We start from the raw sequence: 72,089 nt of genomic DNA, 5'->3' as shown, positions 1-72,089 counted from the left end.
TGAGGACGCTCATTTAATGCTACTGCGTTCCCTATTCTCTTACCCTGACTTCAACCATCATAACAAACGTCTACACTAACCTAATTACCCCACTATAACCCCAAAACCAAGGGAAGAAGACACAGACGGTCACTAAAGTTCAGAGCTTCTTCATAAAAACTTGCTCAGAAAAATACTCTAAATATTGCACTGCAAAAAATGCCCTGCTAGAAATAAGCCTAATATTTGTAAATCTGGTCAAACTGGCTTATATTGAGCAAAAAATTCTGCCAGTGGGGTAAGAAAAAAATTCTTGACGAGAATTCTTAAAACAAGCAAAAAAAAAAAAAAAAGTCTATCAACTAAAAAAACCACATAATGTACCTAAAAAACTAGACAAAGGGGTCATCGTCTTCATATGTTATTGTTCAGTCAATGTGGGTTAGATAGAACTACTATATTGATCCCTTTGGGCAGACCCCTCAGGAAATTGAGGTTCCAATACCAGCACAACACTCAATGTATAATACAAAAAATTATTAGAAGAACATAGTAATAATACAAAAACTATAAAAAATGTAGTGAAAAAAACAAGCAGAAGAAGAAGACTGTGGTTCATTAGAACTTCATTACCACCCTCCTTTAATCCATACAGACCCAATAGAGCCAATCAGTGCCCTCGTTATATCATGACCAGACTGGTAACTTATGGCCCGAAAAAGTACCAAGGCAATCAGATAGCAAATAAATCGATCCAAAACACAGTGGACATTTAGCTTACTCAGTGATGTGTTGGACTGCAACATAGAAGAACCAGGTTCAATTCCTGGTTGGAGTAGCATTTCTTTTTCTTTTTTTTTTTTCTAAAGATTTTCAAGGGGGGGGTAAATCCAACATTGACATAAATCAGCCACTGGGACAACGTTCAGAGTGTACAGGACCACAGCACTCAGCTGACACAGAACTGACACAGAACTGAAGTCACACATCACACTGCCACATCTAACATGTAGCTCCGCCCACCTTCTCCAGCCTCACTGACTGCACAGAGCAAAGAACACTGTAAAACAACATATAGAGTATTTAGAACAATAATTCTTATACTATACTATATACTATCACTAATGTGTTGTTTCTTCCATCATTTGTGACAGTACTGTGGTAGTAAACTGCACAAAAGAATGCACTGAAGTATTCGCCATATATCACCACAGTACTGTGGCAACAAGAGGCTAATGAGTTCATGTAACAGTATCCATGATTGGCTCTAGTACAAATGCTAACATTTGATTGGTCTGTGGCAATAGACAAATATATAGGTATTTTGTGCCACGTTACTGTGGTAGTAGCTGTTGCCTAATAATATTATGCCAAAAGGTGGAAAATATCAAAACAACTGACATCAATTTTTACATGGTGATCATTGTTTGTTGGTCAGAAGGTGCATCACTTTAGATATAAAAGGCTAAAAGGGATTTTGGGATTGCATTATGACCTTTCCTTTCAGTTCAGTGTATCCTACGGTAAAGGAGGTACAAGAGGAAGATTTTCTTAGTATTACAAAAATGGTGAACAGAATAACTTAATGCAGGTCTATACATTAGAACACTCCATTGCACATTCCATCCATTCTGCTCTGGCTTAAGGTCTCAACATTTTTTCTGTCTCTGTAAAGTAAAAACACTAAGGATTAGGAGCCACAGGCCTTAGATGAAAGCATGCCCCATCTTTGTTTTGTTCACATTCAGTCTCTTACATTAAAAGAGATACTTGGCCTTTATGATTCTGTTGTCACTTTCTGCTGCTGACTTTTATTGGAGGCTTATTGGATTGTCGCGTGGACTCCAACGGGCCACAAACCCACTACAGGGACTAGGGTCTGGGTGGAATAGTAAATGCACCAATCTACTTTGTGTAAAACTTGGGTGGGGTCTGTCGCTTTCACACTGTTGTTCATTAAAATTGAAGCAAACACGAAAGTCTTTAGGACCCGGATACTGAGAAAATACATGAACGGGGAACAGGAAGTTGAAAAAGATGAAAGAAGTGTGTTCTTAGTGAAAAAAGTGCACAAAAGCATGCATTTTCTGCAAAACTAGTGCTATGAAAAGCTGTAGATGACTAAATCTAAAAGTACTGCTGTAGAGGCTGACAAAGGACATAATATTTCAAGCAATCTATAGCAAAGATTATCAAACCAAAAGCATCAGATAGAAAGAATAAGATCCATTTTCCTCTTATTTAGACTTAGGATTTGCATTTCTACACTGCAATATATTCCCTCTATATTCTATATACTTTTGACATACAATAGCTATTAAGATGCTAATTTTGAGGGTAGCATGTACTCCAGCTTCCTACCATCTTAATAGCTTAAGTGGTTGATCTAAATCTAAATCACCCATAGGTGTGAATGTGAGAGTGAATGGTTGTTTGTCTGTATATGCCAACCCCAACACATCCAGGGTGAACCCCACCATTGCCTTTAGTACCCGGGAAAGGCTCTGGGATTCCCATGACCCTCATGAGGACTAATCTCAGAAAATGGATGGATGCAGTCAAGGCAGTCAAGTGAGTTATATTATCATGTCGACGATAAACCCACTGATAAATCACACAGTGAGATGAAAGACCACTGTACCAGGGCCAGGAACACACAAAACTGACCTACACTAGGAGAGACAAAGTGAAAAATGTCAACAAACAAAAATATGAGAGTGTAACGGTAAAATACTGTAAAAGTAAACATAGCAAACTTTAAGATTGTGTATTTACTAATCCGAACCAATAACTCACATTTACATCATTGCTGTGATATGAATGTCTATGAAAAACAAACTCCAAAAACTCCCTGAAACCATTTCATTTTCTCTGATTTGTGTTTTTTTTTCTACCTGTCTTTTAATTTGCACTTGCTTGTTGTATTTTTGCTGCTGCTAACTGTGAAATTTTGCACGGTGGGATAAATAAAGTCTTATCTTATCTTATCTTATTTTATCTTATCGTATCTCATCTTAACTTGACTTATCTTACCTCGTCTTATCTTGTCTTGTCTTAACTTATGTTATCTTAACTTATCTTATTTCTTTTGCCACTGTTATTGGGGAACATCTTAATTTACTGTGGTGCAAGTTGTGTTAAAGATGTGTTCAAATGTAAAAAGTCAATAAATATATTGTACAAAAAAAGTGGATGGATATTTTTAATGTAAAATTGACGACGATATTCATGGTTTTGTCATGCTATTGATCCGTTTCTATATAAATTCGGGTTGCTTCTGAAAATATCTATGTTGACTCAGCAGCAATAGCCCTGTGGTCAGAAACTTGTTCAAACATTGGAGTAACGAGTCGAGGTTACACACACACAACACACACACACACACACATACACACCCTGGTCCCCCATGTCTATTCCTGTAAATAAGAGTGTGTTCTCAGGTAACCTCCCCAGGTTAAAATACAAATAAACCAACATCCTTACAGCTAAATAAATATCATAAGTCTCCGGTCTTTGCTTGCTGCCTGCAACGCTCCAGACTTTGACGCTTTAAAGCGATGATACAAGTTGAGAAAGTCTTCCAGTCCTGAACATCCCATCTCTTGTCCAAGAACACAGTCAAATTAAATGTACTGTACCAAGACAAGGATTAGCCGTAGCCTCTTGAGTCATTTACGATCCTCGCAGTGATAAAATCAGACTGTAAGTTGCCAGTTTGCTTGGTCTTGATAGTCATTACTCGCAAAGATGCCACTTTGACATACGAGAAAGGCAATTAAAGGGAAGACGAGGAACTGAACATCCCAGCACCATCACCCTCTATTAGCATCAACACCGGAGAAAGTCTCAGCAGTGAGGCTTTTACGAAATCCTCCTGGCTTAGAACTCCAAAGGCCTGGTGTGAATTAGAACGACTGGGATTTATCTTGTGTGTTCTGAAAAATCAGGAACGTAATGACATTACAAAGCACTCTGAAACCTGTTTATCACCATGAGAGCAGACCAAAACACAGTCTCTTCATGACCTGCACCTGACTGAGCGAAGAAAAAAGAAACAAAAGGGGGAAAAAGCCCATGTGTTTGTTTTAGTTGCCGTGTTTTTTACTGTCACTGCTGGTTTGCATTTGGCACGAATCTGCACAGAGTTTGTTCCAGAAAGTAGCGTACTGAATGATTATCAGTGCGTGTCAAGACCAGGGGCTTAGTATGATCAAAGATATTCATGAGAGAGTGACAGACAAATAGAGATTGACGAGGGAAGGGCTTCAGTGAGAAGATGTACACTGCCCTCCAGTGGAAGTGGACGGAACTACAGCTGTCAGACGCTTCAGGGGCAGGGGTGTCAAACTCATTTTAGTGCAGGGTCCACATACAGCCCAGTATGATCTGAAGTGGGCCAGATCATTAAAATAATAACATAATCATATATAAATAATATCAATTCCAAAATGTCTATGTCTAACTTCTATGTTTTAGAGTGAAAAAAGTTAAAATGATATTATCAAAGTGTTTATATCGACAAACTATCCTTTAAAAATATGGGAAAACATGAACAACCATGAACAAAATGAAATTTATTAAGGAAAAAAAGTGCAATTTTAACGATTTATGCCATTATTTGGCCTCAGCTTCTCATTTTCACATATTCATTACAACTTACAGATCTCAGTAGATCTAAAAATACACAAAACATTTAATAACAGGCAGAATATTAGTACAATTTCACTTAATTCTCTTCAGACATTTCAGGTTGTTCATATTTGTTCAGGTTGTGTACATTTTTTGTAAAAGGCTCGTCTGTAAATGTAAATATTTTTGTGTAATTTAACTTTTTTTACACTAAAACACAGAGAAAAATTTGTGGTTTTCATTATTTATAGTTTATTATTATAGTATTTTACTGGTCTAACCCACTTTAGATCGAACTGACCTAAAACTGTTTTAACATCCTTGATTATTAATGTCTTCAGTGTAATTGTTGCATTTCACTAATTCATCCCGCAGGCCAGATTGGACCCTTTGGCGGGCAGTCATTTTGGCAATGTCATTTTTAGCTGGTAGGCTGAGGAATGGGCTTAAGGTAGAAGGGGTTAAAATAAAGTGAAGAAGAAGAAGATGATGAGGAAGAAGAAGACAAAGATGAAGACAAAGAAGATAAAGAAGAAGAAACTGAAAATTAGAATTCAGAAGATAAACTAAATTCTGATGAAAAGAAAAACTAAGGACCAAGGAATGATGATGAAGAAGAAGAAGAAGACGAAGAAGTAGAAGAAGAAGTGGAAGTGGAAGAAGAAGAAGTAAAAGAAGAAGTAGAAGTGGAAGAAGTAGAAGAAGTAGAAGTGGAAGAAGTAGAAGTGGAAGAAGTAGAAGCGGAAGAAGTAGAAGAGGAAGAAGTGGAAGAAGTAGAAGAAGAAGCGAAAAAGAAGAAGAAGAAGAAGAAAAAGAAAAAGAAGTAGAAGAAGAAGCAAAGAAAAGAAGAAGAAAAAGTAGAAGAAGAAGAAACTGAAAATAAGAATTCAGAAGAAAAATAAAGCAAGGGCATCATCTGAGGCACCCAGCATCAAGGATATGCATAATAATAACAATAATAATAGTAATAGTAATAATAATAATAATAATGATAATGATGATTCTCATGCGGTGAATGAATGAAAAATATCAGAATGAGATCAAATCTCTGTGATGACACCCAGAATAGAGATATTAATAAATCTGACATAAATTATAAGCGATGAAAAACTAAAAATAGCAGGAATGTCCTATAAACTCCAACAAACTGCTCGACACATTCAGTCTCTTAAACTCAAACTTAAACTCCTATCTTCAGAATTATCTACCTACGATCCACTACAGTCTAGTTTGATGTAAATGTATTAGTCCAAGGCAGATGGTTGATCATGTAGAAAGAAAATTAAATGTTTCACAGATGGCCCAAATAGAAACCAGAAAGTCTTTAATAAGGTTCTTACCTGCTTAAAGTCTGAAGGTTTACACATATACTGTATAAATCAGGTGAATGCATAAACAACCAAACACCAGCGTCAGAGTTAATGAGGTACAAACCCTGTCACCTAAACTAACACCAAGCCCACGATATTACAAAAATCCTACATTTATTCTAATACAAGGACGATGAATAACATGAAGGTTGTGGTGTTTTCAACCATATATGCATCAAAATCAGATGTTTTTTAATTTTTACAGTAAAGACGCAACAGTGAAGCTGGTGTCGACAGTCAGGGGCGCTCTGACAATGATTTTAATGCGCATGTGTGACCAGCAGACGTCTTTGTTCTTACGTATAATTATTCTCTTGATGTGGTGACTTTTACATAAATACAGCTATGACTGAAATTAAGCAGCAAAAGACCTCCAAAGTCCAAGGATGAAGTTCAACAAAACCTCATATCACCAGAAATCCTGTTTCTCTGCTGTTGTTGACCCGCAATCTTGGAAGAAATATTATCAGTCTTATTGAGTTTGTTCTTTTTAACCGCAGAGAGTGAAAGATATCGAGCAATAAAGCAGAAAATTACGGTCCACACACTTTCACTCCAAACTGTGAAGCTTCTTTATAAAATGTACTTCTTCTAATTCTTTCCTCTTTTAACCTGATAAGAGTTTCCATCAGCTACTGTCACTAGACATTTCCATTTGTTTCAACAACACTGATATCTTTGTTGCTCATTATTGGTACATATACTCTATCTACATCTCGTAATAATTAACTCAATGGAAATGGTTTGGCCCATTATTGAACCTGTTCTGATTTTCTCCTGTGTTTTGCTTATTTGAGTCACTTACCTCAAAGAACAGGAGCGAGCCTAAATCTAAATGACCTCCACTAACTGTACAAAGTCGCAAAGAACGCCCAGTCAGTCCTCGCTGACCCGGTTCACCCCTCGTTCTCTGAGCTCAGGCTGTTTCCATCTGGTCGCAGATATAATCTGCTGAGATGCAGGACCAAAAGATCCGAGTACTCATTTATCCCTGCTGCTATGGGCGTCATGAATAACAACAGAATTCTATGGTTTTTGTGAGTGCTTTGTGTGTTTGTTGTGTTTACTCCTGGCTGTGCAACAAGTTTTCCTCTCAGGATAAATTAAAAAAACAACAATCCATCAAGATGTTTGCATTATGTGCCATTCTCCATCTTTTGCACAGTTCATATTAACAGTTTCATGCATAGTGGTCACTACAGCAGACAGCTATTCAAAGCTGTTCTCTTATACAGTCACGGAAAAGATTATTAGACCATCAGAAGTCATCAAAAACAACGGTTATACTATCAAGTACTAACGCCTGTGTGTATCATGTGACAAAAACAAACAGAAAAGAAAACATGGAATGCCTAAAAGCACTGTTTTATAGCTATTTTCAAACAAGAATTTTTTTTTTTTTTTTTTGGGGGGGGGGGGTTCAGCATTTTATTTCCATGAAGTAAGTAATGATAAGTATTAAAGTATGTTAAAATGTGAGAAAACATCAGAGTAGCACCATTAAAAATGTTTTTATCACATAGTTTTCACACAATATATCAGTAAATACATGTTTCTTTGTGTCCATCTGAGCAGACATTTTTGCAACTCTATGAAAAATAGGTTCATCAGAAAATTTTCAATCGCATTACAGGAAAAAAAAAATCTTGATTAATGTTCTCATAATTAATGCATGAAAGGCTTAAAATGACACATAAAGGGCAGCTGTGCATGAAAGGAAGAACATCCTTTTGCTCCATAAACTACAGAAAGAGGCCAATAGAGTATTCTGTTTAGTTATTATACGTGCACTATGCACCGATCTAATAACCATGTATATATTTGTCTGTGTGACTCTAAAACCTGGATAACACAGCACTATAAGATACGCATTGACTGCAATGTCCCCAGTTGGATGGTGTTTACTGCAAATACTCCCAACGTAAAACAGCATAGTGTGGCTTTTACGCCAAAGCACACAATCCACTTGCCTCTCTTCAGCATACTCCTCCTAACTGGTGCCACAGGCACAGTAAAGCAAACACTTTTAATTATTTGCACATAGTGTTTGCCCTCAGTCTGCTGGCTGCTCTGCACCATAGACATTAAACTGCACAGTAACAACCTTTGCTGAATAATAGGCTGTAATTTACACCTGAGTCCACTAGGTGGAAGAAGAGAACAGCAGGAAAAGGGAAGATCACTGTGTGTTAAATAATTGTGTTGATTTATTGAATTCATGTTGTCTGTTAAGCTCTTTTGGTAACTTTCCACTGTATTTGCTTCAGAGGCTTCAAACTTCTACACCCAAACAAATTAACATATTGCAGAAAAGCACCAGACTGTGCAACAGATGTGTACGTTACACTGAGTTACACCGGACACTTTTGTGCATCTGTGCTGTAATCTTATTTGTAATAGACATGCAGTTTGCACTGGTGTTGCAGTCACAGTCAAGACCACTGAAATCAAGACCAAGCGAAGACCAAGACCAGAATGTGGAGAGTGAGACTTCAAGGAGATGAGCTGAAGACCATCACCAGACCAGATACACAGCAGATGGACCCAGTTCTTCTGAGTTATTAGGTATATGGCATGTTTTCTTGCATTAACACTATAAAAAATCAGCTGTAATTTGGTTAAACTTCCGCAGAACAGGGGTAGTTGTGTATTCTTATCTAATGTCCAGTACAGAGGGAAAGATTGAGCGATTCAGTGAGTCATGGAGAAACAACACAAAACATACGAACACTAGTGTTAAGACTGGTTTAACACGTTATCGAGCTCTATTTGGTTAAAGCCAATGAAAGTCTGACATGACCCCAATTGTCTCAGTAATCACTGCATTACAGAACATTATGACTTATTACTTATTAATAAGTAATAAGCTACTTACAATTAGTATTATTTACTACTTGTTTCTACTAGTTCTTTTTTTCTGATTTAAACTCTATCTATCTATCTATCTATCTATCTATCTATCTATCTATCTATCTATCTATCTATCTATCTATCTATCTATCTATCTATCTATCTATCTATCTATACATAATATACACACACACTGTGTATACTATAATATTAGAATATTGTAACATAATAAGCTACTTATTATTATTATTATTATTATTATTATTATTATTACTACTACTTTGCCCCTTTTTTTTTCTACAAGTACTTCCCAAAGTGCAATTGTAATTTTTCACGACTGTTTTTTATAGTTATTGTATTGCTTTTTTCTTGTGGTATTTCTTGAGTGTATCACTGATGTCTGTGCTGCGTTTGGAACCTCAATTTCTTGAGGGCTCTGCCAAAAGGATCAATAAAGTTCTATCTAATCTAATCCAATCTAATCTTGTCTTGAGGACATTGTTGCTACAGATAAAGTCTTTGTGGCTCAAGTTGCTAAATTTTATTCAGAGGATTTGTCTGATATCTGCTCCAAACAGCCACAGCTTCTTCACTACAGATTGTAGATCAGAAACGAGTTTGTGGTTGTGTTTAAAGCCAGACATTTTACATCAAATCACAGTAATGAAGTTTACAAATGCTACAAGAAACTTAGAAATGCCCTGCAATGGTCATGATAGAAATGCAGAACTATCTTTTTCTGAGACAGGGACTTTCAAAAATATCTATAATACGATACGATATGATGGGGAAAATCCCAGCTGGGGAAAAAAAAGCTTAAACCATTGAGGAATACCCTTCTCTAAGGCACTACACTCTCCACTCAAATCAGCAAGTGTTTTTAATATTCCTTTATTTGAATGTTGAGCAGAAGAGGACACTGTCAAGATGCTAATGAGGTGAGGTTTTAATGTAGTATATAACTAACAAATACAGCATGGAAACCTCATGATGCTGTAGGAGCCTAAACACATCAGATCAGATATGATCCAAACTAAAAACTGAATAAATTTTGCCAGTTTTTCTTTCCTGAATTAACTCAAAACAAAGCACTTACATTACACGTTGTATGTACAACATCAGTAGTTAACCACAAAAACACTTCCAATTAGTCAGAATATATTATTTGTTGAAAACAAATAATAGCCTCAAAAGCCTTGTCTGTGTTGCCATGGTAACACTATGTGACGCTAGTAGCAATATAGGCTATACATGCTATACATCAATGAAACCAGAAGAATGTCGACTGAAAGCTCAAAAGAAAACATCCAAACAACAAGCTAGCAGTTAGAGACCAGTGTATGTCATGAATAATTTCACAAAACAGACCAAGGAGACAAATTTGGAGCGCTAAGCTAACACCAAACAGATTCAACAATACTAATATCATTCCTCTACCACTAAAATTAATTGAACGAGACAAAGAAGAGCAAAAACAAGTCGCAATATGAAGCAATGTTTATGAATTTTTCCTTAACTTTGCTGTTTTTGTTTTTATCAGAATTTGGTTTTATATGAATGAAGCTTCTGCTATCAGCTACTCCATTTTTTGCGTTACATTGAAATGATTCCGACTGAAAGCCTTTAAGAAAAATGAAACACCAATGGAATGCAACAAGTGAAAAAACATATTCACAATGAATATATTAAAGCAAACGAACAAACAGGTTGACTGGAATTTTGGTTGAACATGAGAAAAATGTCTAATTTTGACTTTGTCATAAAATTTATTTTTCCATCCAGACATTTTTGGCCAAGATCTTGTACTGATGATGGAGTCAGACCGTTGTGTAAAGTCTACTCCATCTAACAAACGTTTTTGTTGTTGTTGGGTTGTATATTACATTATGTATTTGGGAGTGGTTTTTATTATTATTGTTGTTGAAAGTAAAGCCGTGTACTTCTTTTTGGTCTGATTTGTTAACATCACTCATATGGATAATAGCTTTGTATGAAGTACTTGACATTGAGGTAAGTATCTGAACTGCATCAAGTGGATTTGTTCTTTCTTGAAATAAAGTGTGATATTGCAGGGTGAACCAGAGTCTTAGACTGAACAGAAAAGATCTTGTATTGAGCAGATAAACTCTTGAAATGAATAAAATTTGCATAGTGATAGATTCAGTGGAAGAGAACATGTCGTTTTTAGTGATTTTCATTGAGGTCAATTTACATTTTAGAGGAAAACCCAACGACATTATTCACAGCGGGGAATTTTCATTATTTCTGTTTTTTTATAACACAAATGGAGAATATGTTGAAGATTAATTGAATGATGCTTTTCTTGCACCACTAATGGACTCATAAAAACTTTTAATAACAGAATATGTTGAGTAAGAAGTGGATGATTGAATTGATTGATTTATAATCCATCCAAGAGAAAAGTCTTGTTGGCTTTTGCAGCCCTAATCCTTCGGTTCCTCCTTTGTGTTTATATGGGATGTTTGTTCTGTCTGGAGCTCGCTGACTGTTTGCATTGCCCTTCCTATGGACCACTTGTCAATCAAACACTATGGGCGGTACTATTATTTTATGTTTTATCTTGGATCATCTGCTGATGAAATTTTATTGCGTCAGATTTAGACTTTATCGATTCTTGTGTTCTATAGACGCATCGTCTCTCTGTTTTTTTGTGAACATTTATTTGAAGAAGTTCCTTGAACAAAGTGACACACAACTTTTACAACTTTTCTTAGGCCTGTAATGTTAGTATGTAGAAATTAGTAGAACATAACACAGGTTATACATGCTTTTATATTGCTTTTAAAGTTCAGTATTGAAGAAGATAAACTGCCGATAAAAAATTTACAGTTATCCTACAGCAGTATTATATCTTTGGGTCTGAGGTAGATTTCTTTTTATGGGCTAATAACATAACACAGCTATATAAATCTCAATCCTTGTAGATATGCAGTACTACGGAAGAGGATTAGGGCAACTGGGAAAAAAAAAAAAAAATTAAGGTCCAATATTTTTTTTATTATTATTTTGAGAAAAAAATCAGAATTCTGAGACTAAAGTCAGAATTCTGAGGGAAAACAAGCAGAACAGAACAGAATTACGAGATTAAAGTCAGAATTACGAGATTAAAGTCAGAATTACGAGTTTAAAGTCAGAATTCTGAGGCTAAAGTCATAATTCCGAGATTAAAGTCAGAATTCTGAGGAAAAAAGTCAGAATTCTGAGATTAAAGTCAGAATTCTGAGGAAAAAAGTCAGAATTCTGAAAAACAAGTCAAATTTCTGAGATTAACGTCAGAATTCCGAGATTAAAGTCAGAATTCTGAGGAAAAAAAGTCAGAATTCTGAGAATAAAGTCAGAATTCTGAGAAAAATAGATTAAAAACAAATATACTGAAAAAATATGGGAGAAATGGAGGACATGTACTCACTAATTACTTACTAAGACAACTGGACTTTGTGTAAATCTTTTTCTTTTTTAAATTTATATATATTCTCTTTTCTTTAGGAAACTGTATTTCCCTGTATATTATTGTATTTTATTTGATTGTGTACACCCCTCTTCAAATGTTTTTTTTATTTTACTTTTTTTTCTGTACAAAACCTTCTTGAAAAATAAAATTATAAATAAAAGATGAATTTTCTTCAATCTGAAGTTGTACTAGTTATTTAAAATTATCAAATGGCTGATCAAATATGTGCGTGATTTAGAAAAAAACATCACCTACCAACACAATAAGTGTACTCAACTGATGGGTATTTAAAATCCACAAAAGCTATAATTTAAGAATCAAGAACAGTGTTGAATATGGCTCAAACTGAAGCAGCAGAGCAGGTGAAAAATCCCCTTAAGGTGCTAATTTTGTAACCTGTAGCAAATCAGAATTGTTATTTCCCTCTCGTTACATGATTGGATAATTTTCACTGGGTTAAGTGGGTACAAGTGAGGTACAGACTCTTTCAGAACCTAAATCACACAATTAACCTTTGAGGCTAAACACTACTTAGCTTTCCACTTACGTAGGTAATGTATGGCCTTATTCCAGCAGCTGGTCTTGGGTGAACTCGTGGGATTGCAGAGTTGCTGTTTTCGAGACAGTTTTAATCCTGCAGGTCATGTTTTTACATCATTAAAATGCAGGCGGACGACAGACAAACATTAAAATCAGAGGCTTTAGTCACATTAACACATGCATAATTAGCAAAAATGTGACTCTGCACAGTTTTGTTCACATTCTTTTACACCCAAAGCTTTCTTTAGTACTAGTCACCAGTGCTTAACGTGTGGAATATCGCACATCTAACAACAATGACAAAAGTAATCAATTAAACCACTTCCTTATCTTGCTGATAGGCTGGTTCCTATGGCATCTCATTTACTTTAACATATAATAGACTGTTTTTCTTCACCTGCTATTCACTGCAAATCAACTCATTTTAGTTATGAGCAGTTTTCATACATTTAATTACATTAACAAACTTGTCTGAGACCTTGGCGATGCTTTCTACAGCTCAGTAACTTTCCCTCCTCATTTTGATGAATACAGATTTCATTTCAATGCATATATAGATTTATTGTGAAGATTAAACCTGCAAAAAATACTGGCGTTGTCTGTCAGAGAATGTTCTCCAAATGGAGGCTCTTGTACAATGAAAATAGTCGATTAGTCAGTAAACCCACATTCCCGCTATGAGCAACTGCTGATGAGTCCTCCTCCTCCTCTAACTGCTTGTGGGCAGTACAATAGGCTCTGATTGCACCTATGAAATGATCCCCAGCTACAATGTTTGGTACACTTAAAGTTAGCCATTAAATTACAGAGTTTTGATGAGTTCACAGCCAGAAACTAATGTTAGGGTAGCTGTAAGTGGTGGTAGGTAGATGGTAGACAGTACACAGATACACACAGGCTGCTCAGCAAGGTCTGCAGGTGAGAAAATATTAGCTTCTGCAGCTAAAACACGTGTATCATACATGTTTTAAGGTGGAAAAATACATTACATTTGCAGCAAAGTCCTGATTTGTTGTGCTGTATAAAACATGTTGCAATGTTTAAGCCATAAAGACCCATAAAGACCCAGACAAAAATGTATATTTCTCTCTATTTCACCTTTCTTAAGTATTCTCTCAGCATATATTATGATATTATCCTTTCCATTTTGCATTTTTAAAGTGAAAATCAGTTATTTTCCAATATTTAATTCACTGATCATGTAGATGTTCATAAAAGCTCAGATTAAATTTGAAGGTTATTAGGTTAGAAGCGACATTTTCAGTCAAATCTATCATTAACTGAACACACTCCATGGGTTTTACTAGTGAGTCAGTGTTGTCGAAGATGACGGTGTTTCCATGGCAACTACGAAGCCTCTGAATGTCCAAATGGGTCATATCTGATGATCATGAAAAGATGACAAACTGTATTTTACACCAATTATTTGCATGTATTGAAAGGTTTATTGGATCGGAAATTATTAAATATGTTAGATCAGAAGATGATTTTGGTTGCCAGTGGCTGTTTTTGTCTTTATGGGTTAAAATGTAAAACAAAGAAAAAAAAAAGTGGCTTTACAAATGACAAAAACTTCAGCTGTGGACTCATTTCTTGCAGATTTATGCAATAAAAACCTTTAGTAGCAGGGTTTGTACACATTTTTCAAAGTCAAATTCAAGCACTTTCCAAGCACTTCTAAGGGTCATTTTCACTGTATCGCTGGGGCCAAATCCATATCTAAAGGAATAATTACACTCAGGATTATTTTTTTTCCCTTTTTATCACAATGATGAATATTTCACTATGCTATAAACATCTAAAATGATGTTTCATAATAGCAAAAACTTTAGAAATTAAAAGAGAACACACAGGTTTATCCCAAAAAAAGGGAAGCCACTTGCCATTCTTCACACGCTCACACTGAGCCAAAGATTAAGATAAAAATCTACCTGGGCTCAACCTGAGAACACCTGCTAATTTTCTTTTTTGACCTTAAAGCATTAAAAATAACTACAATCAAGAGATAAAATTATCTAGAGTTGTGGAGATACTATTTTCTGTTTTCTCGTGACCAACACTTGCATTTTTTAGTTGTCCTACATTATATTTATCAAACAGTAAAATACCTACGCGAATATATAAGTAAAAGCGCAAAATACCCATGTGAATATATAAATAAAAGAGTAAAATACCTATGTGAACATATACATAAGAGTAAAATACCCATGTGAATATATAAATAAAAGTAAAATGTCCATGTGAATATATAAGTAAAAGAGTAAAATACCCATGTGAATATAGAAATAAAAGAGTAAAATACCCATGTGAATATAGAAATAAAAAAAGTATAATACCCATGTGAATATGTACATAAGAGTAAAATATCCATGTGAATATATAAATAAAAAAGTAAAATACCCATGTGAATATATATATAAGTAAGAGTAAAATACCCCTGTGAATTTTTAAATAAAGAGTAAAATACTGATGTGAATATATAAATAAAAGATTAACAAAAAAGAAAACCAAAAAAAAAAAAAAAAAAAAAAAGAACCTCCGCCATGTCTGCATTTGAATAAATACCTAAAAATATCGATACAGTATCGTGAAATGAAATACTGCAATATATCGTGGAACCGATGTTTTCCTACACCCCTTTTTATTCCTGTAAAACTGCATCAGATTTACATTTCAATGTGAATCGTAAATTGCCTGAAATTACAACTGATATTACTGTAAGTGAAGTTGGTCAGTTTCCGTTTGGTTCAATCGGTTCAAAGTGAAGTCGCAGTTCACATGATAATAACAGAAGCTCCTTGTTTTAACATGTAAATCTTCTTAAATAAAATCCTCCTCCTGAACTACTGTAAGTGAATTAAAGGGACTTGACCCCAGCCCTGCGTGGTACTGCTGTTATCTTGTGATAAGTCCTGATACAAACACTGTGTTTCCCCTCCTCAGCCTGTGTGGAGGTGTTAGAAGGGGGGCGTTAAACCCCTCTCTATTTGCTTTCCCCTCAAAGGGACTATGTGAGGAATGCTGAGAATTTAACTGATCCTGGAGTGTCCCGGCATGGCTCCCAGCGCTCCTGCCCGCTCACGTTCTGGGAACAGCCAAGCTACCTGAAACTGGACACTGGTCGACCACCCCGCCGTGGGAAACTGAGCAGAACGAAAATACATCCACGAGAATGTTTCAAATAGATTTTGAGCCTCACTTGTGAGTGCTTGAGATCACAGCGCACTTGTAGCGACTCAACAGCGCAAATATCACCGGGATCATTCGGGAATTCAATGTAGTCACTTATATTGCATCAAGTATAACGTGGAATTATTTTCCGGTGTCTACACCTGAGAAACACAATATTCAGGCTCTAAAAGCACAGCACAATAAGCTAAAGCAGGCGTATATAAGGCCTCTGGCAATGTAAAAACATTCATCTGTGGACTAACAACGAGCCAGGAACAAAATTACTTTGGGGAAAGTGGACACCCTTGCACCTTTACTGAATAAGACAAAAGCAGAGAGGGGGGGAAAAAAAAAACCTCATCTTGGACAGATAGCTACAGATGATGAAAACTGGGTGCCATATTATTCTTGTAGTACAATGTGGAAATGTAACATAGGCTCAATTCAACAGAACACCTTGGAGCTGCTGACTGGATGGAAGCAAGATGAAGTTTCCTTGATTAGGTTGCATGATAACAAAAAAAATAGGTGAAGATGTGGCAGCAATCAATGTAAATTACACAGGTAATAGCTGTGCTACAGCTGCTTTTAGGCTGTTGTGTTATCAGCCTAAGATTCACTCAATAACGCTCAGATGTGGATGTTAATCATAAGGGTGTTATTGAATATAAGAAATAGAAAGTTGAGTTCATGTGTCAGTATTTTTAGAACCTGGACTTTCAGAATATATATCACATTTGGGCTGTGTTCACACTGCAGGTCATAATGCTCAATTCTTTTTTTTTTTTTTTTTTTTTGTGGTTGTTCACTTTATAATGCAAACATACAGAATAACAATAACAGTCTGTGGCCCTGAACTGACCTGCAAAAAGTGGCGTCACATGTAGCAAACACTGTTTACTGATGTAAATATGGATCTTGGCAGGTCCCGCCTTCTCCAGCAGCTGCGACATGTGTTGCATTTCAATGATGTATGATGTAACTGACGTAGGACCACATATAGGGTCCAATTTGTGCTGTTCAGTCACAAAAAAAAAACAAATATGGGAAACATGGGCAAAAAAGTCAGATTTGGGCCATTTTTGCCTGTAGTGTGAGCGTAGCCTCAGTTTACATGAACTACATCAATCATTAAACCAATCTGATTTCTTATCATAGTTTTGCATTTACTTTGAGAATCAATTAATTTATGAGAAAAAAAATGTGCAAATGCCATGTTTTTATGGTGTAACCTATAGGTAGTTTGTTTTTTTACTTTGAAAGTTCCACAGTCCAAATGAATTACTGCTTATTATTTCCTTAGTAATTTACACCCTTTTATTGACTAAAATGAATATATTATGATAAATCAATGATGCAAAATGTGAGCGAGAATGCATTCACCATGGAATGTGTCAACTTCCATATAAACCTATGTAGTACCACTGCAAAGCTAAGAAACTGCACTTTTTTTTAAGCATACAGGAAGAATTATTCATTCATAGTTAAAGAGAATCCATTGTTATATTGTTATTGACATATGCAAGAGCTACTGTAAGTGGACACTACATCTTCATCTTTGCAAACGACCCTGGGAAACATTCTAAATGAAAACTGAGGAATGCAACATCAGCTGTTGGCAAACACCAGACCACGACTCAGAGGTCAAGGGTCAACATTAAAGTGTCAGTGGATTTCTATTACATGAGCTACAGACCTATAAGGGATGCAAACTGCTGTCGTAAAACCACAAAACTAACACAAACTATCTGTAAAGATGCAAAACTTCAGTGTTGATTAAGCTCCTTCTATTCTATTGGAATTAAAGTAATGGAATAAGTTTAATATGAATAAAACCTTATCAGTCGTGGTTTGATCATCTGTCACGGTAACCAGACAAGATTCACACCATTCACAAAGCAACAGATTTATTGATTTGTCATCTGAACTGTATTTTAGAGGAACTACAGAGATTAAGTAAGTAAAGTAAAGCACTGTCCAAACTAATAGTGGGATGTAGCTGGGTTATGGGGTGTGTTTAGGTCAATGTAAAGTGATCATTTTAATAACAGGTTTGTCCATAGAATAGTGTCTAGAGGCTGTTTAACATGTTTTTCTGCTGCTGAAGAAATAATGACAAAATAATGTAAAACATAATTCTGAAGGGTGTGCATGAGGTTTGTTTAGAAAAAATGTTTTTAGTATTTAGAATAAGAGTTCTGATGTTATGCCAAAGATGCCAATGTATTGGATTGTAGAGATATGCACTGACTTTACAGATCAGTTTGGAGTTTTTGAAATATCAATACTACATTTAACCCCTTTAAAAGTATAAAGGTATTTCTGGTTTGATTGATTAGAGTCTGACAGCAGTAAAAGTGTCATTGAGGAATTAAAATAACTGGGATTAAGTTAGATCCTTTGTTGAAGCAACAGTACAAATACATTTTTTAAGTCTTTGTTTATGAGACGAAACAAGATTATTGTATCAAAACAGAAAAAAACTGAAGAAAAGGTGACTTTTTCAGTAAAGTCTAGCATTAACAGAACATAAACCCAGCGCCTCCATTCACTGTCATTGATCCAACTCCATGGGTTTTTACTGGTCAACCAATGTTGTAGAAGATGACGCTTGTTTCCACGGAAACTACAGAGCCTCTGAACATCCAAATGAGTCATATCTGATGACCATGAAACAACGACAAACCACATTTTATACCATTTATTTACATGTATTGATAGGATTAATGGATCAGCAGCTTAGATCAGTAGATGCCTTTGGTCGAAGATGGATGCTTGGGTCTTTCTGGGTTAATGTCAGTATAATTGTTGAAAACTGTGCAAGCTTAAGCTGAAAAGGTAAGTTTTGACAAAATTGATCTTGTTTTTATGTGATGTTTAGTTTTTGCATGGATGAAGTCATTAAATATGCACAGTACAACAGCTTCCCCAAAACAACTCCTGATATTATTTTGCAAATGCACCATCACAGCACCCTGTCATCAGAACTGTCCAAATGACTCATAACTTTTACTGCTTTTCCAGAACTATACTTGAGGGTGCCAGACGATGCAAATGTGCATTAAAGACTAGATATGAGAGACTAGTATTAATATGTAAATGCTGAATGATGATTTTGAATACATTTATGCTAATGTTAAAAAAAAGGTCAGATTCAGATAATGAAATGTTTTTAACCCTTTAACCCCTGAGATATTATTTCTGTCTGTTCCAGTGTCATAAAAGCTGCTCTGAGTATGTGCTTTTGTTCCTTTTCTTCAGTGGTTTTGTTTTACTGTGTTTCAGGGTCAAAACAGGGTGGAATAACAGAAAAAGACCAAATAAGGAATGGAAGTTTGACAGGATTTTACTAAATAAGGCACTCAGAGTGCACATCAATAAGAGATTTCAGATGTTGAACATGAACTACGAACTGAATTTGAATTTTGGCCCAGTAGTTTTTGTTTTGGGGCTCTTTTTTTTAGTCCAACTGCTTAGTGGTACCTGGTTGAACTCCAAAAAGCAGTTACCCGGTCAAAACTCTGTAAAAATACAGTAAAAAAAAAAAAAAAAAGGAAAATCACCACAACACTGCAAACAGTAAAAACGAAAAACAAGGAAAACAGTGCTCTGTTTTACCCCCCATTCCACAGGTGGCAGGGGGTGCACTGAGCATGCTCAGATGTCTATAGAAAGAACAAGGTCTATCCTATTGGCACGTTTTGAAAAGTTTCCTATTGAGTAAACGGTTGAATTTTTATGAATATTCAAAATATATCAAACATTCAGAACACTTATCACTGACACATCAGGAGTTAAAGGGTTAAATCTGTTTTTTGCAGCTTGCACCACTTTTGTACAATGCTCCACACATACATATTCATATTTAGATATAATTTTATTAGCTATACCTGTGTTTTTCATGATTTTCTCCACTTCCTTCTCATCTTTATTTTGATCCTACATGTTCAGTTGCTTTTCCTTCCTCTCCTCTTGATTCAGTTTGTGTTCTCAGTCGGCTCACTTCATCTCTCGCACTTTATTTCGGCTTTGCTCCGCCTCTCCGTCACACAGCTTCCTCTGTAATTATCACTTCTGGCTACAGTAGGTTTCCTTCCTGAACTCCACTCACTCTACATCTGCCTCATCCCATCACACACTCTACCGTTTCGGCCTCAGGTTAGTTTGAGCGTCATCAGAATCAGAACAGTCAAAGACGTTACTTTATCTCAAGAAAAATTAACTAAAAACAACTCATTTATATTCCGTTTTTTTCCCATTTTTCTTCATGCTCACTCATAAACACATACATCCTCCACCTCCTCTTTGACCTCCTCAGCAGGTCACATTCAGAGAGCAACGAGTAAAGGGGGGGTTCGGTAGCAGCGAAGCAGCAAAGGATTGTGGGAAATCATGGAGAGGCCAATGAGAGCCCTCCAGACGGATCGCTGCCGGGCATCGCCACCCACCTATGACTACACTCCAGCCGTTGCCGTGGCAACAGCAGCGCTTGATGGGAAAAGATCCTACTTTCCTGAAGAGAAGTGCGTGCGCGTGCAAGTGTGTGTTTATTTAAATCTTGAAAGCCAAACTCCTCACTGTTGACCTTGTTACTTGACAAAGCTGGAGAAGCACATCTCATGACCTCTGAGTTAGACAAAGGTCTTTGCAAAACTTGCCAGAAAACTGTATTGATTTTTCTTCTTAATATTCCAAAATAGCCTTGGAAACAATCTGCAGATTCACGGTGCTTGGTTCAACACTTAAATGTAGAAAACCGGGCGCTCATGTCTTCATATGTTATATTTAAGAGAGGTAAAGAGGAGATATCAGCGTGGGTTGAGCTGTTCATGTTTATTCATAGCAGTGCTGATCTCTTCACAGGTTTGGCTATCATTTGCTCTTTTCTCCCATCCTCCCCTCGATCCATCTTTTTATTTCTCACATTCGCCTGTCGAAGTCAAAGTCCTTGCAAATAATCTTCATTTTCCCGTCTTTCAAATGATTTGCTGTGTTCAGTTCCTCTCTCTCTCTCTCTCTCTCTCTCTCTCTCTCTCTCACACACACTCACAGGTGTGGGTAGCTCAGTAGGAGGGAGAGTTTTAGTTTTAGAGAGCCTACACACACACACATTTAGAAGTGAGTCGTGACTAGTGTGCAGTTGACTCCAGCGATGCTATGCTTGGACTGTGCAGTGTAATGACAGTGACAGTGTTAATGTGCTGATGTGCACTGCTAAGGTGTTCGACTGCACAAAATCACTAATAGTCTCTTAACACAGAGTGAATCCCCACTAAAACAGCTGACTATGCTTTGCTTCCCATTGTCACTGTTTTTATCAAAATCACTTCAGTCTTGAGCCAGACAATCAAAAGTTGCAGACCTTTATCCCATTAGATCATATCCACCACGTCAAATAATCCCACCCTGCTGTGAAAACACTAAAGGAAATAGATATATATACACACACACACACACACACAGGTAAGTCATGTGGATTCATGTTTCTATTATTAGTTGTTTTTATGCTACTTATGTTGGAGTGGGTGTGATGTCACTGTCAATACTGTCAGGTTTATTATGAGACTGAGTATGAATGCATCTTACATGAAGAATGAGTGTAAAAAACACTAATCTGAAGTCACTATGTTGGAAACTGAGCATCCATCAAATCTGGGAAACATAGAAATGAACAAAGGATCTTCAGATTTCAGATCATCATGACATTAATCATGTTGACAGATATTGTTATGCACATATTTGTCATTTTTTCAGAGAGCTGTCTTAGTATCTGTAAAAATCTAACTTAAAAAGAGCTATAAAGGGTTCCTAAATATTTTAAATTTCAAAATTCCATACTTTTTCCAGATCCTAATTTCCAGAAGTCTTGTTAAAAAAATTCCAACCAGCCAACCAGTTTTTATATTTGGCATTTATGAGCCAGTCATCAGAGAATTTACATCTACCCATTATGAGTTCTGCCAACGATCATAAAAGGCATGTTGAATAGGTCGCTCATGAACAGTGTGTGGACATCACCTGTCCGTCAAATCAGCAGTGAAACCTGACGACACCTGGGCGGGCCTTAAAATGGGTTGGAGGAGGATAAGAGCAGAAAGCGGGGCATTCAACTTGTAAATCTGCCCAAATGTTTTCTGAGATGCGTAGCCTACTGTAAGTGCTCTCACACAAACATTTTAACTGCGGTAGCAAGCACCTTAAAAAAAAAAAGGTTGATCCATTTCTTTTTTTGGATATTCATAATTTTATGGTTTAGAAAATAGAACAGTGTTAACAGTCATGGAAACATAAATATTTTTTCATACATCTGTTTCCATTGTCCATACTTTTCCAAACCTGGAAATTTATAAAAAATCAAATTCCATACTTTTCCATACTTTCCATACTTGCGTAGGAACCCTAGCTATATCCATCTTTCTATGCTAAGGAATCATTTGAAAATCTTACCATGTGGATTTACAAGTTGAAACCTGCACTATGTAAAAATTCCAGGTCGAAACGCGTTGTGTTTTTATACAGAAAGACCTGATCATAATATAAATAGCCTAAAAATGTTCAATGTTTGGGTATACTACAACAGTACAGGTTGCAATGGCCATTAAAGATAAAAATAAAATTTGAGCGATGAGATTTTTACAAATTTTTACTATCTTCTAGTCATAATCTTTGTGGTATAAAGCATAAAACGTGTGCAAAAAGACAGAGCTGAGAATAAAGGGTGTTTTTGCAGGTAGTTGGTTTTAAGCCTAAGGTTAAAGTCAGAGCTGAATAAAGTCATCTGTTTGAAATGCACATAAACATGTAGTCACATTATTGTGCGTGCAGACAAAATCTAAAAACAGTTGCTTATTTTAACCGGGTTTTGTAACACAATAGTAGAAAGCCAGCTTACTTTACATGCAGCAGTGTGACACAAATATATACATCCACTGTGAACTGTTCAATATTTGGAAGAGAAGAGTGTCCTAATAATAAAAATAGGAAAGAGGCAGAGAACAATGAAAGCACAGAAAACCTGTTTGTTTGACTGGATGTTCTGTTACATATTATGAATTTTCACTTCACAGCCCAAAATATTTTCAAATTTTGGTTTTTTTACATCAATAATCGACACAGAAATAAGACAGATTAGTGCAAAAAGTTAAACAAAATGCAGGAAATTAAGCATTTAATAGTTGAAATTACTATGCAGAGTATGTGTATGAATGTGTGCATGTATGTGTGTATATGCATGTGTATGTATGTGTATGTGTGTATATGCATGTGTATGTATGTGTATGTGTGTATATGCATGTATATGTATGTATGCATGAGTATGTGTGTGTACTGTATGTATGTATATGCATGTGTATATGTATGTGCATGTGTATGTGTGTATATGCATGTGTATGTGTGTATATGCATGTGTATACGTATGAATGTTTATGTGTGTGCATCTGCATACACTATTGCCCATTAAGTTAGAATAAAATATTTTAACCTCTTCTCATGAAATGATGGTGACAGTGTGATGTATTCTTGATAAAGTGTAACTGGGACTCAGAATGTAATCAGTGAACCTGGTCAAAGGTGATTACTGACATGTATAAATAGGAATAAAAAGAGGAATGTGTCTGACTGCATAAGTGTTTACTTCTTCCCACTTCTTTTCAACAATATTTCTAGTTTCTTTATTGATTGATCGAGTTCTTGAGTTCCTCAGTGTTGTTACCGTATGAAATAAACTAACAAATTAATCGAAATCCTCAAGGTTAAGAGTGCCAATGCCAAAAGATCGACTTAATAAAGACAGAATAAAACATTTTAACTCGTGTCACATCCATATTGAAATTTTTCACCTTTTATGAAAAACAACAGTTGATCTACAGCGTCTGTATTTGCATTGGGAGGTACAGTCTACTCTCGTTATACCGCCAACTTCCGTTCACGGCCAAATTGGCGGTATAGCGAAAATGGCGTTACAACGGGTTGCGTCCATAATGTGCATGTCTTTACTATATGATATCTATGCTGCCTCCATTAACCCGTTCTAATTGCGTTTCTAAATAAATCTTGATTCTGTTATGTTGTAAGGGATCATTTAAAGTGGGGAAACATTTTAAGCATTATTATACCGTGTCGGGAAATGACACCCCATCATCTTGAGGCTTTGGCTTAATCCCACGTCCTCTTCCCGACATCCTGACCTACTGAGTGTTCTGCGATAAATGAACGGTGGCCGTTCCGTAGACCTACTCGTAGCTTGTCGCGATCAGCGTCTGGCGCGTTTGTTTCAGTGCATTGTTAAAATTTATGTGTACTCGATGGCAATCACGCTGGCGGTATAACGGTCGGGAAATCAATGGTATAAGTGTTGTTTGTGCATGGAACAGGGCTGGCTGATGGTGATAGGCGGAAATGGCGGTATAACGGCGGGCGGTTTAACGAGAGTAGACTGTATGTAAATACCTACCCTGCTGCCACTGACTCATCCTAAATCACATACAGTGGAAAGGCCTCCTGCAAAAATCAGTAAGAGTTCCTTCTGGTCTTAAGCTCATTTATTTAGAGTTCGTTGTGGCCCTTCTCCACACCCTAGAGGACACTCACCAGTACAAGGCCATAAGCCAATGTAAGGACAAATCTAAATACATGTGCTCTCTGAACACTCATTTGTGCAGAAAATATATAAAATAAATAGAAACAGAAGCCTAAATCACAGAAACATGCTTGTAAAATGCATAAATGTGATTCTAATAGTGTGTGATTTAGAGTAAAAGGTTTAAAATATGCAGTTTCTGTTACCGATTGTTGGAAAACTGAAAAAAAAAACATTAACAGTAAACACACAGACAATACTCCAACCACAAACACAATAAGTCAAAGGGAGTGGGACTCTAATACTACAATGCTTCCCATTATAATGCCGGTACATCATAGTGCAATTTCATCAATGATCCAATGCAACGCACACATTCGTTTGTCAGAATCCATTATATTAAAGCTAAATTAAAGCAACAACCAATGCATTATATCAGCCCTGCTACGATGTGGTACAATTCAGTATAATTTGATGCGATGCAATACATTTTGATATGATTTGATGAAAAAAAAAAATCTAAAACAGCTTCTATTTTTCACCACATACAGTATCTGTTTGTCTAGTTTTGCATTTCAGTATCTCACTCGTCCCATTTCTCTTTCACTCTTGTAAAGCACTTAGTCCATTCATACAATTTTTCGCAGCAAAGACTCAAGTGTCGAAAGATAATATAAAGCCAGAAATAGACCTCACCTCACCACTTTACCTGTCAGTGGTCAGGATATTCTGACTGATCAGTGCATATAAATGAATGGTTTTTCAAAGACACAAAAACATTAAATCTCAAATCTTATTATGAATATATTACCATATGTGTATTTCCACGTATCTAATGTGAATTTTCAAAACAGGAAAACGGAAACAGCAAATTAAAGGAAAAATTTCAAACCTCAAGTATTTCTCTGTAAATATCTCTCCCTCTCTCTCTCTCTCTCTACCTATCTATCTATAAATATATATATATATATATATATATATATATATTTTTTTTTTTTTTTCTAATTACCATTACATTAACAATTACTATTTTTATATTCCCAATATTATGCAGAATTACTATCATAACTGTTTTGCATATACACTTTATCTTATCTTATTTTACTGTTAAGTCCCGCCCCTTTCTGTTACATAGAACATACTGGTGGAAAAAATATGAATGGCAATCAATGGGGAGAAGCAAATACATTTTTAGTTAAATTTGCTAACTCCGTAATGATGTATGCCAGTTTTAAAGACAATTTTATGAGTCAAGAAAGTTGCTATGTGAGAAAAATAGTAAAGCAACATCTAATAAATATAACATAACAAAATAAAGCAATAAATATCATGAAACTGGCAAAGGCAATGTGCTTGCCAGAGGCCATTTAGAATAGAATAGAATACAATAGAATACAATAGAATAGAATGCCTTTACTGTCATTATACATATTTACAATAAAATTAAGAGACAACTCTCTTGTGGTGCATAGTGCAAAACAGTTTAAAAGACAAAAAAGTGTAAATATATACAGAATAAAAACAAGCATGTCAACCAACCAAGAAACGGTACAGATAAACATATATTGCACTTTGACCCCAGCTGGACGCTGAGGATATATATTTTCCTGCTTTATAACCTGATACTAGTTGTTTTGAGGGAGTTACAGTAAAAAATTGGGTATTTTGAAAATCATGACCTTGAGTTTGACCTTTCAGGGTCATCGAAGGTCAACAAAATTGGTACCAAATGAAAGGTCATATCTGACTCCCTATAGGTCGATAATACAAAGTCAGTCGATATCCGTCTTAGTTTTCGAGATAGAAGCCATTTTCTGAATATGCAAATTTGGCACTTGACCCCAACTTTGGCCTATATCTCAGCTGTACTTTGGCCTACTATTGCCAAAAACTAAGTCGACTAGATACCATGGAAAATCATTTGGTCATGGTTTGATATCAATAATGCTTAAAATGTGACTGCGGACAGACAGACAGACATACAAACTGACCATAAAGCAAGTTAACCTTTAACCTTTATCTAATTTTCAGCTCAGTGGACTCAAACACGATGCACATCATCAACACTAACATGTCTATGCACTCTGTTCTTTAACAATGATGTGAAAAAGTGTGAAAAGATGCAAAAATGTACACGCACATCACTCAACTTTGCATTTTTTCGACTTTTCACGTTTGCTTCAAATTTGCTCGACATTTTGTGGAAACATTCTTAGCCCACGTGTAACAGTAGAATAAAAAAATACCCCTAAAAAGCCAAGAAGAGGAAATTGTGTTTTTTTCTGTGTCATTTTCCCAACTGAGATGAAATGATCTACAAAAACCTTTAGATTCAGAGCGTAACACTTTTTTAAACCCTTTAATAACTGCAATCTCCCCAGTGCTGCTTTTTGCACTTTACAGCATTCAAATTACTGCACCTGAACTGTTTGTACTAGCCACAAAATTTAAACTGCATCGGAGAAATGAGATCCTGAGCTTTCCGACACACTATGTAACACTTTACAGCAGCAATGTGGGACTTTATTACAAGTAGAAGAGACAAAAAAACGCCTGGAAATAACGCAAAATATGAAGCCATAATGTGGATGCTGAATGTTCAAGACCAAAAAGCATGTTTGAGCAGATGTAAAATAGTTGAAAGTCTATTTCTACAACTTCAGAAAGTTTCATTATGGACATTTCTAGCTGTTTCTGATAATAAATATGCTAAATATTTCAAGTCGGTTTTTTTCTTATTTACTTAAAGGAGTGATATTTTCCTTTTTTTAAATGGGATTCTGCATTTTAAAACATTTCCCTGTGGTCTACATAAACTGTAAATGCTATCCGTGGGTCTGAATTCTTCATTAATTCAACTCCACAGGTCCATCTTCAACCCTATTTCTGAGTAATGACACCAGAAAGGTCGTTTTGAGTGCTGGCCCTTTAGATGCAAATGAGCCACTTCATGCCCCGCCCCCTCCAGGTTGTTGGCTGTGCTGCTCTGTCTCGTTCAACCAACAACTGAACATTTTAGGTAATCAGCTCAAAGTTTGGACATATTTTCAGTTTTTACTACAACTGCTGCTGTTGATAAACAATTACGGCGTACTCGGAGAAATGTTCATCAGAAGTCTTGACCTTATATGTGCAAATGTCGTGACGTAACAAGTAATAAACTTAACAAATTAAGCAGGAATTAAAACAGGTTGTAGAAATCCACTCAATTTTTGCTAAAATGAATATAAAGATGGCTTTGCAGCACATGGAGGGTTCAAATTCAAATATTATGAACTATTAGGGTCCAAATACACAAATAAATGTACCAAAGATGAATAAAAGTGGGTTTAGCAAAACATGACCCCTTTAAACACCATGTTTTAAGTATTTATTCTTTATAATAATGATAATTAATGGCCTGATATTGAAAGTTAAGTTCTTCCTGAAAACAAAGATGCAAAATAATTAGGCAGTAGAATTAGGCAACCTAGGCAGCCTGTTATAAAGAGTTAACGCACACATACAACATACACTACTTCCATACCGATGTGACTATATTTAGTGCCACAGTAATAATACACACAAGAGGAAGTAATACAATATATCCATGTATCGATATTTGTTCCACCCGTAGGCATTGGTGTCTAAAATATCAGACTAATACTACTCCATGTGGCCAAACGTAGCGTTCACTGCATTATATCTGAGCTGTGAATTCATGAACACACCGCACATGCATTCACCAAGTACAGCCTGACCTGCTCAGAAACTCAAACAAGCCTTCCACAGCCTGTAACATCTTTCAACAATCTCACCAACTTTGCTCCTGTTTGGTCATTTACATGATAAAAGTCAGCCCTACATTCATCCCACGCTGTTTGTTAGGTAATGTGGCACAAACCTGAACGCCCCGGCATCAGAAAAACCTGATCTGAAAACAGACGAGCTGCCTTTTTCTTCTTTATTACCTGCCTCCTCTTCTTCCTCCTCCTCCTCCTCTTCCTCCCACTCCTCCTCTTCAACACTTCCACCCACGCTCAGCTTTTGACTCTTGTCCTGAGTGACTGCCCGCGCTTCTGTTTGTGTATGCCACATTATTATGACATTTCCCCTTTTTACGTGACAGATTTTGCTATAATTGTGCAAGATTCATTGTATTCCCTGTCAGGATCTAGGAGCTGCACGGGTAGAGAATGGAATTTCTCATTGTTTTTGGCAGAAAAGAAATAGACAAACATGTTAATTCTAAAGATGCCAGACACTGTGCAGCTACTGTGGCTTTAAAAGGGTCTAAAAGTTTCTATTTTGTCCATTAAAGTCCAAATGGCTTCTTGACACGAGGTTAACAACATAATTTAGTGTTCATCTGCAGCATCGGAACACAAACAAATCAGCAGACCAGAGTTAAATTCATGATTAATGATGATAATTTGTAGTTCTCTCACATTGTGACTATCTGCTCTCGCCAGCAATACATAGCTACTTAATTGAATTTGATGTGCATCATGTTGCCTGTTTCTTTTCAGCAATTGCAGCCGACCCCGAGCTGAATTATCCAACCAATTTCTGCGAAGCACAAACACGCTCTTCTCATCAGCAGGATTCACACTTGACTGTTGCCATGGCTCTGCGAATCTGCCGATGTCTATCCGTCAAGGCCGGAGTGTTTGACAAAGATATTGTCTGGAACTGTGATTCACTTCTCACTCAATAGCTGGGATTTTGTGTGTGTCGCAGTCTGAATGCAGACTGTTCGCGTTTGTCCACCCTATCAGGGGAAACAAGCATATGAAAGTTCAATACACTGTCGTTCCCCGACAAGCAGGAGCTTCAATAAAAGAGGATTAGCAGAGGATTTGGCCTTCAAATTGTTGGATTCTTACTGTTCAACAAGGTTTGCACTCAATACACATAATGAAACATAACCTGGAACCACGGCGGCACATGTAACACAGCATCCTTCAATCTGAGAGATTCCTGCAGAGTGATAAAAGTACCGACAAGCAAAAAGGGTTGTTAAGATTATTCATACAAAATAACTCAAATAGGCCAGAAAGAACAGGTGCTGCCGAGTGCTTCTCACAAACAAACCCATCAGAAATCAAACTGTCTTAGTGACAGATTCATGACACTCTCCATTTCATGCTGTGACTCTTACTGGCAGATATGAAAAATCTAGCGTTTCTCGTCTTTGTTGTAAAAGAAGGCAATGTGGCTGTGCTTTGCCAGGAGACGCCCACGCGGCCCATGTGTTCTTGTTCCCGACGCTTGTACTAAACGCGCACGCACACACAGAAACGCTCGACTATACGTAAAAATCACACACGTGCATGGGAATGAATCGCTCTGTAAAATTGGGAGGTGAGCATGTTAACCAATGCAGTACGTGCGGAATACAAACATGCATCATTATATGCAGATTATACCCTTTGTGTTCGGTTTAGTCAATAAAATAGTACCTCAAAACACCCTTAATATGTGCACAAATGCAAAGGTGCATGATGGGCTCTGACATAACTGCAGCGATTATCATATAAGACAATAAAAACAGTAGAGTTCCTGCTTGAAAAAGTGTCATTTGTCATTTTTTATTCTTCTAAAAGAGCCACAACACTTTTTGGCTTTAATATTCCAAAATGTATTAAAAGAGAAATGTCAGGTCACGATCTTTTGTCCAAAAAGCACTGTGTTTATGACTAGTGTGTGTGAGTGCAGGGTTTTTTTGTTGGTTTTTTTTTTTTTTGTTATAATAAACTCCCCACCGCTTTGCATTAAAGCTGTTTTTCTCCCACAATTATTCAGATTCATGTAGAGTGGTTTTCAGAGCAGTTCAGACTGTTTGCTAAGTGCTCTGGCCCTCACAGGCTATCATCAAAATCTAAATTGTTTGCTGCTTTTCAATTATTTCACATTTATTGCTCTTCAGCAGCGTTTTCTTCTTACTTAATTTTTCCTAATTAACATCAGGAATTGTCATACCTGTATCTCTGAGGTGGATGTTAAAATCTACTCCATATAGGCTCGTCTGAAGAAGCTGTTTTCATTTTAGGTTAATAATACAGTAAAATACAGTATAACTGGAAAGGTTAATTTATTAACCTGATTTATTTAATGTTTCTTTTTGTATCTGTCTCAATCATTAAGGAGTTTCCATTTTATCACAGTATACAGGACATGATTAACGCATAACAGCATAATATCACCATATGGTTTTACCTCCAACAGTGTCTTAACTGCATCCAAATGCATAGTAATGAGGAACAGCATGTTATCTGGAAACTGCTACTAAAATACAAAAGACTTTTATGTGTCTGGGGGATGAAATAATAAGGATTTTTGTGATAAATGCCATTGATAATTTTAACATGGTCAAAATAATCACAAAATATTACACACTTTTCATGTTGTTTTCATCTTTTACATCATTGCTGCGGAATTTCACTAAAGTTTCAGTGTTTCCACTTCTTTTCTCAAAGCACAAATTGAAAATGCAAATAAAAGCATCTGGATGGAAACAGATTTAATGCATATTCTAAATCCACAACCATGAGGATTCTTCAACTTTCACTCAGGAAACTTGATATCAATCAAATATGAAATGCATTAATGGTTTTAGACTTCCTGCAAAGCATAATAATGTATGACATTAACTGATATGACTACACTTCTCTTTTTTCTTTTTGTTCAGACAAGGTATAGCTTTTTTTTAGATGTTACCCGCTTCTGAGGAAGACTGGAGTCACAGTCGAAACTGTCAAGCAAGTAACATCTAAAAAAAGCTATACCTTGTCTGAACAAAAAGAAAAAAGAGAAGTATAATTACATAAACAGAAGACAAAATGAACGTCTTTAGCCTTAACTGATATGACCTTACTTTACCAGTATTTATTTATTTATTCATTCATTCCAATCTAAATGATTGGAAAGAAGCAGGATGAAGTAAACTTAATTATAACACCTACCCCTTTCTTAAAACATCTGTTTACATTACATAAGCTGCCATTACAGTTATTACAGTAAAAAACAGATTACACAACTATTATTATTACATGTTTTTATAAAGCTTCTCTATTCTCTCCTTATACAACCTTTTGAACTAAAAAATATTTGTACAGTTCTTCTCTTTCATTGCCAAGGAATTCCACATTCTGACACCCACAACAGAAATACACATTTGCTTTACATTAGTCCGAACCCTTTGCTGTTTAAAATTAAACCTCCCTCTACGTTTTTCATCCTGTGGTACTAAAACAAATCATCTCTGCAAATTTGCAGGCAAAAGTCCATTTCTCACTCTAAACACAACCAACAATGTCAACAATATTGCCGTTTTTATTAATATCATACCAGTTTATGTTTAGGTTTATGTTGGAACTACTCATTTACCACTTTATCTATGAAGACCAAATTTAGGGAACACTGTCTGTCCTTTGTCGTGTCTGTATGAACCGTTTAATAATAGTCCAAATCTTGCTCTACTGCATATTTGCTTAGAAAGAGTCTATCTTTAACAAAAGTGCACAAATTGGTAATAAAAATACAACTGACAGAAGGTCAGGGATTTGTGTTTACAAAGTTTTCCACACAAACATTTTCCTGTGTTCGATATTTACTCTGTGCACCACAGTAAAGTAATAGTAGTAGTAGTAGTAGTAGTAGACATGTTGAATTCAGGTGTTTCTTTTCTAACAGGGGTCTGGAATATAAAACAATAATGACAAATGTCATAATATAATTTTATATTATGATGAACACCATTGCATTGGTTAATTTAGTTTAAATTATCTTTGCTTCCAAAATGCCTCCCCTTCTCCACACAAAAGTATATGGTTTAGCTTCCTATCAACCTAATATATGAAAAATCAAGTCCCTTGGATCAGTTAACCTCATTTATCATCTTCACATACACCTACACATACATACACACCTAATAGATAGATTATAAACAGATAATCAGAAAATCTGAGGCATTTTGGAAGCAAAGATAACAATTTACACAAAACTAACCAATGCAATGATATTTATCACAATATAAAACTATATTATGACACTTGTCATTATTGTTTTGTATCCCAGACCTGTTAGTAAAGAAACACTTGAATTCAACGTGTCCCAATACTTTTGTCCATATAGTGAATATCCATAATTAAAGAACCAATCCGACAACCTATATGATGCTCAGCAGGCATATCGACTGAGTGAATATCTTCAATTGATTACATTTTGGTGCATGTAGGTTAAGAATGAACAAAACAGAATGTATAAATCATAAAGATGGGTATTTCTTCCCTGCGCAGGGTTTGCATCCCCTTCTCCGATACCATTTATTATTGATGTACATCAAGTTTCAGGGTTCAAGGTTTTCATTTATTTATGCCAAACAATATACAAGCGTAGCACACAGTGAAACGTGGTCCAACAAGGGCCAACAACAACAGTACAAGAAAACAAGACAACCTTAAGGGAGGGGGAGGGGTAACAATTAAGAGTCGACGAATATCAGAGTATGTGGATCCATGTAAAGTGTTGTGTGTATGTATTGTTGATGGGAAAGTGAATGGCACTCTTTAGGTGAATGAGGTGAAACTGTGTACAATAGTGGGATTGCCGGAGGGTACCAGCTCCTCCTGAGTCTCTCGGTTCTGGCCATGTGTAGGCGGAGGCGCCTCCAAGCAAGAGCTGTTGTGAAGGCGGCTGCTGTTGTTGATGATCGTCCTCGCCCTTGACCCCACCCCTTTACATGTCCTGCTGGTTGGGGAGGGGCGACCTGCACGATATACGCAAAATCTGCGACTTGTGATAACAATGTAGACATGAGTCGTGATAGATTCTGCATCAAACGTGTTCGTCAAAGAGGTCCCATATCTTTCTGATGTTCAATCCACTGTATGCGTTTTCCGCTGCCAGGTGTCAAAACAATCACAACAATAGCAGACGATGGCAAACAGCCGCTTATTTTCAGATCCACCGCTTCCATTAGTCATAACAAAAGCTCTAAACATAAGCACTACACGACTGAGCCTCATCACTCAGAGCATTTCACCGAGTGGTAACACGATAAAAGAACCTTCAGTTGTATTCAACTCACATTTAGTGACATGTATTCACATTTTGTCATTTCATACTAATGGAACAGCGAATATAATGGAATAAACAGTCGACCTAATAGAATGTACTGATTTCTCCCAATTGAAATGGAACTACAAGCCCAATTCCAAAAAGGAATTGGATGTGCAAATATCATAAATTCAGATTTTTTTCACACTAAAAGATAAAAAGCATATCAAATGTTTATAATAAAACATTTTATAAAAATCAGTTCCCAGGAGAAGATGGAAGCAACGCATCTTCAAAAAGTTGAGATGGAGGCAACAAAAGACGGAAAAAGTAAGTGCTATCAAATTGAGACATTTTGCAAATAATTAGATTAAATGACAACAGGATATTGACATGATTTAGTATAAAAAAAGAGAGGCAGAGACTCTCAGAAGAAAACATACAAAGATTGACCAGTCTGCAAAAAACTGCAGACGTTGAATGATTCAATAACTACAGTACATCAAATGATCAATGGTTCCTGAAGAATCTCTGTGCACAAAGAACAAGGCTGAAAATCATACTGGATGCTTAGACCTTCAGGGCCTCAGGCAGCACTGCATTAAAACCATTAAGTCACTGAAGACTCTGTAATGGAAATGGCTGCATGGACTCAGGAACACTGGACTGTGCCATCCATGGAATGCAGGTTAAAGCTCAAAGCCCGTATTTGAACATGATCCACATAAACGTCTGTCTTCAATGGGCTGAAACTCATTTAAAATGCACTGAGATGAAGAGGAAACTGTTCTGTAGTCAGATGAATCGAAATTTGAAATTATTTTGGACGATACATCCTCCAGATTGAAGAGGAGAGTGGGCCATCCGACTTGCTGCACTCAAAAGGCTGGTATCTATGATGGTATGGGGGTGCATTAGTGCTTCACCTTCAATGCTACAAGGTTTTAGAACAACATACGCTCCCATCCTGGTGACATCTTCCATATTTCAAGAAAGTTTTAAACTACATACTGCATCTACTGCAACATGACTTCATGGTAGAGGAGTCTGGGTGCTGAACTGGTCCATCAGCTGTTCAGACCTTTCATCAACTGACAATGTTTTGATGCATCACGAAATGAAAAATATGACAAAGAACATCTATAGTTTTATCCTACATCAGTGTTGTTTTGGCAGCCTCTTTAATTTTAGTGTTAGTCAAGTCTTTGTGTCAAACTCTCATTTCAGTCTTTATTAGTTTTGGTCACGTTCATAGTTTTTCATCCACTCAAGTTTTAGTCGATTTTTAGTCATATTTTAGTCAGAATAATACATGACTATTTTCATCTAGTTTCAGTCAACGAAAAGTGATGACATTTTAGTCTTGTTTAAGGTCAATTAAAAACTGTATTTTAGTCTCTTTTAGTCATGCAATTCTATTTAATCTGGTCAATATAGTCTAGACTAAACCATGCTCGGCCACATATTTCTGTCCGAACCCAAACATGCTCGACACAGCTGTATTCGGGTCCCGTCAGGTCCTGTCGGGCTCCGCACAGTAGAGTGCTGCAATCCAAACTGGGAGCAGATCTTTTCGGACCCTGGATATTTGGAGCATGAGATGGAAGGCAAACTGTTCGGACTTCAGGTGCAAAACGGAGGAGGCGAACCGCCTGGGTGCGAAACATCTGGCAACCTCCGGACCTCACCATTTCACTGCAGGCGCACCTGCAGGCGCAGAAAAAATGATTAGACTGCCCTTGTTTTCTTCAATTTCTTGTTCATTTTAATGCCTGGTACAACTAAAGGTACATTTGTTTGGACAAACATATTGATAACAACAAAAATAACTCAAAAGAGTTTAATTTCAGAGCTGATATTTATCCATTTTCCATGGTTTTCTTAATAATAACCAAAATCATTTCAGTTCTTACATCAATATCTATGGCATTGTACTGCCAAAAACAGTGCTTTTAGGCATTCCACGTTTTCTTTTCTGTCTGTTTTAGTCACATGACACACACAGGAGTTAGTACTTGGTTGCATAACCATTGTTTTTGATGACTTTTGATGGTCTAATAATTTTTTCCGCAACTGTGTATCGTAGTAAGGCAACTAAAAGGATAACATCAATTTGTCTCGTCTCATTAACAAAAATGAAGAGACATTTTATCACAGTTTTTGTTTCGTTAACTCTATTTAGTCTCCTTTTAATTAGTCAACAATATTGCATTATACATTTAATTCTAGTTATCGTCACACGACCACCATTTTTGTTACGTCTCCCTCTCGTTTTCGTCACGCGATAAAGTTTAGTTGATGAAGATATTTCATTGTAATTTTCTTTACTTACATCTAACAAATGGTTTGTACAGTTCCCAGACATATTTGTGAACATACCCAAACTCTTTGGAGCCATGCACTGTCTGCAAAAAAAGCAGAAGCAATCTATGACTTATCATTCCAAAATAAAGTAAAAAAAGAAGTAAATAATCAATAACCAAAGTGTAAATATATATTTCTGGATGTTCCACCACTTGCTGGGTGATAAAGAAGAGTTTAAAATGACAAAAAATGGTTTTATATGATGTTTTCTTCAGCACTTTTTGTGTCATTTTCATCTTTTTCCAATAGCCAGTTTACTTTACTATGTTCTCTACAGTAATACAAATGCTTCAGTCACTAGGATATTGTAATTTTACAAAGCAATTTTGGGAGACGTCCTTCTTATCTATGTTCAATGTGAGCTTGGAATCTTGGAAGTTAAAATGTACACTCAGTGAAACAGTTTGTTTCACAGATAATGACTGGATTAGGAAGGAAATCTTTTAGGTTTTCAGCTCCTGATGCCTGGAACAAGCTTCAGTCTGAGCTCCATCGACAAACACTGATTCCTTTGACTGATTTTAAAGACAGAGTACAATCTCTGAGAATAAGGCTGTTAGTCTATAAATGGTTTAATCGATTGTATGAGTTTTTTTCTGTCTCATAAATGCTTTTATTATTGTAAACTGTAATTACGTGACTATTGCTGACGTCTTCACCAAAAAAATCCTCCATCTCAACTGGACCAACCTCGTTAAACAACAAAAAAAAAAGTTTTTTGTTTTGTTTTTTTTTTGTGGTTGAAATAAATGAAATAATGTTTTTACATTTTTACCCCATAAGGACCCAGTATGACTTTTGTGGCAGTTCCCAAATGAATTTTTCTCTCTATTTAACCTTTCCTAAGTGATTTATCATCATTTATTATAATATTATCCTCTGAATTTGACTTTTTTTTCCAGTGGAAATGATCTACTTTCTCATGTTTAATTGACTGATCATGTAGATGTTCACAAAAGCTCAGAGTAAAGCCAAAGGTTATTGTAACAAAACAGAAAAAAAACTGAAGAAACAGTGACTTTTTCAGTAAAATATATCATTAACTTAACATAAACCCATTGTGTCCATCCACTGTCATTGATCCAACTCCATGGGTTTTACTAGCAAATCAATGCTGTCGAAAAAGACAGTGTTTCCACGGTAACTACGGAGCCTCTGAACATCCAAATGGGTCATATCTGATGACCATGAAAAGATGACAAACTGCATTTTTCACCAATTATTTACATGGATTGATAGGATTAGTGGATCAACAGTTTAGATCAGTAGATGCTTTTGGTCTATGGTGGATGTTTGGGACTTCAAGGGTTAATTATCGTAAATAATATCATACTGTATCAACTGGTATGAACGCCGCCTATACCTAAACTCATACGATCATGCGAATAATATATTAAAATTTTACACATGGGTGCTTGTATGAAACTGGTACATTATGGTACATGGCACTTTCCAGCTTTTAGACCCAATAATAAAAGAGAAATTTAGACATATTTCCCCCCAGCATGTACCTAATGTTGACCTCAGATAAATGCAAAAAAAGTATACTCTTGCTATGAGCCATCCCATGATTAATGAATTTTTAATAAAATAATGGGGCCAAAAACAGGACCAAAATTGGGACAGGAAAAGCTACCAAGGTGTCAGTGCATTTTATCTAGAAAACATGGCTGTAAATGGTCCTATATACTGCTATAAATAAAGACACTGTGTTAAATTTGAGGATCCTAGTGGTTTTTCTAATCCAGACATGTGGGTTTTCCATGATCTCATTCCAGGTTTTGTATGTAACCCATCGTGTCCACTTGCGTTACATGTAGAACCTGCCCATTTAAACACAAATAAATCATGAGTGATTTTGCAACAGCTGTCATTTTTGTGAAACACTCTGCCTTGCCGAATTAGTTAGATACCCAAAATGTACCTGTGAGAGACTAAAAACATATTCAAAAAAAATAGTAGCGAGTAATTTTCTTGCCCTTTTTACCGTGTTACACGCAGATTTTTGTCTAAAAATAATACAAAATGGAGGACTGGTTGAAAAGTGTTGATGAAATTCACAAAATGGAGAGATGAACGTTTATGTTGAGATTGCAAGATGAACTTTACATAATAGGATGGGGCAAATGGATTAATTTCTTTAAATACAATTAATGTATGGTTTGTCTCACAGTCCTGTAAAATGCTATAAACTGCTGCTCTAAAAATTTAATTAATCAGGTAACTTGATTGCTATTTCATAACTGTAACCTAAATTATCATTACTATTAGACTGTGACTATTATCTGTTGCTGACTGTTGTTCGTTATGTTCTGTCTGATAAAATGCTAAATAACTAATAAAAACTAAGTGTTAAAAAAAATAATAATAATAACAATAATATAAAAATAATATAAAAATGTGTTTTATCTGAAAAATTGTTTCTCTTTTATTTGAGTAAATATTAATTTTTAAAACAGACCCAAAGTGCTTCCAAAGTTGCTTCATAACATTCATCTATATCTGGTTTGAATTTTAAGTCCCCATGTCCTGTTTTTAGGGATCAGTTTCATAGAAGCACCCACATGTGAAAAAATAAAGTGCTGTATGAAGCATAGATTGGACGGTAAACTTCTAAGTCCACACCTGTAGCTAATGAATGCGATATTTATTTACTGTAACCACCACAACATGCTGAAATCTTGGATCGGCTTCATCAATTACCACTTGATTATGATGATGATGATGATGATGAAAAGCTGGAGACAGATTAAAAGATCTCAAACCTTTCGGGCATAATTAGTTAAGAGCAGGGAGAAATTGTTTCGATTGATCTGATTTATTCACCTGAAAGCGCTTCCTCTGAGGTCAGCGATCATTTGCTGCTTCACGGCTTTACTCGTTTGCCTACAGCACGAATCCCTTGAAAGTATAAACTCATGTTAAAATTAATGTTGCCGCTCACACACTCGCACCCCCACAAATCCTGCTGCCGGTTTACCCACACAGGCATGTACGCTCGCAGTGCACACACCTACACCAATGCACACATGCAGACTGTGTGTGGAAGCAAATGTTGTTCATGCATGTCTAGCAGAGTTGAGCTATGTGGAGAGGATCTTTGATCTCAGCCAGGCAGCCAACCAGCTTCTCCACTATTTGCATTTAGTCTCCTGGGTCTGTTGGCTTCTTGGCCCCTCACCAGCTTCAGATGCAGGTTACAGAGGTAGCCAGAGGGAGATTCCCACACATTCCTGTTTGTGCAAGTGTGTGCTTAAGGTTGTGTTTGCATGGGTTTGTGCACGTGTTGTGCTTGTGTTGTTGCAGGCTAAGAATATAGCCGAAGCGCTTGTGTGTGTGCGTGTGTGCGTGTGTGTGTGCGTGTGTGTGAGTGTGTGTCTGTGCAAGAGAGAGAGAGAATGAAGAAAGAGGCCAAGCGAGAGTACCTGGGCCAGCACCACATCAAAGTACAGCAGACTGACGGAGAGAGAAAGAGCGAGCGAGAGAAAGCAAGAAAAGCAGAGGGGAAAACAAGCTTTGAATAGAGAGAAAGAGAGGGAGAATAAGATACTGAGAGGGAGAGGGAGCTGGTGGACAAATAGATGGAGAGAGGGAGGCCTCTCCAGGAGGTCACTGAGTTTCTGGATCTCCGCTCCTTTTGTCCCACAGCACATTCCATAGCAACAATCTGACCAGTCAGCCAGGGAGCCGCAAAAATGCAAAGAAATATAGCGAGGAGAAAAAAAAAAAAAAATCCATCCCACCTCAGAGTGGTATAGAAACACATGCAGAGGAGTTTAGCTTGCACTTCCACCCTGATGTCTTCCCGAGGATTAAAACAAATTCATTTTATTGAACTTCCGATTTGCATTTGCTAATTTTAAGCCAAAAACCATTTTGAATAGCTCGAGGAGTTTTCGCTGAGTTCGTGAAGGGATTAGGTGCCCGCCGTGGCTTTTTTGTTGTTGTTACTTGAGTAAAGGCTAAAAAGGAGTGGATTTTTACAGATCAATACAATAATAACAGTTTGGGGAAGGAAAAAGCAGATAACCAACTAGTGGGTGGATGTCAACCCCTGAAAAGTACATTTTACACTGTTGGAAATTAACTATATTTGATTTATTACACTTTGTCATTAGCTATTGGATATTCCTGTACATCTATATTACTATTTAATATTATATTTAACTTTTCTTAAGTGAATTATCACTATTTATTGTAATAATATCCTCTGTATTTTTGCATTTTTTCAGTGAACATCAGCTATTTTCCTATATTTAATTCACTGATCATGTGGGTGTTCATAAAAGATCAGATTAAAGTTGAGGGTTATTATATCAGAAACAGAGGAAACGGAAGAAAAAGTACATTTTTTAGTAAAATCTATCATTAACTGAACATAAAACAAATGTCTCCATCCACTGTCATTGATCCAACTCCATGGGTTTTACTGGTGAATCAAAGTTGTAGAAAATGACGGTGTTTGGGTCATATCTGATGACTACAAAAAGATGACAAACTGTATTTTACACCAATTATTAAATGGATTGATAGGATTAGTGGTTCAGATGTTATTCATCATTTTAGATCAATAGATGGTTTTGGTCGTCGGTGGCTGTTTGGGTCTTTATGGGTTAATAAAAGTATTTATATAAGACGATAAAACAGTCAGGACAAAGATTAAAACCTTACAAATTCACTGAACAGCAGATTTATTTAAAAAGCACTAATAGATTCAGCAGATCTAATCTCATTCCAGAGCTTTTTACTCAGACTACAAAATCAGGATTACTTTTATTCCCCAGATCCAAGCCTCTAACGCTCAACAAGATGCAAATTTTGTTTTTTCACATGCAAGTGTGAAGCCGGTTACCGGACGTTAGTCTGGGGTTGTCTGTCTTCTATGTTTGTCTGTCACTTCCTGTTTTATTTTGTTAAGTTTTCCTCATGTGTCTTGTCTGTTGTCTTTACTTCCCTTCCTGTTTGGTGTTCACCTTTACCCTGATTTCCTGACTCCGCCCTAATTTGTTCCACCTGTGTCTTGTTGTCTTCCCTCTCTTTTGTGTATTTATACCCTGCCTTTTCCCCTGATCAGACGCCAGTTCGTTTTCTCTTGTAGATTACTTACCAGCGTTCTGATCCTGTTTGTCCGTTTGCCTTACCGTGTTCGACCTGTTTTTTGTCATCCTGTTTGCCTGTCTTTTGCCTGCTCCCTGTCGGTTTTTGTCAGCCTCCATCTGCCTTCCTGGTTTTTTGACGCCTTCGCCTGATTATTCGGTACGTGAGTTTGCCTTTTCCCTATGTCCTGTCGCCTGTCTGATTGCCTCCCTGTGCATGACCTGTTTCCGTCCCTGACCTCCCTCTGCTTTCCCCTAGTCGGTGATCCGGCATTAAATCCGGTGCCGAACCGTGGGTTCGCGTCCGAAACCCGGAGGACGGTTCAGACGAGGACTTCCTTGCCCGCTGTCCTCAAGATCCTGTTCATTATCATTATCATCCTAATTGTATTCAATAAACCCTGTAAACTTTTACATCCGTCTCTGCGTTCTGCATTTGGGTTCTGGGTCTGTGCTGAAAGCATTACAGTACGAACTGGCCAGAAAATGAACCCAGCAGAACTTAATCAGGTCCGGGAAGCAATACAATCCCAGGGACAGAGACTAGGGGGACATGATCAAGCCCTCCATACCCTGCTGGATAAGATGAATCAGCTGACAACTCAGGTCTCGCTGCTCACCAGTACCCAGGCTGCGGCCACGGCCGCCTCAGGCGAATCCAGGGTTACCAATCCCCCGACGAGAGGTTCGGATGAGCCTAACATCCCTCCTCCCTCTAAGTACACAGGTAACCCTGACACTTGTCGTAATTTTTTCACTCAGCTTCAACTCATTTTTGACTCTCAACCCACTCGTTTTTCTAAAGACTCTGTCAAGATTGCTTACGTAGCTAGTCTGTTGGAAGGCCCTCCCCTGAGCTACTTTAATGCTCTATTTGAACAAAGCTCCCCGGCCGTTCAGTCTTTTTCCGGTCTGGTGGCTGAGCTAAAAAGGGTTTATGATCACCCAGTTAGAAACCAACTAGCCAGTCACGAGCTATTGAGGCTGAGACAGGGAGACAGGCCTATCAGGCAGTATGTTAGTGATTTTCGGTCCCTAGCGGTAGAATCTGGCTGGAACAATCAGGCCTTGATTGCTGCCTTCCTAGGCGGCTTATGCCGCGTAGTGGGCCGAGAGATGGCGCTCCGTCAACAGCTTCATTCTCTGGATGACGTCATCGCCGAGGCGATCCGGGTCGCTGACCAGGAGTCAGTTTGGCGGGCAGACGGATCTGAGAATCACCCATCCGCTTCGTCTGGTACTGTGGTCGCTCGAGAGACTTTTCATTTCCCGGTTAAAGAGACTGGTAGACCGCCTAAGGAGGAACCCATGCAGCTGGGGCGTACCCATTTATCCTCTGAAGAACGACGACGACGCCTGACCGAGGGTCTCTGTTTATACTGTGGTAAGGAGGGCCACAGAGTCGCCAACTGCCCTACGAAGCCTGAGGGCAAGTCAGGTGAGGGGTCCCTGTTAAGCAGGACTGTATGTTTATCCTCTTCATCTCGTCAGTTTCCACTGGTTCTTCTCTGTTCTGATTCTGTGTCTCTGCAGCTTCCCGTTCTGATCGATTCCGGGTCAGACGCGAATTTAATGGACAGTAGCCTGGCCAAGAGGCTGAACCTGGAACTGGTCCCAGTACAGCGTCCGTTGGAGGCCCGGGCCCTGGATGACCATGTTATCTGTCGTGTGACTCATCGTACCCAACCTGTCAACATACAGTTTCCGGATGGGCACACAGAGAATCTCAGTTTTCATGTGTATAAGTCTGATTCACAGCCCCTTATTTTGGGGTTTCCCTGGCTTCAACTACATGACCCTCATATTGACTGGACCACGGGGGAGGTCCAGTCTTGGGGTAAGGGATGTGAGACCCATTGTTTGAGTGTGAATTCTTTTGTGACTTTATCTGAGGCTCCACAGATTGCTGTGGCACCGGTCTACCTCCCTAAGAATAGTGAAGAGGAGTTTCCAGCCTTAGAGAAGGTTCCTCCTTGTTACCATGATCTTAAGGAGGTTTTCAGTAAATCTAAGGCCACGTCCCTTCCTCCACATCGGCCGTATGACTGTGCCATTGAACTGCGCCCTGGCACTTCTCCCCCTAAGGGGAGATTGTATTCCCTATCGGGACCTGAAACTACGGCTATGAGGAAGTATATAGACGAGTCGCTGGCGGCCGGCCTTATTAGACCCTCCTTGTCCCCTGCGGGGGCTGGTTTCTTTTTTGTCGACAAGAAAGATAAGTCACTCAGACCATGTATTGATTATCGAGGATTAAATGACATTACTGTGCGTAACAGATATCCTTTACCTCTAATGTCTTCTGCTTTTGAACTGCTGCATGGGGCTAAGATTTTCACTAAATTGGATCTCCGTAATGCCTATCATTTGGTGAGGATTAGAGAGGGGGATGAGTGGAAGACAGCCTTTAACACCCCTAGCGGCCACTACGAGTATCTCGTAATGCCTTTTGGTCTTACTAATGCCCCTGCTGTGTTTCAAGCTCTGGTGAATGACGTGCTCAGAGACATGTTGAACGTTTTTGTTTTTGTGTATCTGGACGACATTCTAATTTTCTCTCCAGACAAAGAGTCTCATGTGCAGCACGTTCGTCAGGTCCTACAGAGGCTCCTCGAGAATCAGCTGTTTGTCAAAGCGGAGAAGTGTGAGTTTCACCGTCCGACTGTTTCGTTCCTGGGTTTCATCGTCTCCGAGGGAAGGGTTCAAATGGACCCTGAGAAGGTTAGTGCTGTCAAGGATTGGCCCACGCCTTCGTCTCGGAAGGACGTTCAGCGATTTTTAGGGTTTGCTAACTTCTACAGAAAGTTTATCCGGGGGTTCAGCAGAGTGGCTGCCCCCCTGCATAGTCTCACTTCTCCCAAGTCTGTGTTTAGATGGAGCGTGGAGGCGAATAGGGCTTTTAACGCCCTTAAAGGAGCCTTCTCCTCGGCTCCCATCCTGTCTGTGCCGGATCCGTCCCTGCAGTTCGTGGTGGAGGTCGATGCATCTGATCTGGGGCTGGGGGCGGTAATCTCCCAGCGTTCTCTGAAGGACAATAAGCTCCACCCGTGCGCCTTTCTGTCCAGAAGACTCTCTCAGGCAGAGAGGAACTATGACATCGGCAATCGAGAACTGTTAGCCATCAAGGTGGCCTTGGAGGAGTGGCGACACTGGTTGGAGGGGACGGAGGTTCCGTTCCTGATCTGGACCGACCACAAGAACCTCGAATACCTAAGGTCAGCTAAACGTCTCAATTCCCGTCAGGCTAGATGGGCCCTATTCTTTACTCGTTTCAACTTCACCCTGTCCTACCGTCCCGGATCTAAGAATGGCAAACCGGATGCTCTGTCTAGGGTTTTTCACCCCGATAACTCTGTTGATGTCCCTGAAACCATTTTACCGGGCTCATGTTTTGTGGGGGCTTTTCTGTGGGACATAGAAAGAACTGTTGCTAATGAACTGGTTAATTATGCTGTCCCGGATGGTGTTCCGCCAGACCGGCTGTTTGTTCCCCCTAACCTTCGTTCCCAGGTGATTAGTTGGGCCCATACCACCAAGATGGCCTGTCACCCCGGGGTGAAGAGGACCCTGTTCATCATTAAACAGCGGTTTTGGTGGAGAGGAATGGATAAGGAGGTGACAGAGTATGTGGCTGCCTGTCCCGTTTGCGCCTCCTGTAAGTCGTCAAGCAGATCTCCGTCCGGACTGTTGCGCCCGCTTCCGACCCCTAAGAGGCCCTGGTCGGATATTGCCCTGGATTTTGTGACTGGCCTTCCCCCTTCTGACGGTAACACTGCTGTATTGACTGTGGTGGATAGGTTTTCTAAGATGGTTCACTTCATCCCTATGCCTAAGTTGCCTTCTGCGAAAGAGACTGCTGAGGCGCTGTTGAAACATGTGTGTCGGTTACATGGTTTTCCTAAAGACATTGTCTCGGACAGAGGTCCGCAGTTTATTGCTAGATTTTGGCGTGCCTTCTGCTCCCTGATTGGGGCCTCTGTCAGTCTCTCTTCTGGTTTCCACCCACAGACTAATGGACAGACGGAGCGTTTGAACCAGGTGTTGGAGGTGGGGCTTCGGGTTTTGGCTTCGCAGAACCCTGCCTCTTGGTGTCGTCAGCTGTTGTGGGTGGAGTATGCTCACAACTCACTACCCTGTGCTTCGTCTGGGCTGTCCCCGTTTCATGTGGTGTACGGCTATCAACCACCTCTGTTCCCTTCCTTGGAAAGGGAGGTTAGTGTCCCTTCAGCGCTGGCGCTGATCCGGAGATGTAAGAGGACGTGGTTCCGGGCCAGGCAGGCCCTGTTAAAGGCTTCTGCACGGTACAAGTCGGCTGCTGATCGTCATAGGACTCCAGCTCCAGTCTACCATCCTGACCAGCGGGTGTGGTTGTCCACGAAGCACCTCCCCCTGAGAGTGGAGAGCCGCAAGCTGGCACCCAGGTTCGTTGGTCCTTTCCCTATTTCTAAAGTGATTAATCCTGTCTCTGTTCGTTTGAAACTACCAAGGTCTATGAGAATTCACCCTACCTTTCATGTGAGCCAAGTGAAGCCAGCCAAGGAGAGCCGTTTGGTTCCACCCGCCCAACCTCTGCCGCCCCCCCGCCTCATCGATGGAGACCCGGCCTACTCTGTCCGTCGCCTTATGGCAGCTCGTCGCCGTGGGAGAGGTTTTCAATACCTCGTGGACTGGGAGGGGTATGGACCTGAGGAACGATCCTGGGTGCCGGCCTCCTTCATCTTGGATCCAGACCTGATTCGGGACTTCCATAGACGTCATCCTGATGCCCCTGGTCCGTCTGGTGCCGTCCCTAGAGGGGGGGGTACTGTGAAGCCGGTTACCGGACGTTAGTCTGGGGTTGTCTGTCTTCTATGTTTGTCTGTCACTTCCTGTTTTATTTTGTTAAGTTTTCCTCATGTGTCTTGTCTGTTGTCTTTACTTCCCTTCCTGTTTGGTGTTCACCTTTACCCTGATTTCCTGACTCCGCCCTAATTTGTTCCACCTGTGTCTCGTTGTCTTCCCTCCCTTTTGTGTATTTATACCCTGCCTTTTCCCCTGATCAGACGCCAGTTCGTTTTCTCTTGTAGATTACTTACCAGCGTTCTGATCCTGTTTGTCCGTTTGCCTTACCGTGTTCGACCTGTTTTTTGTCATCCTGTTTGCCTGTCTTTTGCCTGCTCCCTGTCGGTTTTTGTCAGCCTCCATCTGCCTTCCTGGTTTTTTGACGCCTTCGCCTGATTATTCGGTACGTGAGTTTGCCTTTTCCCTATGTCCTGTCGCCTGTCTGATTGCCTCCCTGTGCATGACCTGTTTCCGTCCCTGACCTCCCTCTGCTTTCCCCTAGTCGGTGATCCGGCATTAAATCCGGTGCCGAACCGTGGGTTCGCGTCCGAAACCCGGAGGACGGTTCAGACGAGGACTTCCTTGCCCGCTGTCCTCAAGATCCTGTTCATTATCATTATCATCCTAATTGTATTCAATAAACCCTGTAAACTTTTACATCCGTCTCTGCGTTCTGCATTTGGGTTCTGGGTCTGTGCTGAAAGCATTACAGCAAGTTAATTATCCTCTTCGCACAAGCTTTTGGGAACTACAATGTCTGGCCAAAAAAAACAAGTCTTCACCTGAATTTATCTCCGCAAACAGTTCGGATCGTTACATTGGATAATTACTGCAGTGATTAATATGTTTCAGTTCTTTAACTTTAGCTACTCCCTTCTTAAATAACCATCAGTTTTGAATAGACTGTGTTTCAATGAAAAAAAGTCTCTTGTAATGGGTTAATATTTCCACTGTTTTAATGACGTGATGTTGTCTCTTTTGTACCTTTTATCCCACTTACTGATTTTTTCCTTTTTAGCTATTGTCGAACTTAATTTTTTTTTTTTTCTTTTGTGACATTTTTATCTCAACTTTCTTCATTATTGTGTGGCTAAAAGGTGACGCTGTTGCACTTAACTGCTCTGTTCTAAGAGTCCTGTTTACTTTGGCTTTTAAAGCACTTGGTGAACTTCTGCTTTTAAAAGGCACTGTATAAAGACTATTTTTATATAATTATTATAAAGGCGGTCCAATGAAATCTTAGAGAGTGGGCCTTTTTTTTTTTTTTTTTTTTTTGGCCAGACACATAATAATTGAAATGAAAACGCTACTATTCAGATTCCCGTCCAATTCTTATTTTTTGAGCTATTATTTTTCCTCAGAATCAGCTGGATATTAACCATCAGCCGCAGTCTGCTGATACCAAAATACTGTCCATCAACCCATAAAGACCCAAACATCTACTGGCAACCAAAATCACTCACCGATATAAAATGTTTAATACCTGCTGATCCACTAATCCTATCAATACATAAATAATTGGTGTAAAATACGCTTTGTCATCTTTTCATGGTCATCAGATATGACCCATTTGGACGTTCAGAGGCTCTGTAGTTACGGTGGAAACACCATCATCTTCAATAACACTGATTCACCAGTCAAACCCATGGAGTTTGATCAGTGACAGTGAATGGAGATGCTTATTTCATGTTCAGTTAATAATAGATTTTGCATTAAATTTAACTTTTTCTTCAGTTTTCTCTTTTTTGGATATAATAACCCTCAACTTTAATCTGAGCTTTAATGAACATCTACATAATCAATAGATTAAATATTGGAAAATACCGTATTTTCACTTAAAAATGCAAAATACAGAAAATAATACTAGAGTAAGGAAATGTCAGGGAAGTACAAGTTTTGGTTTTTTTTAACCCACACAGACCCAGTCCTACTTTGGTGTCAGTTCCCAAATAATTTTTCCTCCATATTTAATATTTCTTAAGTGATTTATCACCATTTATTATAATATTATCCTCTGTGTTTTGCTTTTTCGTGTGTGAAAATGTGATATTTTTCTATATTTAATTTACAGATCATGTAGACATTCATAAGAGCTCAGATTAAAGTTCTGGGTTATTATGTCAGAAAGAGAGAAAAGTGAAGAAAAAGTGCCTTTTTCAGCAAAGATATCAATAACTGAATGTAAACACAAGTGTGTCCATCCACTGTCATTGATCCAACTCCACGGGTTTTACTGGTGAATCAATGTAATAGAAGATGACGGTGTTTCCACGGTAACTACGGAGCTTCTGAACGCCCAAATGGGTCATATCTGATGACCATGAAAAGACAACAAAGTGTATTTTACACCAATTATTTACATGTATTGATAGGATTAGTGGATCAGCAGGTATTAAACATTTCAGATCAGTAGATGGTTTTGGTCGTTGGTTGATGCTTGGGTCTTTATGGGTTAACTTAAATAATTGCCTATATTGGAAACATCATAATGCAACAGTTTTTTCAGATGCAATTTTTCTTCTTTTTTTTTTAATGGAATGTCCTTTGCAGTGGACAGTTGGGGGTTTTTTTGTTTGTGTTTTTTGTATAAAGCTGTGAAACTCTTGTCCACAAACATGGACAGAAAACCCATAGCTGGGTTTTAAAAGGTTTAAGAAAGGTTAAAAATAGAGAAAAAAATTCCTTTGGGAACTGCCACAAAAGCAGCACTGGGTCTTTACGGGTTAAAGCTAATGTTGCATCTTTCCTTTATGATTGACAGAAAAATCTAATCAAGATTTGCAGTTTCTTCTTATAATGTCTAAGAATGTAAACGCGTTAAATCACATTATAAAACCTATTGGTTCTCAGGAGTTAACCAACCTACAGAAGCCTCGTCACTGTTGTTTTCTGTCAGGTGTTTGAACAGAATGCGTCATTGCATGATTCAGTAATTGCACTTAGCTCATGTAACACCACTAAAATACATTGATCACATATCATTTAAACTCATGTAACTGTTGGCCTGACATAATTACTAAATATTGCAGCTGCTGTAGGCATTAAACATGGACAGCTCCAACGTTCACTAGTCATAAAAGCACCAAGACTGACAACGCACAAAGTAGATGCAGTGATCGGCCAGGTGTGTGGAGGTGTGATCGTAGGCGGCATCTCTTAAATTACAGGAGCCACTGAAATAACCTGACACTATATGTGCAAAGAAGCTGATAAGAAGGCAAGTCAGCAAAAGAAATAGGAATAGTGTATATTTTTGTAGTAAAAACATTTAAAGGGGGAACAGCGAATATGTACTGTGGAATGCACTTAATAAACATGGATATTGCCTACAACAGATGAGAGACTGCACGCTACAAACACTCACATCACATTAAAAACATCAGTGGCTGTATAAATAAACTTGCTCGTATCAATATGCATGGAATAAACATGTAGGAGTGAGTGTGTTCTTGTGTCTTTAAAGTCATTACTCAGGCAGCTTAAAAAGAAAACAGCAGTGATGAAATCCTCCAGCAACGGGTAGAGCTCATTCAGGAACCACATACCAATACCTGGACAACAGCAGGGATATAAGCACTGATGGGGGAACTATTGAAATCCAGTCTATCTTTGTGCATACATGTGTAAAACCCTGATGCAATAGAGTCTGTGCTCTCAGAACATCCTAGAAATGGTAGTTCAGAGTCAGAACAGAGTTGGGTAAAACATGAAACATAAAGTCAGTGAACAGAATCACTGTTTGATTTGTTCCATGATGACGTATGAAGTTATTCCCAATAGCCATTTGTCTTTATTTGGCATCTTTTCTCTATGTATGTTAATGTTGGAGCGTTCGTCCAATCATATATCTGCCTTGAGGCTCAAAATCAACAGTGCAGGATCCAGAGCATCAGATAAATGGAACAAACCTGTTATTTTAACCAATTAGAGACAACACAGAGGTTAGCTAGCAGGCATACAATAACGTCAGAACTTTTACCCTGCCCCACGAAGGTGAGGCAAGGGGTACTGTTTTTGGTTCGGTTTGTTTCTTTGTTTGTTTGTTAACAGTCTAGCAGCAAAACTATTTGTTGAATTCAACCCAAACTGGGTTTATAGATTGCCAGTGACCCAGAATGGTTCTGATTACATTTTGGAAAGAGTAGGTCAAAGTTTCAATTTTTTATGAATTTTTATTAAAATCTCTTTTTTCCCATTTACTTATAAAGGGCGAAATTTCACATGTATGTAGCAGCAAAACTATTGGTTGAATTCATACCAAATTGGGTTTATACATTGCCAGTGGCCCAGAATAGATAAAGTTACATTTTGGGAAAAATGGGTCAAAGTTCCAATTTTTTATGAATTTTTAAAATCTTTTTTTTTCCCATTATTTATAATGGGCGAAATTTCAAATGTCTATAAAAACATCAATTTTGTTTCAATTTCCTTCAAACTTGGCACATATATAGAGGCAAGTGATATGCTGGCATCAGCACACGCATAGACCTGATGACATCAGCTGGATTGACGACAAAATAAGCTGCAATGCGTGCAAGGGGTGGGGTTTGTTGTGCCTGGCACCACTTGTTTACGTCATTTGATTGGACGGTCAAAGAGCGACTAGTCAGAGCCGGTAAACCACATCTGTAGCAACTTGCATAAGATAAAATATAGTTTGGTTTACATTTAGTTTCCCAACACACAATGGCTGTTTATGTAGTTTTTGTGAGTATAATGTATTTTCAAGATTCAAGATACCTTTTGTTATTACCTCCGCCAGGAGGTATTGTGGTCGCTTTGCTTTGTGTTTGTTTGCATGTTTGTTTGCGTGTTTGTTTGTTTGTTAGCAAGATAACTCAAAAAGTTATGGATGGATTTTCATGAAATTTTCAGGAAATGTTGACACTGGCACAAGGAAGAAATGATTAAATTTTGGTGGTGATCCGTGTATGTGTGTGTGGGGGGGGTGTGGGGGGGCAGAGAGCTGTCTTGGCGGAGGTCTGTGCTCTCCGAGTGTTTTTCTTGTTGTCATTGTATACACAGAGCACACACAATGAAATTCGGATGTGCTTGTAAAAAAAAAAAAAAAAAAAAAGGTACTTACTGAGTTAAAAAAAAAAAAAAGGGAAATAGACAATGCAAAAAAATTTAAAACATATATTATATTATAGAGATCATTTATGTACATTTGCATGTTTTGTCACTTTATACCTGTCTCTGATAGAACACCCTGTTATATTGCATTTTTTTTTATATAATATTGATGGTACAGTGATATTAAAAGTCAGTTAGAACACCACTGAAGGATTAAGTGTGAAACACACAGTCCCCCACTGGGTTTACAGACGGACCTGAACCTGTCAGAACTTGTCCCTTCACATGAATTTAGGTCTCATTTAAAAGACTGGGAAAACAATGCACTTGGTTAAGGTGATCCCTGAAATCATTGTTGAACTTGTCCTTATTAACTCTTGAACTGTTTATTTTATCAAACATGAATGTATGAAAATTGCTTGCTTGAGATATTGTCACTATGTCTACATTGCTCTGTACCAGACTATTCTTGGAAAAAGAATTTCTAATCTCACCTGGTTAAATAAAGGATATATGTATATATGTAAATCCTCTCCTTGAGTAAATCTAGTGTGAAAATAGTGTAATGATGCCTGCAAGTAACACTTCTGCGTTCATGCTTAAGTATGCATCATCAGCAAAATGTGCTTTAAGTATGAGTAGTATAGTCACTGTGCAGTAAAATGCAAAAATTGCTGCTGGAGAAGGAGAAGCAGGGTAGCATCATGGTGAGCGACTGCCATCCTCAGTAGTCGCCATGTGAATGTAACAAAAAAACACACTATTTATCTCACACTATGTCTCTATTAAACTGTTATTAGCACAGCTGTAGCAACACTCACCTGTAACAGGAGGAACCTTCCACCGACTGCAACATCACCCCAGGAAAAAGCTCAGCTGGAAGGAAAATGCAGTGAAAAATATCAGATTATGTGCTTAAATAAAAGTACTAATATCACACTGTGAAAATACATGTAATTCTAAAATGATCCCAGTTTCCAGATGCTCTTGTTGTACCCATTCATGTTATTGATCTATCATTTAGTCTAATTATTTGCTAAATGTTCCTCCTGCTGCATCTTTAAATTAACACTGATAGTTCCAGCCTTTTGTTGCCCTCACTGTATTGCTTATTTCTGTTATTTTATGTCCATTTTATTTTCCTGTTTTATTTCTGTATTCTATTGTAAATAAAATATGGGTTTATGAGATTAGTCCCTGTCCTTGTCAGTGTTATCATATTTTATGTATAATGTTTTTTAATCATTTTGCTGCTGCATTAATATGTATGTTCCATTTTACCGCAGTATTTGTTTCAGACTACGCTCATCTGACCTATTTTATATACTCGTGTGTAGTTTAATCTACAGCAGTGTATCATAAGATCAATATGTTTGCTGTGTTAACATTCTGTTCAAAGTAAATTTTTCATGAGTTCGTCGGCTCATGACGATGAATTTTTCAGCAAATCCATGAGGGTTTTAACCCACAAAGACCCAAACAACCACTGGCAATCAAAACCATCTACTGATATAAACTGTAATACCCGTTGATCCACTTATCCTATCAATACATGTAAATAATTGGTGGAAAATGCAGTTTGTCGTCTTTTCATGGTCATCAGATATGACCCATTTGGGCATTCAGAGGCTTCATAGTTACCATGGAAACATCGTCACCTTCTACAACATTGATTCACCAATAAAACCCATGGAGTTAGATCAATGACAGTGGATGGATCAGTTATTGATATATTTTGAAGAAAAAGTTGCATTTTCTTTAGTTTCCTCTGTTTCTGATATTATGATAATCAACTTTAGTCTGAGCTTTTATGAACATCTACATGATCAGTAAATTAAATTAAATTTTCATTTAAAAAAATGCAAAATACAGAGGATAATATTATAATTAACGGTGATAAATCACTTAAGAAAGGTTAAATAGAGAGAAAAATGAGTGTGGGAACTGCCATAAAAGTAGCACTGGGTCTTTGTGGGTTAAAGAGTTTTGTTTAAGAAGCAGGAGAATTGTCTTAATATATGAAACAATTAATCCTCAAGTTCATCACAATCATTCAATATTTACCTCTGATAAGGAGTGGTACAGACAAATATAGCTGCGTATAAAAGAATGTTTGTCCAAATTTGTGCATCTGTAAAGGGAGTTATAAGTATTTAATTTATGATTATTCCCTCAGTGGTTCTGTCCCATGCACACTGAAGCTAAAAACATCTATTCCAGGGTTTAAAGACATAATTTTCAGAACGTAACATGGGTTATTTACCGTAGCTTAGTGTAATTATGCAAAGAAAGCACATGAATGGATTAAGGAGAAATAGACCAGAGTAGATTTTTAACCAGTGAGTATAAATAAAGGTTACATTTTTTGAGTCTGTCTCTTCTGTTTACTTTCATATATGCATACATATATATTAAGCTGCAATTATCTAAAATATAATAAAGACCAACCATAAAAGCTGAACTATTTTAAGGTCAAAGAGTTGGACTTAACTAATAATAGGTTTAAGTAACAAAATTACTCTGGTGTTTATGTCACCATTGTCATCAACTTGTACCTAAAACAGAATTGTTTTGACTATTGATTTTATATTATTTATCTATAGGGCCATAAAAAAAATCTGTTTCATTCATGCCAAGTTTTTCTTTTTACTTTTACTCTAAACTGAGACACTTTTAACACTGTCTTAAAAGGTGATAGAGTTTTAGCTTTGAATTTAGTGACTTTTTAAGATAAATTGAGCAAAATAGTGAAGTTAAAAAGTAAGTTAACCCTTTATCGAGCAAGTGAACTGAAGAGCAAGTGGTTTTAATAACAACATGCAGTGATTCAGAGAGATTTTACAGACATTTTGGAGCTGTAAATGGTGAATATGAGTGATTTTTGTCAGTTTATGACCTTATAACAGTTGTTTTACTGCATGAGGAGGGAGACTGTTGTCACGGCAACTGATGAGGAGGTAGATGACGATGTCCAATAACACACTAGGGTTAAAATTCTGAATTTCAGAGTATTTCAGTGAGTGCCCCGTAAAGGATTAAGCATCAGACATGACCCTGGTGAGTTTTATGACACTCCTGAATATCTGTAAAGGTGTCACAAAAAGATGGAAAGTCACTGATCACAAACACTCCAAAACACACTGAGATTTTACATTATGGGATGTTTCCACAGCGCAAATGGGAACCTGTTTGGCTCTAGAATTGTACTCCAACTCCAGTCAACTAAATGCAGGTCAATTTTTAATAGCGTTTGATTCCAAAACTGGTTTTATTTAATGAGAAGCCAGGCTGATGTGCAGCTCATTTGCTAAAGCTACAGCCATACACATCAATATGAGCCAGAATGTTCTAATGTTTACAACACCCTTATGGTACAGCAGAGTGGATTTATTTGCCATGATAAGGGAGATTAGTGACATGTTTGGCGAGTTTGGCTATCTGTAATACTGGCTTCAATGATACAAAGAGAACTCCTCAAATTCTTGCTGTGCCATCTTGACGGACTGTCTCCATTTCCTAAAATGTACATCGAGGGCTGAGGGTTGATGTGAATTATAGAAGCCAAAACTGCAGCAACCCCTTTGTGATCGTTGTGACCAGAACTTAACTTCACTGTCACACACACGTTTTGGACATGCCCCAACATTACTACCATTGGACTGAAACTTCAGAGACTTTGTCTAAGACTTTTAAGAGACAGATCACTCTAGACCTAATAACTATAATGTTCGGTGTGGAACCAACAGGAGTGGACCTTAAGACTGGACCCTTTGACGGGCTGGTTTTGGCCCATGGCCCATATGTTTGACACCTATGCATTAAATAATTCAAGGTGAGGATGTCTCATTTTGAAAGAGGAGGAATCGAAAACCTGAGGAGCCGAAGCATGAAAATTAAGAAGAGGTTGATGTGTGTTTGGTCTGTGGTTCAGCTACATGATGCCCCTCATAAAACTATTTCTATTTTTATTTTTATTTACCCATAAAGATCCAAACAGCTACTGGCAACCAAAACCATCTACTGATGTAAAGTGTTTAATACCTGCTGATCCACTAATCCTATTAATACATGTAAATAATTGGTGTAAAATACAGTTTGTCATCTTTTCATGATCAGCATATATGACCCATTTGGACGTTCAAAGGCTCCGCAGTTACCGTGGAAACACCATCATCTTCTACAACATTGATTCACCAGTAAAACCCAGTTTGATGAGTTTGATGAATGTCAGTGGATGGAAACACTTGACACAGTGACCCTCCACCACCCCCATATCACATCATGTATATGTGCAATCACTATGCAAATATGTAAATACCTTTAAATTTTAATTAAATATAGGAAAAATACATGACTTACACTGGAAAATAAAATAAATGGTGATAAATCATTTAAGAAAGGTTAAAAAGAGAGAAAAATTCATTTGGGAACTGCCATAAAAGTAGCGCTGGGTCATTATGGGTTAATGTTAGATCTCATCAGATGGCATAGTGTGTTAGTGAGGTTGTGTGATTGTCAGTTTTTCACATTATAGTTGCTTATTTTAGTTGTTTATCAGTGTGATGATTTATGGACTGATGTTTTCTGTTTGGTTTTCTTTCTGCCTCTTTATGGAGCTCATTAAAATAGTGAATTTCCCCTTGGAGATCAAAAGGTCATGTGTATCTGTGTTCATATTCAGTGACCAGAGCCACTTTTCTTACAGGACTCCATTCAGCTAGATCAGACGCTGGTCTCCGTGGACCCCAAGTCTGTGAGACCAGGATGTTTCATCTTCAGACTACCTTTGTCTCTGATTACATTAATCTTTGTTAGCACTACCCAGACTAAGACCTTTGTTTCCATGGTAACTCTCAAGGACACCTGTTAACTAGTGGTATCAGCAGCAGGCGATGGGAAACAGGGATCGTCATATTTTTTTTATGAACAAGAAGCTAAAGAGTTTTCCAAGACCAGTCACCAAATGACGAAACTATAAATGTTTTTCTTTTCTTTTTTCTTTTTTTTTTTTGCTCAAATCTATCATAAGCCAGACTGCGGAGGTGTCAAACGTGCTGAGAAAAGTCTTAATTTAACCAAAATTCCTCGAGAATTATTCAATAACTCACTGCCCAAGGCGACAGATCGAGTCTGACTTTTCATTTAATCAAAGCAAAGCTGGTCTTAAACGGCCCCCAGATGGTAAACTCTCTGATTTATCCAAATACCTCAGAGTCTAAGCGAAATAGTGTAACATAGCTGGCAGATTTTGGGCATTATCCAGTGAAATGAGATGCAAAATAAATCTGATTTGTTGTTCGGTGAAGTGCTCCTTTAAGCTGGTATTTTCAGCTATGCAAATGAGCACTGCCTAAACACAGGAATTCTAGAAATTACCTATTGCTCACTGATTTCACCGCTCTTAATGCATTTCCCTGCGCACTGAAGTCATGGAGTTCGCTCTTGTTCCCATCAGTAATTTGAAATGTAATTACCCATCATTTTAGAGTGCTTCAGGAGCCTGACACCTACATCTCCCTCTGTCTTTCTTCTCTCTCTCTGGCTGGTTTTGTATGCTGGTGGAGGATTGTATATTTTCCACCCCCGCACATTTTTTGAGCACTACCCCTACCATTACCTATGTAAATGACTCGGGCTCAGACAGCCGGTTTACAGAGCCACCGCTCCTACACTGAATGAGTGCTTTTACATGCACACAGGATACCAGATCATATCACTGCTGTTTAAGTAGGCTACACCTCTGTACCAAACCTAAAAATAAACATTTATGTAATAACGTCAAGCATTATATTCGATGTGTTTTCTGGAGTGTTTTAACTAAAAGCATCTGATCTACAATGTTAGTTAACTTCTTAACCACTAATCGCATGTTTTTCAACCTTGGGGTCACCTACAATTTCTAGTAATTGATAAAAATAAAAACTTACTCAGAAAAAATATATAGTGATTTGAGAGACAATCACAATACATAAAAAACATGACAAACTCTGAAGCTGAAACTGAAGCACTGTGGTACTGTTTGTCTGTAATGTAAGTTACCACATATAAATTTATTTATTATAAATAAATTATATTTAATATTATATTATATTTAATTTAATTATAAATAATATTAAATTTATATATATTTCTATATCATTGTAGATTAAATGTCACATAAGAAATTATCTGCTGTTCAGATGAAAAAACAATGATACTGTTGGTAATAATCTGCAAAATATCATGTGAGGAATCATAGTCATGTATTGAAACATATGCACATGGACAAATTAATAAGAGAGGAGGGCTCTTTTTAATTAATTATGCATATATAAGTGATCTGGGAGACGCTGAATGATTTTATGACTGATTTGTATTAACTAATAATTTAAAAATTAGGAAATCTTCAAAAAGGGACACGTATCTGTAATGTCTTAATAAAAATAAACTTCATTTACATATTAACGAGTGTGAGCTTCCTTGTAAAGTGAATCTCTAGCCTCAAAAACCTTTCCAGGATGAGAGGTATTTTACTTCTAAATTTCAGATCAGAGTCTAAAACTGCTTTGGTACAATTCTCAAATGACAATAAATACTTTCTGAATCACTTGTTCAATCAAGTTCAATCAAAATTTGCAGAAAATGTGTGGATCTTACTGAGCAACAGTGATGATGTTGTTTCTCGGTTGAATAACACTTCCAAAATAGGTATGAATTCTATCATAACCAGTGGTGTAGTGCTCAGATCCTTCAGTCATGTTAAAGTAATAACACTGGTCTACAAGTAAAATGCTCCCAGAATAAAAGTAATTCAACTTCACCAAACTTGAGTCATTAATGAGGAAAAATTAAGTCAAAAGTGCGAGTTGGTTATAGTTTCTAAGATACAGCCTTGAGACAAATGTGAAATTCTGAGAATCAATAAGAGAATGGGTTTTATTCAAAAGGAATGTTTGTCTCAGAGCTACCAGATCTACCTCAAAACAGTGTCTACACATGACAATACATTCACTTTTCAGGTTCTTTCTAGTGGAACATTTATAAATCCATTGTATAAATGTACATAAACCAACATACATGAGCTAACAAGCACTTTTGTAATCTGTTTTCTGATTAATCTCATTAAAGTATGTAAGATTTAGCACATTTAATGTCTAAAGTGAATATTTTCTAAGAAATTGTAGAGCAGCGTCATGTTTGCTAGGTTCAAAGGCTAATTAAGTTATTCAGCTCATTAATTTAACATTGTAAACTGTTCATTTATAAAATACCAGCATTCTGAACTTTGTGCACATTTGTATTTACACAGTTGATAATATGTCCACAGTTGAAATGTTCACTTTGGAGGTAAGTGTTGAATCTGCTTCTGTGTTTCACATGCATTTACCTCAATAAGACTTCCTGGATTCTGATTGGTTATGTAGTTATTCCTCGTTGACTCCTGATGAAGTCACCTTGGAGTCTGGAAATTATGAAATGCACATTACAGTAACATGCAAATACAGGCAATAGCAAATTACACAAGTATTAAAGTACTATGAGTTCTCTGTTTTGTATTATTTTAATATTAGGCTTATATTACCAGCGCATGTCATTGAAAACATTGCCAGATCCTGGTCATTTCTCAAACAACATTTTAACAGCTTAGAACATTTATTCAACCATGTATAAAATGTGAAAACACGGTTTAGAAATAAATAATTAAATAAATCATGAAAATAATAAAACTCTAGTCACTTTCCATGACTAGAATTACAAATTAAGTCAAAATTGATATAAGATGGAGATGACTAGGTATAAAAGTTAGATTAGTCAGATTACACACGGCACAGTATGGACGTCTCTGGCTGGTCCATGTGACGCATTTTCCCACCAATAGAAGCACAGTAATATGTTTTCTTTCATGCAAGCACTTCCTGCTTGCAAGAAATTCCCTTAGATACCCATTTTTACCATCTGTACCTGCACCGAACACGCACCAAACATAATGATACGAAAAATGATGTTTCTATTCTCTCATAAATTTGGTTTTACGTGTGCTTTCAACACGACTGACTTCACAGTATTAGTTTGACATCTGCACTTTCCACACAAATTGAGACAGAGTTTCAGCGAGGCTCCGTCTTGAGGCACATCATCTTAAAGGAGTGATATTTAGCGTTTTTAAATGGAATTATGCATTTTCAAACATTTCCCTGTGGTCTACATAAACTGTAAATGCTCTGCTTGGGTCTGAATTCTTCATTAATTCAACTCCACAGGTCCATCTTCAACCCTATTTCTGAGTAATGACACCAGAAAGGTCGTTTTGAGCGCTGGCCCTTTAAATGCAAATGAGCCACTTCACGCTCCGCCCCTTCCAGGTTGTTGACTGTGCTACTCTGTCCTGTTCAACCACTTGTGTTCGTTAATACAACCAACAACTGAACATTTTAGGTAATCAACTCGAAGTTTGGACATTTTCAGTTTTTACTCCGACCACTGCTGTTGACAAACAATTATGTCATACTCAGAGAAATGTTCATCGGAAGTCTTGATCTTATATGTGCAAATGTTGTGACATAACTAGTTACAAAACGTAACAAATTAAGCAGGAATTGAAACGGTTGTAGAAATCAACTCAATTTTTGCCGGAATGAATATAAAGACAGCTTTGCAGCACCTGGAGGGTTCAAATTCAAACTTTTTGAACTGTTAGGGTCCAAATACACAAAAAATGTACCAAAGACAAATAAAAGTGGGTTTAGCAAAATATGACCCCTTTAAATTGCGCGTGTCATCAGGACGCGCCAACACATCCAGGGACCCTCTGGAGTTAACCGATGATTTGCTTCATTTTTGCAAATAATAGATGGATTTAGCCAAAATTAGGCTGTGACAAGGTAAGATAACAATATATTGATAATTAACATGGCTTTGAGCAAGCTGTGAACCGTTTTTTTGGCCGTGCATCTTGAAAATTAATCACGGGTGCACGGCTTACCGCCTAATACACTGATTTGTGAGATTTATAGGTGGTCTGAACAGTTGTTAACTCCCAGAAATCTGCAATGTGACTCTGAAGACACTTATGTATTTGACATGGAAAACAGTTTTAATGGAAGCCAATATTAAAATGTGATATAAGAAGGTCAAAGACAAGTAAGCCCTTCATCAATACATCCGGTGATTGTGTTCATCAGTCATGACAAATCTTAGCGCAGAGTGACAAACAGTATCCAGTGGTTTAACAGATACAGTAGATGCACAAATGTATGGAATATCACCGCACAACAACAAGCAACACCAAGCATCATCCTACGGTGCCAATTTTGTCTCAGTTTAAACACTTATTTTCTGTGATTTTCTTGAACTACTTTTAAGGATCACACTGTTTTCATTATGTATTAGCAAAGTAAATTATTATCCATGGCGTGGAGTATTGCAATATAAAATTATCACATACCTGTTTTCTCAGTAGAACATCTGCATGATCCAGACCCTGGAAACGCCTGGAAACTCCTTGGACAGCACGTCCCATTGGCCGACCTGGGACATGAAAAAACTCCCCATTCATCAGCCAAGTCCAACTTTCACTTGATACTGGATTTACCAATTAACAGACTTTTTATCCACTCATATCAATGCAATTCACAAAAAAAGCAGTTTCTGACAACTAAATACGCAATCCTGCATGTGATTATTTACACAATGAAAGCATTTAACGCAACATCTGAGAAGAAACATAATGTAGTTTGATTACATGGACATTACCTGCCAGTAATTGTCCAAATTGTGGATAATTGTGCTTTGTCATTTGTCTAAAACAGGCGGAAACATTTGCAATCAATAACAAAGAATGAGGACATTTACATATTGTTTGGATGACTTTACTATTTATCAGTTGAGAATGAAGCCAAAGCAACTGAGAAATACTATATTTTTCTTCTTTTTTTGTACTTGTATGATATATTTTTATATTAGGCTTATACAGTTCAGTGTAGATTTTTTATTCACTGTGTTATTTATTTAACATTTATCATTTAACACTGATAACTCAGTTAAATAGATGATCCCATTGCCCTCACTGAGAATCCCATTCTATTGATTACACTTGTTTTGGCCTCAAATGTACATATACAGATATTTCATATGATATGTGAGTATAATATATACTCCTGATGAAAGCCCAGAGGGTCAGGTCTTCTGTTTAAAACTTTAGTAAATCTTCCCACACACCTTCACCAGAGACAGATGGATGTGCCAATACGTTTAGTGTAAAATCCTGCACCATCGAAAGGAATCAGCATCTGAATAGGATTCAGTTTCATACAGAAGACATTTAGTTCATTACAGACAAATACCAGTCTGGTACAGTACAGTTATCATTCAGTGTCTAATGGGATCAAATATTTCATCATATATTTTGACTAACACTGGTTGTGGTTACAAGATTTATTAAATACGACTAAAATGACATCAATCGGAAAGAGCAGTTTTGCCTTTTTTTGTGAAAATATAAGTAGAAGAAGTAGTTTTTTTGGATGTGATATCTATATTCAAGGAAAATATTTGCTTATTATTTTTTTCCTTCAGTTACAGACCAATTGTCTTTTTTCTACCTCCACGTGTCTGTCTAGAGCTGCACAATATATCTTTGCGCATCGTCATCATGATGTACGTGTGCACAATAGTCACATCGCAGGTATGTAGGAGGCAAATTAATTCAACATGTTCTCATCTAATTTCAACCTGGGTACCTGACTCACACTGCACGCAGTGATCCATCAATCACAATCCTTCTTAATCAGTTTGCTGAAGCAGACCCCACCCCGGCACATGGAGTGAGTCGCTGGTAACAACATTGAAAAATGAGCAACAAACAAGAGAAAATCACCAAAAACGAAGACTCGGTGCCAAAAAGAAAAGTAATGTCAGTGATCTGGAATGATTTCAGCTACAAGAAGGATTATATTGAAACGTGTTCAGTGTCGTCAGTGTTTTGCGCCTGTTGCCACAACGAGAGGAAACACTACTAATTTGTTTGACCATTTACGTTAGCACAACACAGCTATTATATACTCTTGAGTATTTTTTCATATCGCAATATATATCACAGGATTTTTAAAAATCGCAATGTCAGTTTTTTGCAATATCGTGCAACCCTATTTCTGTTCTTTCTGGAAACTTGTCACATGACTAAATGTTACCACCTTTCAGATTAAGTATCCTATGAGGTGGTTTTTCAAAGGTTCGCAGCCCTCTCATTCACTCTCACTTGGATTTTTCTCTACATTTATTTTTAATGTTGTATTTTATTTAATTTACTATTTTTAATGTAGGACTTTCTTTCTCTGTAGCATTTTCATAACCTCGCCCCTCCATATCTGTCTGATCTCCTTCATGTTGCCACTCCCTCTCATACCCTCACATCTTCCTCCTCCATCCACCTCACTGTTCCCTCTGCCCATCTCACCACCATGGCGTGTAGAGCATTCAGCCGCTCTGCTCCCCAACTCTGGAACTCCTTGCCACTGGAGCTCAGAAATATCACTTCACTCCCTCTTTTCAAATCCAAACTCAAAATCCATCTGTTTAGAACCGCTTTCTCTTTGTGAACACAATTGCATTGTCCAATTTTTTAACCTGCCTTTTATTTTTTACTCTGTTTTATTGCTTGTTTTACACTCTCCTGTTTTACTGTTTTACTGTATGGTGTCCTTGAGTGCCAAGAAAGGCGCCCATAAATAAAATGAATTATTATTATTATTATTATTGTTATTATTATTATTATCATTATTATTATTTCAGATTCCATTGAATGAAAAGCACTTTATAAATGCAATTTATTATTTTTATTATATTATTTCCAAAGTGATTCATCACCATTTATTATAATATTATTCTCTGCATTTTCTTATTTTTAATTCACTGATCATGTACATGTTCATAAAAACTCAGGTTAAATTCAAAACCTTATTATATAAACACAGAGAAAACTGATGAAAAAGTTACTTTTTCAGCAAAAGATATCGTTAAAAAAAAAAAAAAAAAAAAAAGCCTCTACAACAAATGTTATTTATCAAACTACATGGGTTTTACTGGTGAATCAATGTTGTAGAGGATGACGGTATTTCATCTGAACATGATACTTTTGAAGAATATTCCCAACTGTATTACTTTTTTCTATCTAAACAGCAGGTCCTCCAAAGACCTAGAACTATATTTGTGGTAACCTCCAAAATAATCACCATTCATTATATTATGTACTACTTCTTTCTGTGAAAATCTGGTATTTTCCTACTAGGGATGTGAACAATTAATCGACTAACGATTAAGTATCGATAAGAATTTGCTCGATTAAATTATTAATTGTCGGTTAATTGCCCTTGTCCACCTGTCCACACCTCTCCGACGGCTGCCGGTTTGTCCGCGCTGCGATGCCGCGGCTGGGATGGCCAGTCATCAAACCACATCATTGCGTTGATGAGTTAGAATGTCTTTATGGACATGATGGAGTGAAACACAGACCGGCTCGTCCGTTTGTAGGAGCAATGCACCCCCAAATAAATACATGCACAAATGCGGAGTGTTTTCCCTGGAGGTTGGTCTAGTCCACGGTCAGTGAGACAGAAGTTGAAAACATCCTCCAGGCTCCTGATTCGGGCCACAGGTATGTAATGCATTTGTGAAGCTTCAGGAGGTAGGGAAAAGATAAATGAGCGAAAAATTTCACTTTCACTTCTGCAGGGGCACAGACTGCACCGCCCCGTACCCCTATAGTATTATAAGTAGGAGGAAAGTGACACACACACGCGTGCGGTTACCAACCAACATGCACATGTCCCCCGGCCGCACTGCATGTGTGCGACTGAGTACCCCACCACCACCACCAACAAAACACATGCGCATGCACCGCCCCCCCATTACACACTGCCACATCAACAGATGAATTCCACAGGAAACACTGACTGTATCCAATGGTTGTATAAATCAATCATTAAGGAATATGACATGCTTTTTTCATGAAGTGTATAAACAATATTTAGCTTTTATTCTTATAGACCGTGTTGAAAAAGAAATTCAAGTTCTCAGGAAAATTGACACTTATCTGTTAATCGTTAATCAGTCGATAAGGTCAACCAACTAATGATTAATGAATTAATCAATAATTTGCATCCCTATTTCCTACATATTTAATTTACTAATCATCAGAGTAAAATCAGTGGTTATTATATGAGAGTAGAGAACTGAAGCAAAGGTGACTTTTTCTACAAATGGAAAGTTAAAATAAGCATCTACAACCACTGTCATTTATCAGATGAATCAGACTACATGGGTTTTACTGGTGAATCAGTGTTGTATAAGATAACAGTGTTTCCAGGTCACATGTGATGCTGTTGAAAAGCTGAGAAAGTGCATTTTACATCAATTATTTCAGTGTACTAAGATAAGAACAGTGTCTTTGTGTCTTTGAGGGTTAAACAACTCTGTTTGGACACACAGTTTTAACACTGGTGGTGAGTTCTGTGCATTTAGAACCAACTCACCCACATCTTTACACCAAATGCAGTCCATCATCTCTCTGAGAACAACTATACATTTTTATGATCATGCCTTAACAGTAAAAACATCGGCCTTGCACATTTGACCCCATCATCACACACCTGACACTCAGAATCTCGAGTCTCAAGGATGCTTTTTATTTTCCTGATCCATGATTTTGAGCACTTTGAAACTGTTTTCCGCTTGAAAAAAAAAAAAAAAAAAACACCCACGCGCCTGAAACTACCAGCAGACTATGGGCTTTTCAAAATGTCCTTGCTTTTATTTACACTTGCTTTCATTTCCTGTCTAATGTGCAGAAACATAACAGTGATGTAACGCTGGCTGTCAGTCATCCCACTGGCTGCCTCTTCACTCTCTGTGTCTCATGATTGAGCCTTGATTGTTTTATTTTATTAGCATGATGAACATTAATTACATAGACATCAGTGTTATCTCTGATAACAAAGTGGGTCAACTGGTCTATTAAATCAAATTAAATCTACTGCTTGCTTAATTGATTCTGACCTGCAAAAAATCCCATTTGGAGAGTCCATCTACAAACCAGGACTGATGTGAATATCATATTGTTGTCGTTTTCAAAAGTACTAGGTATAACTTTGGCTAAATTATGTATGTGTATATCATATACACAGTGGCGGGCTGTGCATTTGGTAACTGGGCCTTCGGTGGGGACTTAAGCTACTTTCAGACAGTAGGTCTTAATGCACAATTCAGATTTTTTTGTGAAATATTTTTTATTTTTTTGTGTACTCGTTCATATTACACATTAAAAGCAACTTATATCAGTTTTGACTATGAACTGATTCCGAATGCGACCCTGATGCACAAAAGAGGTCCTGACCTAATATGTGACCACGCAGACATGCACTGTGTTTTACAGAAATAAGTATGTTTTTCCCATTGCTCCTCCTCCTGGGATGCAAAATTGTGACGTTTGTCACATTCCAATGGCGTGAAGGTCAGATAAATGCGACCTGGCCATTCAGACTGAAGTCACATTGCAAAATATCAGATACAGTACAGGCCAAAAGTTTGGACACACCTTCTCATTCTTTGCATTTTCTTTATTTTCATGACTATTTACATTGTAGATTCTCACTGAAGGCATCAAAACTATGAATGAACACATGTGGAATTATGTACTTAACAAAAAAGTGTGAAATAACTGAAAACATATCTTATATTCTAGTTTCTTCAAAGTAGCCACCCTTAGCTCTGATGACTGTTTTGCACACTCTTGGCATTCTCTTGATGAGCTTCAAGAGGTAGTCACCTGAAATGGTTTCCTAACAGTCTTGAAGAAGTTCCCAGAGATGCTTAGCACTTGTTGGCCCTTTTGCCTTCACTCTGCGGTCCAGCTCACCCCAAACCATCTCGATTGGGTTCAGGTCCGGTGACTGCGGAGGCCAGGTCATCTGGCGCAGCACTCCATCACTCTCCTTCTTGGTCAAATATCCCTCACACAGCCTGGAGGTGTGTTTGGGGTCATTGTCCTGTTGAAACATAAATGATGGTCCAACTAAACGCAAACCGGATGGAATGGCATGTCACTTCAGGATGCTGTGGTAGCCATGCTGATTCAGGTTGCCTTCAATCTTGAATGAATCCCCAACAGCGTCACCAGCAAAGCACCCCCACACCATCACACCCCCCCCTCCATGCTTCACGGTGGGAACCAGGCATGTAGCATCCATCCGTTCACCTTTTCTGCGTCGCACAAAGACACGGCGGTTGGATCCAAAGATCTCAAATTTGGACTCATCAGACCAAAGCACAGATTTCCACTGGTCTAATGTCCATTCCTTGGGTTTCTTGGCCCAAATAAATCTCTTCTGTTTGTTGCCTCTCCTGAGCAGTGGTTTCCTAGCAGCTATTTGACCATGAAGGCCTGATTCACGCAGTCTCCTCTTAACAGTTGTTGTAGAGATGTGTCTGCTGCTAGAGCTCTGTGTGGTATTCATCTGGTCTCTAATCTGAGCTGCTGTTAATTTGCGATTTCTGAGGCTGGTGACTCAGATGAACTTATCTTCAGCATCAGAGGTGACTCTTGGTCTTCCTTTCCTGGGGCGGTCCTCATGTGAGCCAGTTTCGTTGGAGCGCTTGATGGTTTTTGCGACTGCACTTGGGGACACGTTCAAAGTTTTTGAAATTTTCTTGACTGACTGACCTTCATTTCTTAAAGTAATGATGGCCACTCGTTTGTCTTTACTTAGCTGATTGGTTCTCGCCATAATATGCATTCTAACAGTTGTCCAATAGGGCTGTCAGCTGTGCATCAACCTGACTTCTGCACAACACAACTGATGGTCCCAACCCCATCAATAAGGCAAGAAATTCCACTAAGTAACCCTGACAAGGCACAGCTATGAAGTGAAAACCATTTCAGGTGACTACCTCTTGATGCTCATCAAGAGAATGCCAAGGGTGTGCAAGGCAGTCATCAGAGCTAAGGGTGGCTACTTTGAAGAAACTAGAATATAAGAGATGTTTTCAGTTATTTCACACTTTTTTGTTAAGTACATAATTCCACATGTGTTCATTCATAGTTTTGATGCCTTCAGTGAGAATCTACAATGTAAATAGTCATGAAAATAAAGAAAATGCGAAGAATGAGAAGGTGTGTCCAAACTTTTGGCCTGTACTGTATGTATCAGATTTTGGACCACATATGAAAGTGGCCTGGGTCGGATTTGTGCTGTTCAAACTGTCTTCAACAAATCGGATGGGCAAAAAAATATGATTTGGGCCACATTTATCTGCAATCTGAATGTAGCCTTACCTGACTTAACCCATAAAGACCCAAACAACCACTGGTGACCAAAACCATTTACCAGTATAAAATGTTTAATAACTTCTGATCCATTAAACATATTATTACATGTAAATAATTGGTGTAAAATGCAATTTTTCATCTTTTCATGGTCCTCACATATGACCCATTTGGACATTCAAAGGCTCTGTATTGAACGTGGAAACACAGTCATCTTCAACAGAATTGATTCACCAGTAAACCTCAAGGAGTTTGATCACTGACACTGGATGGAGACACTTGGTTAATGTTCAGTTAATGATCAGTCTTGTTAAAAAAAGTCACATTTTCTTCATTTTTCTCTGTTTCTGATATTATGAAAATTAACTTTAATTAACTTGAGCTTTTACATGATCAGTCAATTAAATCTGGTAAAAAAAAAAAAAAAAAAGATTTTTATTGAAGAAATGCAAAATACAGAGGATAATATTATAATAAATAATGGTAAATTGCTTAGGAAAGGGTAAAGAGAGAGAAAAATTCATTTGGGAACTCCCGGAAAAGTAACACTGGGTCTTTATGAGTTAAAACACCTCTTAATACCACCACTATGACATCACAATTAGGGTCAATACCATTATTACTAAAGCAAGAAACCCTCATGAAAAGCCATCTTGGTTATCACGCAGTACAGACAGATAAACCTTGTTTGATGATCAATGGCATTAACATTTTTAGCTCTAATTGTAATAACTGGCATATACGCAAAGCACTATATGAAAAGAAAAAAATCTCCCAAAGATGAAAAGCCTTTTGGAACTCAAATTTCTCAAATTGTGTGGCCAAAAGCATGGATGGTACCACATAGGCCTAAATTCTGGATTACAAACAAAATTAAAATAGTACATCTCAAGATCTTACATAACATATATCCTTCCAATGCTATTTTATCTAGATTCTCTGATACTGAGGAAATAGGTCACTTTTGTAACTCATTTGGTCAAAAATTTGGAAACCTTATTGTATTTAAATGTAATAAAAATATAGTTACAACATCTCAAAATGTACTTTTAAACTTTGAACAGGACATGCGTAATCTTGAATTTATAGTTAATCTGATCCTTTTACTTGGTAAATTCCACATATACAAAAATAAATATGCCAAAACACTCCCAAACTTTAAAGTCTTTATGACTGAATTCAAAAAATATATAGGCTACACTCACTAGAATTTGAACAAAAAAAAAGCACAAAAACTCTAACCATTTATAAACAACTCTTCAAACTGGACTGAATTTACTCTCTATTGTATTTACTTTTCTCTACATTTTTAATATTTTAATCTTTTTTTTTTCTATTTTGTGTTTGTAAGCCCTTGCATTGTGTTAGTTTATCTGTTTGGATGATTTTTCTTTTTGACACCTTGTTATTTGTTTCAAATTATTAATGTTTTATATGCATCTACATCTTCAATACAGATTTATTACCTTAAAAAAATTAAAAATACTAAAGCAAGAAACCCATTTAAGACAACACTAAACCTGTACACTACAACCACAACTGTACCATATACATTATCTGGAGCAGTTCAGAATTAATATTTATCAAATAACATCACAAAAACATACAAAATTTTAATTTTAAAAAAATAATCATGTCCACTCACCAGGGATGCTAATTATTTCTCTACACAATCCAACCTCCTCTCTGAGCAGGAAAACTTCACTGACTCTGTCACTTGAGGTGAAATGTGCGTTTCAGTTCCATCAGTAAATCCTTTTTTATGTCCATGAAGGCCAAGGCTGATAGTCTCCTCTGTCCAGTCGTATTCCTGACAAGTTTCTGGTCTCTTAAGGACAGAAAATATCTGTTCCATTACCTGTTCCACAAGCTAGGTAGCTAGCTAGCATCGGAGTTAGCCGCCCTCTTCTCAAAATGTCCGGCTTCTCTGGAAAAATCCGCCTTGAAAATGAATTTTTAAGTATGTCCGAGACCAAAACATTTTCCTCTCCTCCGTTAGCCATTGTGGGTGTAAAAAAAATCTGCCTAAAATGTATTAATAGTTCAATTAAATTATATTAAAATTAGCTTTTTTGGTATGAATCAAAAAGAATACTGCCAAACTGTCAAATAAGTTTTACTTTTACTATCCAATCAGAGGAAGGATAAATGATGACGACATGGGGCAGGGCAGATTAAATTCACCATAGCAACACATGTATTGTCCCAGAACTAAATCCTGTTAACATATATACTGGTAATATCTGTCCTTTATTGAGTGATAAAGCCACTAACCAATGTATTAGAGAAATTATTCAAAAAGATATTGTTTCCAAACCTGCAGCTGTTTTTTATTGGAATAATATTTACTATGACATAGACTGGAAAAACACTTGGATCCTGTCAAAGAAATTTATTATTACTAATAAGGTACGAGAAGTTACTTTTAAATTGATCCATAGATGTTATCCGGTGAAGACCTATATGATTAAATATAAAAGAAATATTGATACTCTTTGTTCTTTTTGCAGCAACACAGAGGAAACAATATGTCATTTATTTTGGGATTGCACCTACACACATATATTTTGAATTGATTTAAATAATTTTATAAACACAAAAATTGACTCTTCGTGTAAATTGAACTTTCAACACATTTTACATTTTATTTGGCCTATCACACATTGATAAAATAACTCCAGAAAAAAGATATATTATCGACCTTTTGATTATTTTTGCCAAATTTCACATTCATTGCTCCAAATTTGCACATCAACGTCCAAACATCACTGTTTTCAAAGCCCTTTTTTCCAATTACGTCGACAATTTGAGAAACAGTATAAATTCTAAAGCAAATAAAACAAAACAAAAAAAGTCAAATGTATAATCTTATTCAATTTGTATAATTTCTATTTATTCCTTGAGCATTTTTTTTATTTTTATTTATTTTTAATTGTTTATTTTATTATTTTTATTTATTTAATTGTTTGTTTGTTTGTTTGTTTATTTATTTTTCTTTCCTAATGTTTTTACTTACATGTATTTCTCTATATAATGTAAAAGATTTTGTGAATTATGGAACTTTCTACCCTTGTTGTTGTATATTATTATGTATATTTACTGTTCAATGTTAATTGTTCAAATAAAAAAAAAAAAAAAAAAAAAAAAAAAAAACCCTAGCAACACATAGAATTCAACTTTTTCTAAAATTGAGTGGTCAAAAGCATGGACATTACCGTATAAATACTGTATTACAACCAAAATTACAATTTTACATCTCAAAATTTGACATAACATATATCCCTCCAATGCTATTTTGTGTCGATTTTATGATGTGGAAGAAATACGCAACTTTTGTCAATCTGAATCTGAAACTACTCAACACTTATTCTTTTTATGTGAACATTCTTCTAATTTTTGGTCCAAAATGGAAAATTATGTCATATCTAAAAGTAACAATAAAATAAATATAACATCCCAAAATGTAATTACTTATTTTAAACATGATACTAACAATCTAGAATTTATTGTTGCATTTTTTTCCAGTGAAAATCAGATATTTTCCTATATGTAATTCACTGGTCATGTAGATGTTTGTAAAAACTCAGATTAAAGTTGAGAGTTATAATATCAGAAGAAAAAGTCACTTTTTCAGCAAATCTATCAATCACTGAACATAAACCCAGTCTGTCCATCCAGTGTCACTGATCCAACTCCATGGGTTTTACTGGTGAATCAATGTTGTAGAGGATGACGGTGTTTCCACGTTCACTACAGAGCCTTTGAACGTCCAAATGGGTCATATCTGATGAACATGAAACAATGACAAACTGTATTTTACTCCATTTATTTAGTGGATCAACAGGTATTAAACAGTTCAGATCAGCAGATGGTTTTGGTTGCTGGTAGTTGTTTGGGTCATTATGGGTTAACAGGTTGACTGGTTAATCTAAATCCCTCATAGGTGTGAATATGAGAGTTAATGTGACCTAAAACGACAACACATTGAAGGTGTACACTGCAACCTTTTCGAGGATTAAAAGTTTCCAAAAATAATTCATAAATCAGGAACATGTAATCCTGCTTCTGTTGGTACAATGTTTAGTGTGTGTCTGGGATGTATTAATGTTCTGTATTTGATTCCAAAACCAAATAAAAACACTCTATGAGGAAAAAAACAATATGGCTGCCAGTGTGTTTTATTGCAGCCTTTTGAGGAGTTTTTAGAGGTACAGTAATGAGTTACTTCAGCTCTAATCCATCAGCAGCTCCAGCTAATTTTAAATTAAGAGAATCTGTGCAACCTGCACTGCAACAGCGTTATAAATAGTGATCTAAATTCATCCTTTACTGCTTGCTGTGTGAGGAGGAGAGGCGATCAGATGAAAATGAATGTGGGCAATTCACTCATGGCATCACGAGGGGTTAAATCTAATAACAGCAAAGACACTACCGGTTACCCAGAGTGCAACACTTTGGAAAAGGGAAACACAAGCACAGACACATATAAATGTTATGAATGTATTTGGTTTAATTATAATTTAACCAAATAGGTTTATGTGCACTGAGGTGATTGAAAGCTTGATGTTTCCGGCGGCAACAAATAGAAGATGAAAATGACTGGGTGAGTGGCATGATGGGAAAGAAGATTGTGACATGTGACACATGCAAAGTGCCATCTTATGTTCAGGTTCAAGGCTGTAGAAATAAAGGCAGAATTAAAAGTGAAACTGGCTCTGTGAAGCCTTTTCCACTGGAAGAATAAGATCAGATAGGTCATCCATCCATCCATCCATCCATCAACTGTCCATCTGTCCGTCCATCCATT

This window comes from Sphaeramia orbicularis, chromosome 2 (assembly GCF_902148855.1).
Source record: "Sphaeramia orbicularis chromosome 2, fSphaOr1.1, whole genome shotgun sequence".
NCBI lineage: Eukaryota > Metazoa > Chordata > Actinopteri > Kurtiformes > Apogonidae > Sphaeramia > Sphaeramia orbicularis.
This window is presented reverse-complemented; position numbering follows the sequence as displayed.